Here is a 72,089-nt window from a genome sequence, read left to right as displayed (position 1 = left end):
ATATCTATTTGCGTAGTTGAAACAGAGGAGGGTTAGCCTTTACTCGAATTCAGCGAAGAGTTACGTTTTAGCCCCCTCACAGCAGCTGAAAACGGGAATGAGGGCAGAACACAATGCGTTAAATACGGAGATGTCCCTAAACTCCTTGACGCAAATTATGATATGTAAATTAATCTCCTTGGTTTCACATCTCTTTATGGAATCTTAGTTATCGCAAAATTCTCATCAGTTCAAATTAAGAACAGATCAGGTTGATATTTGGACTCTTGGAATTGTGAACCACACAATCGGGTTTTTAATGATTCAGTATAGACCTCATAACCACCCAGAAAGTGCTCATTTGGTGAGACTACCGGGTAATAAAATTATTGATTCCCTTTTTACTGCTTTGTTGATTAGTTCTGCTTCCGAAACTCCCCCTCTCTTTGGGTGATTTTGCATCGACACAATTAGGGATATCATGGGGCGCTAGCAAGTATCATGAATGCAGAGAGGTATAAGTCATCGGATAGCGATTACGGAAATTGACTGGGCTAATTTGTTAGTGGCAACTGACAGACGCTCTTAAATACAGCTTCTAGTGTCAGCGATAACAGTCATTCTCTTCAGCGTCTTCTTGAATGTCTGTGAGAAACCCCTCGAGCACTTCAAGAGCTGACGGAACAAATAGAATACCCCTTTAAGAACAATTGCTCTCATGTGCGCTGTAGTGGATCTCACCTCAAGGTGTAAGTTTTCGCTCTCGATCAATGTTTGAATTATTGCAAATGAGATGCGAAATTCCCAATCGACCGTGTTGGCTTTTTAGCTCGAACATTCCTTCGCTCGCTTGAGCGATTAAATTTAAACTATCTGAATTCAGAAACACGATAAACTGGCGATGCCCTTGGCCATTAAGTTTCAGATTAGCTCTCATAGAGTTTTAATAAGCTCTAAGTGTACGTTTTCGCTATGCTGCTAAAGAACGCTTGAGGAGGCCTATATACATCGTATAAAGTGCAATCTAGAACCGCCCACGCCCAAATTTACCCTCCCCATCCCGCTTTTATCCTTCTCGCTCTGAGGCTGTGTTTCGGCTAGCTAAGCACTTCTCTATGTTTAGGCTAGCTAAATCTGTAGCCAAATCCTCACTTGTCAATATGCCCAATGGCAGTCGGTTATTGATAGCCACCGTCAGCCTGTCAGCGGCTTTTATTTAAGCGCTTTCGTTTTTTAGTTGGCTTTACCTGTCCTTCAGGTTTTTCGTTTATTATTGGTAACACCCCACTCACAGATTTAACTAAGTGTTTAAATTTTTCGCACATTGAATTACGAATTAATGAATAGGTTCAAAGTCAAAAGACCAAAATAAAAAAAACAGGATGAACCGATATAACCCGTCCATTAAGTCATAGCGCATTAGGTTAACAAAGTTCATTAGAGTGGTTGCTAGCTGACATTAATATTAAGCTTACGAGCCTTGTTTTAAATCTGACGTAAGTTTAATTTTAATATCTAACTGAAACCACGCCAAATTAGAACTCTTTTTGACACTTTTGATCACCTAAAAAGTTTTGCCTATTTTGATCTCTTATTTTTTTGTTTCAATTCCGGTGCTATTTTCCGTTAACATACCGGCTGTTTTTCTCTTTTTTCAATTTTCTGATCTGCAAGCTTAAGTAAGTTCCTCAGCTTTATCTGCGATGCCGATCCAAAATTTTTGAATTTTAGAGATTATTACAAACACTATTTCAGATATCATGCTTGACTTTTTTATTGCTACCATATATTAAAAGCAAGAGTTGTTTAAGATAAATATTTAATTTGGGTAGAAAACTGAGATTGATCTACCAAAAACTGCCATAAACTTAAATAGTAGTCCCTTTTGAGAAGTCCCTTTTGAGTGCCAATAAATCTGTTAAAATAATATAAGAAAAATAATGTTTAAATGATTATTTAGTCGCCTATTTTTATGTTAGCGTTCTATGTTAGCGTTTCGAAATATTTTAAGGCTTATGTACTCGATGAAAGAGGAAGCAAAATTGATAATTTCTTAACTTTATGCCTTGTGGAGTGGAGTGGAGTGGAATATTATGGGTCTAAGTAGGCGCAACGATTGTGAAAACCGGACAGTTGTCCATTTGAATCAGCATATTTTACTTGCTAGACTAGTATGCTAACCATTACACTTCTTGGTCTCTCGAACTTGGGCATCTGTTAAAATCCATTCTCCTGTTCTTTCTTGTTTCTCAAGCCTTCAGATCACCAGCCAACTATACATTGAACACATAGAGCTCCTTTTAAAGCTATGCCAAGCTTATATTATGCGCAAGATACATTAGGTTGCTTTCTCTCAACCTTCTTACACGGAGTCATCAGCTCATTAATTGCTCTCAAACGAAGTTTGTAGCAATTATATTAAACCTGTTGGCTTTTTATGCGATTTTTTGCGTTACCGATTTTTCGTCTGACCCATTTTCGTCCTCGAAAACGGGATAACAGATAGAGCGCGGCGGGCATTAAGTTCTCTCAGAGCCTTTCAGCTCACTAGGATCCAAGTAAGCGATTCATAAAAACTGTTTTTGAGACTTATACTTATGGGGTGAAGGGTGGTTTTTAGAGGTTGAACCCGCAAAAACCCTCACCCCCCCCCCCGCTGCGCTCAGTTCACACCCCCTTCAATTAAGCTCAAGCTAGCCTTACAAAACCCTAGCTAGCTACTGACGAGGCCAAATGCTGGCCGTCGTTTGGGAGCAATTCGCTCCGACGTTAGTCGGTTATGTTTCATATTCCCTTCGTGATAATTTCATCAATGTTATAGCTATATTTTCGGATTTGTGTATTGGACCTCGTATCCTGCTATTTAATTTTTTTTTCGAGGAGCTAATTATGAAAAATTAATCATTCTTATTACATTGTTGCGCTAGACATGATAAATGAATTTTGGCGAATGTTTAGACGAGGAGGAGGAAGTAGTGGTAGCACAGACGGGTATGGTCTGAGTATCCGGGTGAGCTATAGGGCAGAAGATAGTGGACAGTTGCAACAGCTGAAGAGAGACTATCAAAGTGGAGGGGAGAAGAGTGTAGCCACTATGCTCTATCTTCTGGCGTTACAGGTTCATTTAATTGATTATGAACAACAAGGCGACTCGGTAATGTGCGATCGCACATACGGTTCCGACCCCGCTCATCCACAATTTTGGCATGATTGTCTACCAAATGAGGAACATAGAAAAAACCAAAAATTCAAAGTTTTAAAAATTGGTGTATGAACGAAAAGATAGCCTCCAAAGCAAATAACTCAGTGGTGGAGTAAAAAATGGTGCATTAGATTGATGAGATGAGCAAATAGCCTCAGATAAAACTGATATTAAGCAAAATAACTTTTAATTCACCAGAAAAGATATGAGACTACTCAATAAAACCCTTGGTAACAATTAGACAATAAAAAACAAAAAAAGTAAAGTTGAAAAACTCGCTTATTTTTCTAATAAAACAATTAATTTAAAAGTAATAAAAACGATTAGAAATCAACTAAAAGATTCCATAGGTGTACGATTACCAATGCTCCTTTTGAAGGAATTAAAAACTGCCGGTATTCAATTTTTTATGCGGTTACAAAAAGAACAACAAAAAGACAACAAACAAAAAATCAATTAAAACTTGACAGAAAACGCTTTCGAAACCGTAGAGCCATACTGTGGCCATCAAAATATGTTTGATTGCATATTCTGCGAGCTCTGATAATGTATTATGTGACCTCTCATTAACGAAGCTAGGTAACAAGTAGACAAAAATGAAAAAAAAAGCAAATTTAAGTAACACTTAAATTTTTTTTCTAAAAAAATATTTCCAAAGACATGAAAGCAATTAAATACAAATTGAAATAATTAAATAGGTTTGTTGATTCTTCCAAACGAAGCTCTTGTTAATTGAAATTATCCAGAATATGTCTTACGTCTACAAAAAGAACGAACATGACAAAAGTCAAAAATTAATTTACTGTTTTTTCCGTGTCGAAGCCAGTACAGTCAACGAATATAAGAGTGTGTGACACCAATCCCCTTTGAAACCTTCCTCTGACAACAATAGTGTCATATTTGGCCAGTCATTATTGAAAATAGATAGCAAACAGACAACAAAAGGAACAAAAAATTGCGAAGTTACAAAGTTTTTTGTCTTCAATTTGTAAAACAATTGTTTTCAGAGTCATGAAAGCCATAAGCTATCTACTAGTATCAGAATATTGGCTCATCTATCCTTCCATGAAAGGCCAATGAAACCGGGTCATTGTACAGGAAATTTCATACGACTAAAAAAAACAAAGTGAAAACGACAGTTAAAGACAAAATTTAACTTTCTCGAAAATAGTGTCGAAGCCGTTAAAATCATAATCTATATCTTCAAGGATTTTAATATTATCAATTTTGCCTTTTTTGAAAGCCAATAATGTGATATATGAACTGTCAATAACATGGAAATGTGACAAAACCAGAAAACGTGAAAAATGGACAAATACGTAAAAATTAAAACAATGTGAAATCTAGTAATATCAAAGCCAGAAAACCATAACTTAATGCGTAAAACCGCAATAAAGATTGAATTTGGTTTTAATAGAAAGAAGACGCATTCTTTCATTGCTGACAATTAAGCTACAAGTTGACCGAATTGAGAGAAAAATAGAGGCAAACTCAAAAAGTCATTATTTGTTTAAAAATCAAATACTTTTAAAAGTCAAAACGACCATATTACTTTTGGATTATACCACTCCAAAACTGGATTGGTCCAAAACTAGCCCTGCTGATATTTTTTCTCCATTAGGAATACTTAATTATTCGAATGTTCTAGATATTGATATTTTGTTAGTTAAAAAATCAAAAATAGATGCTGCGTTTTCGATACTCAACGAATATTTTTTACCAAAAAAAACGGCAAAGTTTTAATTACAGAGCACTCGCAACGGAATTTGAAGTAAAAAAGCCCCTTTTGAGTCTACAAAGATTGTGTTACTGGTGTTTGGGTCTGTACTTTCTGTAAATTCAATCAAACTGGACTAAAGAAACTTATTTCGTGCTGTTTTTGATGAAGTATTTAGCCCGAATTTTTGACAAAAAAATTAATAAAAATAGCCTACAATGTTGTTTTGTCTTTAAAAATAAAAACCAACAACACTTTCTGGAAAAATTAACAATTTTTAGCTAAATTGGCGAAGTTTTAGTCAAAAATTCCGGAAAATGTGTATAAAATCTCACCGGAATTCCTCTATTTTCTCAAAAACTAAACCTCGATAAATCCTTGTAAAAAAACGAAAATTAAGAAAATCTTTTTAATTCCATATTCTACGCTGGACAAGCTTTCTAATGATACCAGTCTCAACTCTCTACGATGAATATATCGATCGGACAAAATTGTCTGAACAAAAAAAAACCCATTTGAGTATATAGTTCCTTCCCCTCAAGAGGGGTCGGAACAATAAATTGGAAAGCTGGGAAAATCATGTGATAAAGGGTCTGGTTTTCGCATTTCTGTTTGATGAACAACTGAATTCGCAAAAGCTAGATTTTTTAGTTGACTAAATGGTATTAATCTCTGAACGATTACAGAACTGGTGATAAATGATTGATAAAAATGTATTCTATCAAAGTTAAATATATCCCAGTTTGAAAGTCCTCGATCAAACAAACCGAAAATTTATTTGATTGTTTATATCCGAAAGTAACAAAAACTTGAAACTTCATTGTGCAGAGGTATCTCAGGTAATTTTTAAGACCGGCTTGCGTTAGTCAATATGAAGGCATTGAAACGCGTTGAGTGCTTGGTAAAGAAAAGGGAGCAGTGAATATTTACCGAGATTTAGAAAACAAGGAAGCTCGTGTTCTCGAGCACAAGTAAAAAGAATGTAAAAAGAATGACATGAATATTAAATGGCTCAGTATGTACAACTTATGCAAATATAGTCATTATCAGTGTGAGATCCCTCTATATTTTGTTAAACTGATAGATTTTGATTTACTCTTTCCGCACAAATTTATTATTTGTGTTCAATGATAACCTTGTAGTTTGAACAAATGTGAACCAAATGATTTAGTTCAAATTCGACCGCCGTTTTTACCTTAAAAATACGACCAGATTCATAAGCAGCATAAACTCATTTATATAGATGAAAAGATTAAGCATGAAAATTAAACGTGTTATCCTTATAATTATGACGTATTTATTGTGATGTTCAGGAGTTGAGCAGTGACGTTCCTTTTCGAATAGTGGATGAGATCAACCAGGGCATGGATGCAGACAACGAGAGAAGAGTGTTCAACATGATAGTGGACAGTGTGTGCAATTCAACCCCAGAGAAGGGACCCACTTCCCAGTACCTCTTTGTAACCCCAAAGCTACTCCTAGACCTCAATTACCACAGGTATTCCCTTCGAAAACACCATTGAAGAGTTCCATATTGTCAAACCTTTATAATGGAGTATTGTAACAACTGTAATAACTAAAACCATATCTTATAAATCATTATCAATGTAAAGCGCGCAAATTTGATAATGTAGAAAAGAAAAATTTTAGTTTTGTTGAGTGGGTGAAGGTGGCATAACCACATATCCTCACTGATTAATAGCCGCCCTCATCTTCTCAGCCGGCTATTATAGCGCTCCTATTTTTTTTTACAATTCAAAGAATTTGAATTGTATTGGGGCGCTGTCTTTTTACAATTCAAAGAATTTGAATTGTATTGGGGCGCTGTCTTTTTACAATTCAAAGAATTTGAATTGTATTGGGGCGCTGTCTTTTTTACGACTCGAAGAGGAGTATTGGAGAAGTCCTTTTTTTTAATCAATTTTTGGAGTGAATTTTGAAGCGGGAAATGAAACGCGTGAAAAAATTTGGAGTGATTTTGGTGCTGAACAAAAGTGAAGAGCGGAGCGAAAAGAGAGTGGTTTTTGTTCACACCGCTGTTTTTGAGAGAGCGAGAAATTGATGTGTGAAAAAATTTTTTCTAAGCGAGCGAATTTTTTTTGTTCACGTGCGGCTTTTAAAAGCAGTTTTTTGCAACTTTTGATGGTTATGAGGTTTGATTATGATATTGTATTAGTTTTAGATTTGTTTTGATAGGAATTGGAGGTTTCGGGTAGTTATTTTGATTTTTAACGCTAATTTGGAGGTTTTTGATCAGTTTTGCAGATTTTGAGACGAAATTTAATGAATTTTTACCTGTTTTTTGTTTTACTGCTTTAAGTGGGATTTGAATAGAAGCTTGTTACTTAAGGAATTGTAGGATACCAATTGACTAAAGTTTTATTGGTATAAATCATTTTTTTCTAAGGAAAAATAACCAAAAAACTGAGAAATTTTAAACCATTTTTCTCATTTTTTACAGTTTTTCTTTTTTTTAATCTTACTCAAGTGTCTTACCCACCCTATTATAACTTGCCCATTGTTTTGTGCGAGTTTTTCATTGCTCTAATTGCAAAGGACCCTTATTCGGCTTTGTTTCCTTGTACTAATAAAAAGAACTCATTTAGTCTTTATAGTTTTTTTGTTGAATTTGTTGTTGAATGCCGTTTCTATTCCTTAACTTTTTCTGGCATTTGTGGAGGTTTAGGGTTCATAATAGTTGTTCTAGTTGTTTAGTAATAAGTATGGGCAATTTTGGATTTGAATCATTTTGTTGAGAAATATGACAAAAAATGGCGAAAATTGGAACTATTTTTCTTAATTTTTTTCTTTGCAATTTTTCGAGTTTTTTCTGTTTTTTTAGACAAGTTTCTTAGGCTATTATGGCTTGTCTATTGTTTTGCGAGCATCTGGTTCCCCTAATGGCTGAAAAGAATTTTTCTTTGGATTTATATGCTTTTGTTATATTAAGAAATTTACTAACTTCTTCCAGTTTTTTAGTGCAAGTTGTTTTTGAGAGCTTTTTTCATAATTTGGCCTCAAGTATTTTTAAAACATTCACTTAAGTGGTTTTAGTAAGTACTAGTTGTTTTGATGAAGTAATTTTGGCAGAGATAGTTAATTCGGGATCTCAAGTTATGACAAAAATTGATCAGATTTTTTTATATGTTAACAGACTTGATTTTTTTGTTTTTACTTTGTTTTATGTTTTGGTTTCGAGAAAATCATAAATTAGTGGAGGCAAGTTTTTTCTGATGAGTAGCTGGATGGCGGTTAAGTAGATTTTCACTTCGAGTCGTTTCCGGAATTCTTCCGGCTATGTTTTTTTTTTTTTTAAGATCTGTTCACACATTTTCATGATTTTTGAAGTCAAATTGGAGTGGTGATTTTGGTCACGCCGAAACAGGAAATGGAGCGAAAAAGCGAGTGGTTTTGCGGCGTGAAATTTTTTCGCTCTAAATTTAAAGTAGAGTGAGAAAACAGTGTTTGAACAAAAGTTCGTTTTCTCGGTAGTGGTTTTTTGTTCACATGCGGCAATTTCACTCTGATTTTTACTGTTTTTTCGATTTTTTGGATCGGATTTTTTTCTGAATGGTTTTCCCAATCCATTCACAGCTCATTCTGGACCTAGTTTTTTGTTAGAATCAAAATTTTATATCTCACTAGTGGTTTTTTGTTCTCCCTAGCAGCATTTTGACATTGATTTTCTGTTTTTTTTTTGTTTTTTTCATCTGATTTTTTTTAGAAATGGTTTTTCCAATTCACCCATTGTCCGTTCTAGGTCTAGTTGTTTGTTAAGTCAATGAAAATTCTTTGAATTGTGTGTCAGGACTTGTCCTGCTATGTTTTTTTAAGATCTGTTCACACATTTTCATGATTTTTTAAGTCAAATTGGAGTGGTGATTTTGGTCACGCCGAAACAGGAAATGGAGCGAAAAAGCGAGTGGTTTTGCGGCGTGAATTTTTTTCGATCTAATTTTAAAGTAGAGTGAGAAAACAGTGTTTGAACAAAAGTTCGGTTTCTCGGTAGTGGTTTTTTGTTCACATGCGGCAATTTCACTCTGATTTTTACTGTTTTTTCGATTTTTTTTTTCGGATCGGATTTTTTTTCTGAATGGTTTTCCCAATCACTTCACAGCTCATTCTGGACCTAGTTTTTTGTTAGAATCAAAATTACATATCTCACTAGTGGTTTTTTGTTCTCCCTAGCAGCATTTTGACATTGATTTTCTGTTTTTTTTTTGTTTTTTTTTCATCTGATTTTTTTTAGAAATGTTTTTCCCAATTCACCCATTGTCCGTTCTAGGTCTAGTTGTTTGTTAAGTCAATGAAAATTCTTTGAATTGTACGTCAGGACTTGTCCTGCTATGTTTTTTTTACTTCGTCGAATAAAAAAATGTTTCGCTTTACCTCATTTTGCCGCCTTTTCAACATTTTGCGTGAAATCTTTTTGACTTCTCTAGGCTAGTTTCTCTCTTCTCTCATTCTGCTAAAAGTGATTTTGAACATCAGTTGCTCAGCAAAGCAATTCAAAATGAACAGTCAGTATAAAAAATTGAAGTCAGAAATAGAAACGGGATAAACCCATAAAGCCCAATTTTAGATGCCCGCTATTTGAACGTCGGTCCTATAAGTATTAGTTACCTCTCTCTAATGCTTATTGTTATTGATAGTAGCCCCTGTAGCCTCTCTCTAAGAAACAGAAGTATGTTCAACTACGAAATGCCATCAAAATAAATCGGACTTAAAAAAATGTTTTTGTACGAAAATCTTTTTTTTTTCAATATCTTCTGTTATTTCAATCCCAGTCATGCTTATTGGAATCAACGGCGGCTATTTTCCGGCAATCTGCCGGGTATGTTTTTTTTTGTTCGTTATTGTCTTTATTAGCAGATAGAATGGTTTCGTTGTCAACTTTCGTAGACGGACAAAACGCTTAAAAATTTCTTTATATTATAGGAAAGAGGACTCATCAATCTTAAAACGGCGCTTCCCGATAACCGGCCAAATGCAAAAACATGACGCTAAAACATCGCCGAATCTATTCTCTCCATCCCCAGTGTAGGCGGAACAGATTAGATCCAAAACGCTTTTTTATAGGTGCAACTTTTAGGCATTGTGGGCTTGCTACACTGTAATGATAAGCTATAAAGATCGTCAGTAGAAAAAAGGATAATTCCAAACCGCCAATTTCTTTTGCATGCCGCTAGCTATTTTAGGACAACTCTATTAGCAGATAGAATGGTTGAATGAGTTGTCCTAAAATAGCTAGCGGCATGCAAAAGAAATTGGCGGTTTGGAATTATCCTTTTTTCTACTGACGATCTTTATAGCTTATCATTACAGTGTAGCAAGCCCACAATGCCTAAAAGTTGCACCTATAAAAAAGCGTTTTGGATCTAATCTGTTCCGCCTACACTGGGGATGGAGAGAATAGATTCGGCGATGTTTTAGCGTCATGTAATTTGCATTTGGCCGGTTATCGGGAAGCGCCGTTTTAAGATTGATGAGTCCTCTTTCCTATAATATAAAGAAATTTTTAAGCGTTTTGTCCGTCTACGAAAGTTGACAACGAAACTTGACTTCAAAACTAACGCTGTGTTGGAATTTTGCTCTAAACGAGTGGGTGGTTAACTGAAAACTTGAATACTATCTTGGCAATTTTTGTGTATTAGGAACATGTCAGTGTTGGTTGTGTTCAATGGACCACAGACTGAGATGTCCTCTAGTGATTGGAATGTGAGCAAATTCATCCGCAGACACCGCAAGTTGACAGCTGCTATGGACTGAACAGGCACATGCGGAGTAGGTACCCACCCTCAGTTGACAGAGATGTTGTGCTGAAGAGGAATTCTCAGGAAACGTGCAATTGAACCTAATTAACTGTAACCACAAGCTGTAGCTTATATTGAATGTATTCTGGCCCCAGACCTACTGTTAGAAAGTATGCGAACTTGTATAGTTCGTTATGTCATAAAATAGCCCGGGAAAGTTTAGAAGATGCAAGCCCATTATGGGGAGAAGTAGGCGAAGGCAGAATAGATCCCGTTTGTGAAATTAAGCTGCTACAAGATTTGCTGCGATTTTGTATGATGATTTGTGAATTCTGATCTTTGTGTTGAATTATTCATAGCCATGATTTGACTGTGTTGAACTGATTTCTGATACACGATTTCTTCCAATATAGGTATTATTAGCTTTTTTTCAAAAGCAAGGATGTAACTGAGAACCCAAATATTGAAATCCAAATGTGACATTAATATGCATATCGAGGTAGCTATATTGTGTCAGTCTTTTTTCGGCGACTGAAGTATTGAGTTAGTTTTTTGTGGGATTACTATTTTTTCGTGTGGTTTTTTCCGCTAAAAACGAAAGAGTAAAGTGCTTCAGTGAAAATTCTTTGCCCAGCAAGAGAAATTTTTGAGATTTGAAAAAAAAGATTTACTGCTCTCGTGATTTGTCTTGGCTATTATAGACAAAATTAATAGTAATATAGCTATAACTTCCTTCTTTTAAATTAATGATAGTTTTGAGCTTATAATTGCTTGCGCAATGTTTTTTGACATGTTGTTGTCTTGATGGCTTAAAAGAAAGTTTTTGGCTTGTAAGTGTATTTTTTTGCCTTATAAATTATTTTAGATCAACTTACTTTTTGGCTATTTTTTCTTTTATAGTATTCGTGCGACAAGATTTGCCCTGAAAGGTTTGTTAATAGCTGCGAAGCGATAGCGGCTATTATCGGGGACAGTGTTTTTTTACAATTCAAAGAATTTGAATTGTATTGGGGCGCTGTGTTTTTTTAAGAATGGTTTCACACATTCTTCATTGATTTTGATTTTTCAAAACGGGATAAACAGGTAAAACCCAGCGGGCATTAAGTTTCATTAGAGGCCCAAATTGGGCTTTAGTAGTCTTTCAAGTGCTTAGAGTGGTGCAGCTGCTGGGATGGCCTTAATTTAAGGTTAAAAGGTCACTTTTATGGGCTCAAAACGGTGCAATTTTCTTTGATTTTTTTAATTTTTTCCGTTATTTTGTTTGATTAGTCTGAAGTTGAAGTTTTTAATAGCCGCCCTCATCTTCTCAGCCGGCTATTATTGCGCTCGTATTTTTTTTTTACTTCGTCAAACTTTTTTTCGCTTTACCATTTTGCCGCTTTTTCGACATTTTGCGTGAAATCTTTTTGACTTCTCTAGGCTAGTTTCTCTCTTCTCTCATTCTGCTAAAAGTGAATTTGAACATCAGTTGCTAAGCAAAGCAATTCAAAATGAACAGAGTCGGTATAAAAAATTGAAGTCAGAAATAGAAACAGGATAAACCCATAAAGCCCAATATTAGATGCCCGCTATTTGAACGTCGTTCCTATAAGTCTTAGTTACCACCTCTAATGCTTATTGGTGTTGATAGTAGCCCCTGTAGCCTCTCTCTAAGAAACAGAAGTATGTTCAACTACGAAATGCCATCAAAATAAATCGGACTTAAAAAATATTTTTGTACAAAAATCTTTTTTTTTCAATATATTCTATTCGTTCAATCCCAATCATGCTTATTGGAATCAACGGCGGCTATTTTCCGGCAATCTGCCGGGTATTTTTAAAAAATGAAGGTCTTTTGCGAGACAAAATTACTTGTTATAGCTATTTTATGAGCTATATGTTCTGGTACTACAAACACACGTTTTTGTCATTTTTGAGTTTTTCCAGCCTCAGGTGTCAAGGAATCTCCTTCAAGGTTTGATAATATGCCACTACATTGTCTCTAGTAACAATTGAAAGAATTGCAAAAAATTGTCTCGAATTTTACTATTTTTGTGATAAAATCTGCAATTTTATTCAGGCTTCCTAAAATTTTTGTCACTTGTTGATCTTTGTCCATTCTCAAGTTCGAGAAAACCTATTCCACGGTCTTAAAGAAAGTTACTGCATGATTTTAGGTGTCAATGCAATTGTTTTCAATAATTTAACATTTCGAATTTTAGAAACTATTTGATGAAATTTTCACACTTTTTAAAGTTTTTTTGTCTTTTATTTGTCTTTTGTCTTTTATTCGATGTTTTTTATTCAATTTTCTTGCCTGAGTAGCCAGGTAGCGTCTTTCAGGGTTTGATAGTATGTTAATACATAGCTGCTAGGGGGAAATGGAATTGTTTTCAACATTTTAATGGAACGAAATTCTGTTACTTGAAAATTGAGTTTTCTAAAAATTATTGCCAACGGAATTTTGAGCCAATAAGTTTTTAAGGCTTGCAATCGGGTTACTCGAAAGTCTCTGGAGACATTACATTACTTTTAATTAAAATATGCAATTGACTTCTTTTTAAAAAAATTTTCTGTCATTTTCTTAGTTAAGGGCCAATGATTTTTTCAGGTCTTGCAGATATAATCCTGGACCAATTTTAAAGATAAAAATTGGCGTTGAACAAATTTTTGAAATAGGTTTAATTAAAGGGATCAATTTTTGGGGTAAAAGATTTAAGAGTTTTAGCAATGAGTATATTTTAGTTCAGTTTGTTTGATTGTTTTCTCAACTTTTTGAGTGAATCTGTTTGTGTTTTGGTTGGCATTGTTCAATTGATCTGCTGGTCAGGTACAGTACTTCTAAGTTTCTCATTCAATTCTTTGGAGTGTATTCAGGACTTGTCCCGCTATGTTTTTTTAATTCGTGGTCGAATATTCTTCCGACCTGACTTCTTGGAATTTATTTTTTCAGTTTCAGTTATTTCTACTGCTTTGCAGTTAAAATTTGTATGTGTGACGTCATTTGTTCTGCTTTTAGGTCAATTGCATGACTTACCTCACTCAAAAAATGACTTCTGAATTCGTTTAATGAACTTTAGATATTATGAACATTTACTATTTAAAGGTCAAGTGTGCATCTAAGTAATGCCAAACGTATATGCCCTAGTTCTTGAGTATTAGAGTCTTGATCTTAAATGTTAATTTTGAAAAAAAAACTCCATTAGGAATTTTTCCTTATAAGGCGTATGTGTCTCATTAAAATGACAGTCCAAATCCGACCAAAAAGTTTAGTGGTCTATTAAAGGACTTCTGATCAATCTGCCTGTCTCATTTCTTTAGTTGTTTCAATTCATCGAACGCCACAAACGTCTATCGCGGCTGTTTTCTGTTGATCTGCTGGCTATGTTTTTGGTGTAGGCTCTGATATGCTCTAGTTTTAGCTAATTGTTGTCGGCTATGTTTTTGTCCGAAAGTAATTTCGAGTAGTTTCTAGTTCTGTTGGCTGTGTTTTTCCATCGGTAATTATTTGCAAAATACTTAAAACAAGATGTAAAATTAAATGCCTTTGGTCAAAATTGTAAGCAAAACGGCTGAACGCAATTTTTAGAGCGAGTGATAAAAATAGGTGTGAAAAAATTCAACCTAATGCGAATTTCGTTATCACCTGCGGCTTTTTCAAAGCATTTTGTATTTATAACTCCATTTCTGTCAAGGACTATACTTCAATTATCTAAACTTTCTATTATAGTAAAAGGGTGTTTGGAAGAATTTTTGAATATCTGTTGCAATAATTACAGTTTTAGATTTATTTTTTCACAGCATTTTGCGTTTCCGGTAACTTAATTTAGTTGTTCGGGGCGTCGTTTTGGCTGATGACTTAACTAATAATTTTTTTGTTGTTGATGACCTAACTAATAAGAGTTGTTTTGTTAAACAAATTGAATTCTTTCACACCAGTTAATTCTGTTAAATGCTTATATTTTTTTGTTATTCTCATGTGAAACTTTGAATAGAGAGGAGACAGGGCACTTTTCAGTGAAAAAAAGATAGAGTTTTCAAAATTTGGTTGTTTCTCTTCACTGGGTTTTTAAATTGTTCTTCAGTATTTCTCTGTCGGGAATGTAGCGTGTGACTGATTGAGCGGAGAGAGCAATAGAAACCTTCTCAGAATAACGGCTGTGAAGTAGCCTCTAGGCATTTTGTAGAGAATGAATTTTGTACAGAAAAGAGAATATTTGGTTTTATCCTTCTTCATTTTCTTTAAGAGGCCTGCGTTCTCTCTGTGCTAAGTTTTTATTAGACGTTTTTTTTTAAAAAAAATTGAAGTTGATTTTCGAATTGAAACTAATTGTATTACAAGGTTGTTGTACAAGCAAATAGTTGTTCTAGAGTTGCAATAGGTAATGACATTTAATATGATGTTTCTATCAGGTTTTGATGTCAGATGCTTTTGGCTTATTAGTTTTCTTTCGTTATTTTTCAAAATGATTCTTTAAGTTGAAAAGGATCATTATATCTGTGAGCATGTGTTAATTTTCTACTTTGAGTCGCTTCTTGAAATCTTTTTGTCATTTTTTCTTACAGATCCGTTGACACATTTTCATGATTTTTGGAGTCGAGTTGAGAAATGATTTTGGTCACGCCGAAAAACTAGCAGAGCAAACAAGCAATTAATGATTATGTGGTTCAACATGTTGTTACTCTGTTTATAAAATTGAATGAAAGTTCGCATTCCCGATTGGGATTTTGTTCACGTCTGGAAATTTGTTTATGTGTTTTCTGTTTTCTTTTAGTTTCTGATCTGTTTTTTTTCTAAACAATTCTCTTAATCAGTTCCTAGCTCCCATGTAAACTCTCATTAGAATGCAACAGTATGTCCAACTACGGAATGAAATCAAAATGCATATAGCTTTTGAAAAATTGAAAGACTGCCGTACACAATCAAAATGGTATGTGTACGGCAATCTTTCAATTTTTCATTGTTCTCTTAGTCTCAATCGCGGTTATGCGAATGAATGGCGGATAAATTCCGGCAATCTGCCGATCAATCATGCTTAACATTGGATCCATTTTTAAAATTGAATTTTGATAGTCACCGGCAATAACTTAACTTGCTTGTTATTTGAGCGTCCCCTAAGCTCTCCGCTAAATGACCATTTTTATTTAGAATCTAAACTTTAGGTTTTCTGCGGGAATTTCTTTTAGCAAATATCTTTCTTAATCAGTCAATTTGCGAATGAAGTTTGAGAACATTTGGTAAAGCATTTCGGATTCAGTAAAATTAATAACTAAGTAATACAATACTTCAATACTTGACTATTACTTTTGGACAAAGGTCTTCATTTTTAAGTTCATTTTTTTATCGGAAGTGTACCATGAAACTTCATATCCAATTTTTTTTTGTTAATTGATTTTGCTCCAAGATTTATTTTTATGAAAAAACTTACAGGAATAACGTCAGACCGGCATTTCATCTTTGTTTGACCTTTGTGCGAAATGTAGTAATGCATTGCGTGTTTTAATAATTTTTTCAACGATTTCCTCGAAAGCGTTTATTGGAAAACAATCATACAAACCCGATGATAAATGGACAGCTTTATTTGTCATGTTTGTCTCAAGTAACAGACAGCTGCATATTGATTTGTTAATGTTCCACATTTAGCGGTTTTAAGCATTTTCCAAAAAATGCTTCCACAGTTCCGGGCTTTTCGTCGCTATCTTTTGCCAAAATTCTCTATTTGCGGTTGGATTAATATTGCGTTAATTAATTTGGAAACAAAACTGTTTTGCGGAGTCTTTTTTGCTATGAGCAATTATTTGAAGTTGCAATTTATGGTTTCAATGAATTCAATTGATTTCCAATTTATCAACTTCGCTTTTTCCGCTTTCTTTTTCTCGTAATTTTCAACTTTATTAGAGGTTTTATTGAATTTTTTTTGAAGCAAAATAGTTTCATAGTGTGAGCTATATGCAGTGGAAACGCATTAATTATCAGTCTCTGATTTTTTGTCCAATTGTTATTGGGACTAATGAAATCAGGGATCTTTTCCGCTTGTGTCCTCCTCCCCCAGCTTTGTGGGCTCATATTAATCTCACTCCCCCCCCCCAGACGCACGTGCCATAACGTAGTGGGGGCACAAACGGAAAAGATCCGAGATCAGTTCTCACATATCTCTAATTGATTTTGTTGAGTGAAATTTTAACGCTGCGAATTGTTTCCGGAGATTTTTCTTTTCACGGAACAACTGAAGAAATTTTTTGAATAACTTCTCGTACTTCATTAACGGTATTTGCCTGCGTGAGGTCATTTCCATGATTAATTTTTGACCACGCCATACGTCAATTATCGCTTTAAAAATTAAGTTTAACTGAAAGTAAATCAAAGAAACTTTTTGTGTAAAGAATCTCCTCTATAAAAGTCTTCTGCGGAAAAAAACTGATCAAGAAACGAATTTTTATCTCCGTCTTCTTTATAGTTTCGTAAGAAGTGTCGGCTGCAATTTTTTAGTGGTTAGGGCCAATTACTCGAATCCAAATTGCTAAATGTCCCAAAATATCCAATATGGGCCGGGTTTTAAGCCAAATACTTAATCGACACAAAAATCAATCGAATTATTCTCATTCCTTTTTATGAGTATTGTGTATGGTGTACTTGTGCACATTGGGTTTTATGGTATACGATTAAAATGAACTATAGACCATTTTACGAATGCCGAAAAACCCGGCGATAGGATTTTTAAAATAGGTAGCACATTACACCTTTCACATAACATATATGGTAACGCGCTGGATCCATAACCTTATTTACAGAAATCAAGTTTGCTTCATTTTTTGAATATCTATTGGGCACCTAATATAGCCTAAAATGTGCTAAATTAGTTGTAGGGAAACAGTAGTGTTTAGCTATTGCTGCATTCGCATTCAATTTTATGTTTCATAAATACATATCAAAATGGTTTGTGAGTCAGAATATTTAAAAAAAACCAGCCATCATCGCAATTAATGTTAAATAGTCTATAAAGAATAGCAGTTTATAGTGGCAATTTTAAATTTTGGCGGACCGACGGTTGATGTATGTCAATGCTGGTCCTGTTTGATCACTCTGAATTTGATCATGTGGCTTGAAATATAGTTCTTATTCCCATCAATCAGTCCCACATGGTAGTTCCCTTCGTCCATAGTGTTCACACCTGAATACCGAAATGAAGTTCAACCAATGCTTAAATGTACAAATGCACAGAAAACATATACTTGCAATTCGTTCTAAGAATGAAAAGAATGAATACGTTCTTAAATGTAGAATTGGTCCTACATTCTACGTCCCATAAACCTATGTCATCTATGACTGCACATAATCAACCATTATCTAGCTCAATTTATCCCAGCGGTGAAGGCTAAAGATGATCTTCCTCAACGTTTTTTCGAGGTCTGGTTAAATTTTAGTTCCTGTTATTTCTTTGATAAGCCACTTTGGCCTGTTCTCATAGCAAAAGTATACCAAACAAAAAAATGGGATATTGTGCGGAACTATATTTGACGTCACCAATAGCCGTTGTTAATATCGGAACTTTTTAAATCATTTTAATGCAATTTAATTGACAATTAAATTGGTTAACATGACGGTGATTATCATTACAACAGATCAAAGTTTTATGAATTTTATTTCATCAGCGTTTTTTATTTTTCCACATGTAAAATGTTTGTTTTTATTCTCCCCACTTTGGTCAGGTAAGAACAAAAAAAGTAAAACTGCACATTAAAAAGGCTCCCGTTTGCTGCAAGCGTTTAGACGGCTCATCATAAAAGGACCAATCTGGACTCTTCTTATTCTCAACTCTATAGTTAAATCTGGCTAAAACGAGCGAGCCAAAATTAATGAGGCAGACTTCTCGATCTCACAACTGTCGACAATGATTGCAACCGACAAAAATGGATCAAGCAATCTCCCCACCGATCGGGTGAGCACCCAAAATGGAAAATAGTCAACTAGGGAGCCTTTGTCAACAACATTGCCGTTGATCTCCGAATAGCGGTGATTGACAAGGATGGCAAGACTTTAGAGAAAGCTACAGACAACCCCTCAACACAGCCAAACTTTTGAGTGCTCTTTTAAAAGTTGCCGATATTCCGCCAAGGACTTCGATTGCAAGGGTAATAAACGTGATTCCCATTTTTGCGCAGTTATCGTCGTGGAGGCAATATTTTCTTGCATCTGCCGCATCCAGCGCGTATCCTGCCTTTGTAGCAGCATTAATAAGAGAGTTGGACTGCAGCGACTAAGTAACAGTTACATCAAATGCAGCAGGTTTCCCCAATTTCAAAGTCGGGTCAAAGATGTCTCCAGGGCGTGGTTGATTTTCTGGAATGAGGTTCTTTTTTCCACTACTCGTGAAAGATTGGCAGATGAGCAAGAAGACACTATTTTATCTCGAAACCGGTCATGTGTTGCAATTGCGTCTCCTCGACCGTGACACGCAATGGCATGATCCCCATTGATGCCAAAAACTCTGATTTACAGAACGGGCATATCCTTTTGGTGTCGTAGACAGGGATTCCCAGCCTGTTTTTTGCACTAATTCTAAACTCATTTGGTGCTATATGAAGCCCAAGAGCTGGAAGGGGGGAGCAGACAACCATGCTCCAGATTGTTGAGCAGACAATGAGAGAGGTCGGGCGGAATCTCTTTCAGAAGCTAGATGATAATATACGTACTAGAGAGGGACTACTGATGATCTCATGGAGAATCGTGGACAATGTTCCAATTAATTGTTTTGTTTTTGGGTAGATTTGCAGTTTCAAGTTGATCAGATAACTAAAATATTTTGAACAATTGCGAACATTTAATCATCAACTTTTACCAGTTTGAAAACGTAAATAAAATCTAGCAAAAATTTTTATGAAAAAAAAACAATTATTAATTGACGGAAACGGTAAGAGTTTCTTTGATTATAATTTAAAATAAATCGTAGATTCTCGTATAAATAGTTGCAAAGCAAGAACACAGATTCAACGTGCAATTTTCAGAAGCTACCATTCATTTGATGCCTGTAAAATTTAAATTGATCGACTATCAGTAAAGGGGTGCAATCATGTTAGGCTTTGTTTATTTCTGTCATAGCTCAAAAAGCAAACAAAATTGTTTTTTGGCAACAAATCGACTATATTTGGACAGATTATCACATCAACAGATCAAGCACTGTGACCAGATCTCATGATTTCGAAACCACCTATAATTGACAGTGAAATTCAGATGTTTTCTTTTAGCTTGATTTATGCTATATTTTTGTTAGGTTCAAATTTTGATAACCAAAAATATGTGTAAAGTTTTTTGGTTACTCAAAGAAAGAAGCCGCCTATAATATCAACCAGCAGTGCTAACAAAAACAACATGAAGAAGAAAATGAAAGCAAAAAGGAGTTTGAAACGACCCTATGCGAGAACAACATGAATGAATGGCTAAAACAGGCTAATGATAAAGAGAGACCAATAACTGTTCCAATAAAAGACTTTAAACAGATTCTCTGTAGGAATACGTCACAGGAAGCAATGTACTGATCAGTGGCCATACAATTCTCAACCGGGCATTACCGTAGATATTGGGCAATTGCCATGTCCAGGGCTGCAATAAGCTATATGCATTGTAAAAGCCTAGCTAAAAAAGGATTACTGTTGGTCAGAAACTTGCTTGTAATGATAACGAGCATGCGAAAATCAGGTTTTACCACTTTACTTTATGACATCTTACATTTGAAACAGTTCTTGTTTTTTAACTAAATCGTGACTTCATTTGGGGAAATTTTTGCTCAGCTTGACAACGAGGCTATTGCGTTCACCACAAAATGTTTTCTTTTCGACTGACCGGACCATCCCCTGCGTTTCACAGAAAATTATTGCTCTCTAACAAGAGGCCAGAAGCTACAGTAGCGAGGATTAAATCCTCAACGATCCATACCAAATCGATATCCAGTAAATTTTTGACGTTTTATTCCACTTACAGCAAACCTGTTGAGTTGGCAAACAAAAAACAGTTCATTTGTCAATCAGGTCCGTGATAACGAGCAGGGATTAATTAACGATAACTAGAGTAAACAATTATTTTCCCAATTTGAGGCCCCACACTACGTTGAAAAACTTGTATTTTGCGCAATACGTATACATTGAGGCTTTTATGGACAACAGTGACAAAAAATCAATTGGCTTTAAAATATTTTTGATTAATCACTTAAAAAACTTTTAAGAAACAAAGTTTTCTGATGATCCATCCTATCAATAGAGGTTAAATTGCATTTTTTTTTAAAAAAAAATCTGCTATTAATAAAGCCAAGGCCTTTCATTCAATTGATTCAATTGTTTACAAACAAGTCTTTCGTTGATTTATTTCTAATTAGCACGATACTAAAAGCAGTGACATCTTCGAACAAATTTACCTAAGCGATTGTCATTTTTGCATGGTAATGCAGATTGAAATGACATCTGGTGGGAGACTAGTACGCTCAAATGTTCATCTGCGCTAATTGTGCGTTCCAATCTGCCTGTGAGCAGACTATGATTCGTTCACAGTCTGTACTTTTCTGATAAAGCCCATCATCTAATTTTGTTTCTTCGATCTCCGAAGTAATAGATATGCGCTCGAGTGGGTAGGAAAGTCAGTCTTTTTGGTGATAAACTTAAAAGTGTGGTCGTCTCCGAAGGGATGTGGAATGATGCGCTACCAATTTACGGATTATGACTAAAAAAAAGTTACATAACCAAAAAAACATTGTAAAATTTTAAATCAAGCTTAAAAAAATTGAAGTTGCGTACATTAAGTTGGGTTAGTAAATTCAATTAACTTTTCAAATGAGATGTTAAGTGTCAATGACGCAATAAATCTATCTAAAAGCGTCCTGTTATTTTTTCCTGCTAATTGTTGAACTTGAGAGTCGGGTGTTGTTAGAATTTCGATCAAACTATAGTCTTAAACTTAGTGAGAATTAGAAAGAAAGTTTGACTTACCAGATTAGAAAGACAAGCAATTTGATTTTGATCAAAGAAATTATATAAATGAATCGTCAAGAAATGGTGCTGAGAATCAATATTCGGTTCAAATTGGTGAATCTAGATAACTATTATTAGAGTTAGATTAATTGATGTAAAATCTTCCCAGCACGTATTAAATGACGATGATATCTCCGGACGTGTGAATGAATTCTTAGAAAAGTGCAAATGCATTCCATTTATGGTTCCCTTTGCGACTGATTTGCAGAATCAAACCATATTGGGTATCCCTTGAGACCCCCACTATAAATCACGGTGCTAAGATTAGTTTTGTATCTTGACTTTTTCACACTGATAATGGGTATATATACAGCTGATTTTTTAGTCCTTTTTCATCCCCAAATTCAAAATCACCAACTTGATCTAATAATCAGATCTCTCCTGTAAATCTCTAAATTCTACTGTAAAATATCATTTTGTTATTCTCTCATTTTTGAGAAATTAATTCTTTTACTTAGTTAAAAAACGCTTTTTATTCCGCTTGCGAAAGTCCATAACCCAACAGGTTATGGGCCCAGCAATTTTCTAAGTCATAAAATTAATTTCCAAAACAAAACTAATTTGTTGTTGACAGTCATAATCCTTTTCTGCTTAGTACCTTTTCTTTTCACAACTGTTTTGCCTGCTCAAACTTCAATGGATCAACAGACAGTGAAGCTGCTGACCTACACAGGAAAGGCACAGGACTTTCCAATCTGGAGCACAAGATTTGTGGCGATGATGCAGACGAAGGGACTCTACAAATCACTACTGGGGACAGAGGAGCAACCCAATGAGCCTGCGCCACTGGCCAATGGGGCAACCAATGATGAAAAGAAGAACCACAAGGTGCTGAAGGATGCATATGAGAAGGAAGTTGCATACATCAAGGAGAAACGGAACAATGTGTGGTGCCATCTGGCACTGACTCCAGATGCAACAACCCTCATGCTGATGAGACATGACTGTGTGGGAGATGACGGCATTGGAGATGGAGCAAAGGCTTGGAAGCTTTTGCAAGAGAGATTTCAGAGTGTGGAGACGCCGACAGTGGTGACTTTAGTGGCACAGCTTGCTCGACTGCAGCTCGAGGATTCTGAGGATTTGGACAGCTTCTTCATCAGAGGACAAGAGTTGCTCACAAGGCTACAAGAAGCAGGGGAAGCAGTCTCAGAGACCCTCTTCAACGCCTTGGTCCTCAATGGTCTGCCAATGAGGTATGAAAGTTTTGTAATACAGGAAAGCTTCAACCCGGCAACGAACTTCACAGAGTTGAGGAAAAGGCTGCAGAACTTTCATGAGAGCACGGTGCAGAGACACAAGGGACAAAGTGGTTCAGTGGCACTGGCAGTGAAGCGTGACTTCAAGAAGGGACCCAAGAAAGGAAACTGCTTTGTGTGTGGGATCCCTGGACACTTTGCCAAGGACTGCAGGAAGAAGGAGACAGCACAATGCAGCAAGTGTGGCGAGAAGGGTCACCTAGACAGGGCATGCAAGAGACAAAGAGATGGAGGCAAACATGAGTCAGTGGCAATGGGTCCAACACTGGCTACACCAGACGAGGAATGCTGGGCAGCTCTTACCCAGTGGAAGACAGCAGGCATGCTAGTGGACAGTGGTTGTACAGATCACATAGTGACGAACATCGATGCGTTCCTGGACTTTTTGCCCATTCAATCAGTGGTCAGAAATCCCAACGGAGAGGCTTCCAGAGTGGTGGGCAGAGGCTGTGTGAGGATCAGCATACCCTCAAACAAAGGGGAATTCCAATGCGAACTCAAAAATGTTCTGTGTGTGCCGGATTATTCTTCAAACCTCCTTTCAGTCTCAAGATGCACGGAGTGGGGACATAGCTTCACTTTCGAGAGAGGAAACAGCTGCATGAAACTCCAGAAGGGAACTCGGGTAAAACTAACACAAGAAAATAATTTGTTTTACTTACCCTGCAGCGTTCTAGAATTCAAGATGAGTTCCAACAGCGTGAAACTTGACAGTGCAAGGAAGTGGCACAGACGATTGGGTCATTTGAATCAAGCGGATGTGGTCAGGAATGCACCAGAGACAGTGGGGGAACTCGATGATGTATGCAATGTGTGTGCATTGGCCAAGATCACAAAGACTCCAGTACCAAGAGTGGCAGAGACCCAAGCAGAAGAGAAGCTGGAGAGGGTGTTCACAGACGTGATGCGACCTTTCAGAGTAGAGTCACTGTCAGGGTTCCGGTTCTGCATTGTGTTTGCAGACCAGTACACGAAGTTTGTGTTTGTGGACTTGCTTAAGGCAAAGAGTGAAGCACTGGCCAGCCTGAAGAAATTTGTTCTCAGTGTGGGGACGCCCAAGAAGCTGAGGCAAGACAATGCGAAGGAGTTTCTCTCAGAGCAGTTCGAGACGTACTGCTTAGATGCAGGCATTCTACAGGAGAAGACCATACCAGAGACGCCACAACAGAATGGGTTAGCTGAGAGGTGCAACAGGACACTGCTGGAGATGGCAAGATGTTTGCTCATTGAATCAGGACTTCCAAAGATGATGTGGGGAGCAGCAATTCTTCACGCAGCAAGGATCAGAAACTTGGTTGTGAGACGAGGAGAAGAAAAATGCCCAGCAGAGCTGATGAGAGGTATAAAACCTAAGCTTCCATTTAGTAAATTATCTATTTTTGGTTGCACAGTCTTCATGAGGAAGAGGGACAGAGAAGTCAGCAAACTTGAACCCAAGGCACTGGAAGGAAAGTTTGTGGGTTACACTGAAGGAGAAAACGGATACCTGGTGTACATACCCAACACACGCAAGGTGATGGCAGTTCGAGATGTGATCATCAAGGAGTCTGAAGTGGGCTCAACCCCTGACAACAAAGAAACGGCGGACCTACTAGATGATGGGTCGGAACTGGGAATCTGGCACCCAGATGATGGTCATCAAGACGATGACAACAGAGAACGACAGGACACATCTACTGCAATAAAGGAGGAGTGGCATGACGCAGGGAGCGTGAATACACAAGAAACAACACTGAGACAAGAGGCCTCGGATGTTGGAGAAACAGCACTAGATGAAGGATCTAATGCAACAAGAGAGAGTCACAGAGACTCAGAGTCACTGGAAGACAGTGACACAGAAGACTTCTCACAGTTAGAGACAGTTGGCGTCAATGAAGATGCACTGGAACACGCGGACAGAGCAGAGCCCAGACGAGGGACAGGAGCAAGGAATGTTCCGCAATTTTTTGGAGAAGTCAGGACCCATCTTGCTGTGACTGAGGGCGACTATGTGGAACCCAAAACAGTCCACGAAGCCAAGCAAGGTGACGATTGGGACCAGTGGCACCTGGCAATGAAGGACGAGGTCAAGGCACTCCAAGACAACGAGACTTGGAACCTAGTGAGACCAGCCACAGACAGGGACGTCATACCGGGCAAATGGGTTTTCAAAGTGAAATTGGGACCCAGTGGTCAAGTGGACAAATACAAAGCGCGCTATGTGGCGAAAGGCTTCAAACAAGTGGAAGGACTGGACTACTTTGAGACTTTTGCGCCTACCTGCAAACCAGAGACATTCAGGATTCTACTTCAACTATCAGCGAAGCAGGGCCATGTGATGCACCAATTTGATGTCAAGACTGCTTTCCTGCACTCACCAATCGAGGAAGAAGTGTATCTGGAACAGCCACAGGAGTTTGTAAAACGCGGATCAGATGGGGAGAAGTTAGTATGTCGACTAAATAAATCAATTTATGGTTTGAAACAGGCTGCTAACAACTGGTACAAAGAGCTGGCAAACTTCCTACTGAGATAGGGGTTCACCAGAAGCAGGAACGATCACTGCTTGTTCGCAAGATCAGAAGCAGAGGATCACACCTTCATCTTGGTCTGGGTTGACGACATCATAGTAGCATCAAGAAGTATGACAGTGGTCTCTGATGTCAAGAAGGCACTAGAAGCAACCTTTCACATGGAAGACAGAGGGAGACTACACTGGTTTCTGGGTCTAAAAATCAGACGAGAAGAGGGCAAAGTCACAGTCGACCAAGAACGCTACATAGAAACAATGCTTGAGCGGTTTCAAATGGATCAATGCAAACCCTCAAGAACTCCAGCTGATTTGAATTTGAAACTTCAGACAACACAGAACGGAGACGAAGAAGTGGACCAGAGGATCTGCAGAAGCTTGGTTGGATCACTTCTGTATCTGGCCAAACAGACGAGGCCAGACATCATGTTCAAAGTCAACATTCTGTCCAGACACATGAATGCACCTACCAATCAACACTGGATGTGCGGAAAACGACTTCTGCGATATCTTCAAGGTTCAAAAGGTTTAAAACTTACTTACACAAAAGAGGCTAGTTATGATTTAGTGGGGGAAAGTGATGCAGACTGGTCTGGAGACGTGAACGACAGAAAATCAACAACGGGCTATTACTTCAAGCTCAACGGACGTGGCGCAGCACTCAGCTGGGGTGTCAAGAAGCAGGCCACAGTTGCTCTTTCTTCATCAGAAGCAGAATATCAGGGCATGGCAGCAGCAGTTCAGGAAGCACTCTACCTGAAACATCTTCTAGAGGATTTTGGCATCCAACAGAAACGTCCAATAGCTATTGGAGAAGACAACCAAAGTTGTATCAGACTCTGCCAAAACCCAGTCATGCACAAAAGGAGCAAGCACATCGAAACAAAGTTTCACTTCATCCGGGACAAAACGGAGGATGGGACTATTTCAATTCATTACGTTCCTACAGACAAAATGGCAGCGGACATCTTCACAAAGTCCTTACCCGTTTCGAAAGTGGAAACATTCAGAGCAGTTTTGATGGGAACAGACTCTACGCAATCAGCTCAAGTCTGAGTGGGGGTGTTAGAATTTCGATCAAACTATAGTCTTAAACTTAGTGAGAATTAGAAAGAAAGTTTGACTTACCAGATTAGAAAGACAAGCAATTTGATTTTGATCAAAGAAATTATATAAATGAATCGTCAAGAAATGGTGCTGAGAATCAATATTCGTTTCAAATTGGTGAATCTAGATAACTATTATTAGAGTTAGATTAATTGATGTAAAATCTTCCCAGCACGTATTAAATGATGATGATATCTCCGGAAGTGTGAATGAATTCTTAGAAAAGTGCAAATGCATTCCATTTATGGTTCCCTTTGCGACTGATTTGCAGAATCAAACCATATTGGGTATCCCTTGAGACCCCCACTATAAATCACGGTGCTAAGATTAGTTTTGTATCTTGACTTTTTCACACTGATAATGGGTATATATACAGCTGATTTTTGAGTCCTTTTTCATCCCCAAATTCAAATCACCATCTTGATCTAATAATCAGATCTCTCCTGTAAATCTCTAAATTCTACTGTAAAATATCATTTTGTTATTCTCTCATTTTTGAGAAATTAATTCTTTTACTTAGTTAAAAAACGCTTTTTCCGCTTGCGAAAGTCCATAACCCAACAGGTGTTGTGCAAGATTGCAATCTGTTGAGTGACGTAGCAAAGGTCAGAGGAACTGTTTTATAAGAGTTCACAAAGTTGTTGTCTAATCCAGCGATGTTCAAAATAAACTATTGTTGCGGGTTAAAAGACCATACGTAAAAAATTAATGGAAAGTTTTCGAATTAAAAGTATTGAAAAACCAAACTTAGAGAAATGACTTCTCCGAAGTATATTAACATATGTCGAATTAGTTGAGAGACTTTTGTGAGATAAAGCAATACGTACACGTGCAACCACAGAAAAGATTGACTTAATGTTCCCCCTCAAACCCTCTGCAAAAAGTAATCAAACAATAAAACGAAGAATGCAAAAACCTTGAACTGTCGAAAGAGGTAACGTGAGAGAACACTTATACGAGCTCCGAACACAAAAACAAAAATAGAGAAAATCAGACATAGCATCTACAAAATCGCTAATTGCTAAAATACGGAAAAACACAAGATGAAAATACTGTCAAAACATTATTCAAGTGGCATTAATCAAAGGACTTCAAAAACATGATACAAGCCGAAACATACCGAGAGTTCACAATTTCATAAGAGTTCACGAAATTCTTGTCTAATACAGCTATTTTCAAATTAAACTATTGTTGCGGGTTTGTGGATTACACGTACAAAATGAATGGAAAGGTTTCGAATTAAAAGTAACGAAAAATCAAACTTAGAGAAACTAGTTCTCCAAAGTGTATTAACTTGAGTCAAATATGAGTTGGGAGACTATTGTATGCTAAAGCAATACGTACACGTGTCGTTTGCATCCCTAGATGAGCATCATGAAGTCAGTACAGTTGATGTTAACTGGTACACAATACAAAAATTAATAATAAGATTTCGGTTAGTTACCCTTAGCGTAGCTGGGCGTAATGTTTGGTTTCGTCTCGTCTGTAGAAACTTGCGGTATACTTCCCTACTATTTGTTCCGATCCTCTTGAGGGGCAGGAACTATATACTCAAACGGGTTTTTTTTTGTTCAGACAATTTTGACCGATCGATATATTCATCGTACAGAGTTGTGAGTGGTATCATTAAAGAGCACCTCCAGCGTAGAATATGGAATAAAAAAGATTTTTTTTAATTTCGTATTTCACAGGGAGTTATCGATTGTTGAAGTTTCGTGAATAATTGACGCATTTCCGATGTTTTTATTCACATTTTCCGGAATTTCGCCTAAAATTTTGTCAGTTTTGCTAAAAATTGTAAAAATTGTTAGAAATAGTACTGTTAATTTTATTTTTAGAGACATAAAAAGTAGTGCTGAAAACTTTCATTTAATTTTTTAGGCTAAAATTTCAGCTAAATATTTCGAAATTCAGCCTTTTTCATCACAAATTACCCGAAATAAGCTTTTTTAGTCCATTTTGATTTAAATTTGCTCAAAGTACACACCCCAAAAACAACAAACACAATCCATGTAAACTACAAAAAAAGCAGCTAGTTTTATTTCCACTCCCATTGAGAATAATCTAGAATCAAAATTTTGCCATTTTTTGCTAACTTTACTCTATGATAATCAAAAACGCAGCAATTATTTTTGATCTTTTAACTAACAAATTATCTAGATCTAAAGCATTCGAAACAATTGAGTGCTCTAAATGTACAAACAGTAATAGCTGGATTGGTTTTGTTGCAAACTTGGTCTGTTAAAATCGATAAGTAATTCGGATTGTAATCAGTCGGTCATTTAAAAAAAATCAAGAGATTTTTATGTTAATTAAAAAACGGAACAATTCACATTAAAATTCTCACTGTTGATAGGTCAAAATGGCTTTCTGAGCAGTTCCAAATTATTGTATTTGTTATCTTTACTCGAAAGATTTTGGTCGTTTTGATTTTTAGAAATGTTTGCTTTTTAAATGAACAATTGCTTAATTAACTTTGCCACGATTTTTCTCTTAGTTTGGTCAACTTATAGCTTAGTGTCAGCACAGAAAGAATGGTTATTAATCCTCTTCTTTCTATTGAATGAAATTTTAAAATTGTTTGCAGTTTTACGCGTTAAGTTATGGTTTTCTGGCTTTGATACTACTAGATATCACAATTTTTTTATTTTTAGGTATTGGCCAAATTTTCACGGTTTTTTCTCGATTTTTCACATTATCACACTATTGACAATTCACATATTGCATTATTGGCGTTCAATATAAGTCACTTTTGAACATATAAAAGTAAAGGCATTGAAAGGCATTGAAAGGCTCTTGAAAGGCATATCATATGGTTTTAACGGCTTCGACACCCCTTTCTCGAACAATTACAATAAATTTTGTACAATTCTCTTTAATTGTCGTTTATTCTTTGTCTTTTTAGTCGTATGAAACTACCTGAAAAATGACAGGTCCCATTGGCGCTTCATGAAGGAATAAATGGGCCGTTGTTTTGATTTGAGTAGATAGCTGATGGTCTTCATGACTTCGAAAACATTTGTTTTCAAAATAAAAAAACTCATTCTGACGTTCTTTAACCTCTAATTTTTGTTGTTTTCTGTCTATTTTATACCTAGTCTCGTTAATTACAGGTAAAATTTGACAATTTTTTGGTGAGAGAACATGCAAATGTACAGAATTTAATGTTTTTTTTTAAGATTTCGTTATGAAATTACTGTATTCGACACGGGTTTTTCAAACAAAAGTTAAAATAACTTTTGAATTTTGTCTATTTTTAACTCCCTTTTTGTAGACGAATTATGACAGGTCTCAAGCGCTCCCTTTGGGACAAATAGGCAAACCTACTCAATCGATTCATTTTGTAGCTAACGGATTTCATGACTTTGAAAAAAATTGTTTTCGAAAAAAGCAAGTGCTAATTCATTTTGCACTTTTTGTCTTTTACGTGTTACCTATTCTTCTTAATGAGAAGGCAGATACCAAATTTTTGAGTTTCCGAGGAAGGTTCAATTGAACACATTTTGAAGGGCCAAATAAAGCTTAACGGCTTCGACCGCGTTTTCTCGCAAGTTTCAATTGAATTTCTTTTTCTTCTCTTTTTGTAGTTCTTTTTGTAACCGCTTAAAAAATGATTAATGACACATTTCATACACATTTCTTTGAAAAATACTTGAATTTTGGGGTTTTCTATCTGTTCCTCATTTGGCAGACATTTATCCCAAAAATGTGAATGAGCGGGGTCGAAACTTTATGTGCGAACGCACATTACCGAGCCTCCTTGTTTTGTCTCTGAACGAAATTCTTATTGCTGCATTTTTGTCACGTTTGAGACAAAATTGCTTTATTAATTATTCCTTTTCTTTGGTTAGTATAAATTTTGAAAACTGTGTCATTTTATTGAAAAGCACCAGAAGAAAACGGTCTAAAGCAGTATTCAAGTGACATTAATCAAAGGACTTCAAAACATGATACAAATCGGAACATATCGCGCGTTAAACAAGAATTACAACAACTGCCAAAGATAAATAACAACGCCATTAAACACAGAAAATCCGAAGAAATATAGGAGATAAGACAGAAAAATGGAACCGAGAGAACCAAGCAATACAAAACTATGCCAAATGCGGAGAAATGAACATATTCGGACAAGTGAGAATATGTTAAGCATGAAGAAGACAAAATATGCACAAAAAATGGGCTGAACCACAAGGAATGCCGAAACTTGGAAGAGATGCTAAACCAACCAATAGAAAATGATGATTAGCGACAAAACGCTAACCGAGAAGAAGAGTCTGACGAGTTCACGATCATTGACGTTTCTGATGACAGATCAAAAAAAAGAACAAATATTGACGTAAAAAAATAGCAATCTTCAGAATAATAGAAACGCCGAGCATTGTCAAAAAATTCCGTGTCAAAAAAAGAACAATAAAAAGACGAGAAAACCAGAAAACCCAATAAATAAAAAGACAAGATTAGTATAAGATCATAGATATTGAACTTAAGACACACCGATTTCAAGTAGCAGCTGTACTAGATACAAGCAGGCCAATTTCTAAACTAAAATTGAAATTAGTTATTCTGTAAGCAAACCGGGAAAGCAATTTCTCAGAAAAAAAAGAGAGCGAGAGTTTTTTAACTTTAATTTAAAATCAGTTAATATTTTAAAGACGACGCTAAAAGTACCAGGTATAAATGGGCAAACAAACAACTAAATTGTTGGGTAAAGCATCATAAAGCATCATCCACAATTTTGTAAGATAACTTGTAGTTTTAAACCTAATAGTCGTATTTAACCGAGAAGAAAATACATTTAGCTAAAATCAGTAGAATGGGCGAGCCAAGACTTTTATCCAGGGGAAATTATTCAGGAAATTATTCAGAACAATTATTCATGGGAAAGATTTCGGCAAATTCCACCTCACAAATCAGCTAAAATTGCCTACAAAAACAAGAGCCATTTTGAAATCGGGGTGGAGTCAACCGATCCAATTAAAAGCATAGTGAGAAAAACAGACACCAATCATAGAGGATGTTATCGCACTTATATCAATTGAAATGTCCGAAAAAAAATTGCAAGTATATTTGTTTTCAAAGGATTTGAAATATCCGTTCATACATATAAAAACACATCCAGAAGCCCTAAAATTCCGCGGAACCACCAGGATATGGTGGTATAGTTCGGGGCACATTAAAAATATACAACAACAACGGGCTGACAGACGCATCTGTAATGTTTTAAGAAAAAACTGAATAAACAAGAGGACGTTTCAAGCTGCACTAGACACAAGCAAACTAATTTCTACATTACAATTGAAATTAGATATCCTTTAAGCAAACCGGGAAAACGTTTCCTCAGAAAAAACAAAGACCATGACTTTTTTAACTTTAATTTGAAATAAGTGAAAAAATTTTAAAGACGACGTTCAAAGGTACCAGGTATAAATGGGCAAACAAACCACTAAATTGTTGGATAATACAGCATAAATCATCGTCCGCAATATTGTTAGATAACTTGTAATTTTAAACCTAATAATCATAAACAACCGAGAAGAAAATACCTGTAGATAAAATCAGCGGAATGGACAAGCCAAGACTTCTATCAGATACTAGTGCAAGACCACTTTACCTGATTTAATACAAACAATACCATCAAAATGTTTTAATATAAATTTAATTTAAAAACTAATTTCAGACTCATAAAGAGTATGGGTAGAATATTTCTAATCGATCATAAGTACAAAGTGCAAAAGAAACAAACAAACTGCTGTAAGAAAGACAATTAGTCAGGTGCAAGAATTCGACAATGTCCACTTTATAAATCAGCTATGATTACCTGCAAAATTAACAGCAATTTCAAATTCGGTGTAGAGTCAACAGATCAAACTAAAAACATAGTGAGAAAAGGCAGACACCAATTATAGAGGATGTTATCGCACTTATATCAGTTGAATTGTTCGAAAAAAATTGCAAATGTATTTGTTTTCAAAGGATTTGAAATATCCTTACATACAAATAAAAATACATCCAGAAGCCCTAAAACACTGTGAGTCAACCATGATAGGGAGCTATAGTTCGGGGCACACTAAAGATATACAAAACCGACAGAGTGACAGATACATCTATAATGCTGTAAGAAAAAACTGAAAGAACAAAAGGACGTTTCAGGCTGTACTAGATACAGGCAAGCCAATTTCTACATTACATTTGAAATTAGATATCCTTTAAGCAAACCAGGAAAACGTTTTCTCAGAAAAACAAAGATCAAGAGTTTTTTACGTTAATTTAAAAACACTAAAATGTTTAAAGACAACGTTTAAAGGTACCAGGTATAAATGGGCAAACCACTAAATTGTTGGATAATACAGCATAAATCATTGTCCGCAATATTGTTAGATAACTTGTAATTTTAAACCTAATAATCATAATTAACCGAGAAAATCAGCAGAATGGACCAGCCAAGACTTCTATCAGATACTACTGCGAGACCACTTCATATGTTTAATACAAAAACGACCATAAAAGTGTTTTAATTTAAATTTAATTTAAAAAATAATTTCAGGCTTGTTAAGGGGTATGGGCAGAATATTTCTAATCCACCAGCAGTACAAAGTGAAAAAGAAACAAACAAACAAACTCCTGTAAGAAAGACAATTAGTCAGGTGCAAGAATTCGACAAAGTCCACTTTATAAATCATCGATGATAACTTGCAAAAACAACAGCAATTTTAAAATCGGTGTAGAGTAAACAGATCAAATTGAAAACACAGTGAGAGAAGGCAAACTCCAAAAATAGAGGATCTTATCGCACTTATAACAGCAGTTGAAACGTCCAAAAACAAAATTGCAAGTATATTTATTCTCAAAGGATTTGAAATATCCTTTTATACAAATAGAAGTAAGTCCAGAAGAGAAAAAACGCTGCGGGTTCACCAGGAGAGGGTGCTTTAGTTCGGGGCACATTAAAGATATACAAAAACTCATGGACTGACAGATACACCTGTAATGTTTAAATAAAAAACTGACAGAAAAAATGGTTTTTAAAGAAGAAACACAAAAATTTGCAGACCACAGGCTGATAAGGCGACGTATTCATCAAAACAAGGGAACGGAAATGCAACATAACCGAGATGCGAACTATATAATGAATGAATTTAAAAAAATGCCTTATACGTAGCATCCGCCGAAAAATTGGAATTCTTCAAAGAAACTAAAATGCTAGGATGTAATATGGAACTCTATTTAAGGTGCAAAACTGGAACCACAGTGAAAAATATAGAGAACCGATGTTATTCTCGGACTGGACCCACGAAACTAACTGACGGATGTACGTTCATTTTCTGGATTGGAACGAATCCCCTGAAAATTATCACAAACCCAAATAAATACACAAAACCACTCAAGCATTTATTTGGAAAATTTGTATGAAATGATGTTTTTTGACAATGATCCATAAAAATCAATTTGTTTTTATTGTTTATTCTGCCGATAGAGTTTAGTTTACCGACTTCTGTTAAAAAAACACATTAAAAGTTTTTTTTAATAGTTTCAGTAGACCGACACTCTGGGTGGACAAATGTAAAGATAACAAATAACAGAGGCGCAATAACAGTCACACATTTCATAAAAGATATATCACCAACAACGGAACTTTAAAAAAGCGTGGTCTGTTTTTTTAAAAGTAGGAAAAATCACAAAAAAAAAACAGAATATGTATCTCCTCACGTGCACCAAGAAAACAGCAATGAAAATCTCCTGTGAGAAACATTATACAGTATAAATCCAGCAAAAAAACCTATTAAAAGTCCTTAAGTTTAGATACCACTCTTCATTAAAGCAAACATCAAAGCGCATATACTACGGAAAAACCCAATAATAACTTCAACAAAAAACTATATGAACTATCTAAAATGAAGTGGGGTTTTTTTCCGTGGGGGTTTCTTTCCGCAACCGAACTATATAAACTGTTACCAATTTTTCAGCTAACCCGCATTCAAACAGAACCGAAATGATGATGAGAAACAGATCTGGTGACACATTTGGCGAAAGTAAAACAGTAATATTACTAGCCGTCAGGTTCAACTTTATATCGGATTGGAAGTGACGACGTAAGCAGGCAAAATTTAACCCCGAATTACCCTCAAAGAAACAAATTACCAATTGAAATTTAGGAAACAGACCCATCAGTGGTACTTGCGTCACACTTTCCCACAATCACTCCAAACACTAGAAAATTGATGTACCAGTTTGAATTTAACCAACAACAAAAGGTACAAAACCGTGAAAGAAATGAACAGCACATCGAATCCAGCAAATTGGCCCTGGAAATTCGACTCTAATAGATGCAAGTAGAAACAAACCCACACCAATTGGAGAACAAAATAATACAAAAAAAAGAGAAACAAGGTTTAAACAGGCTAGGCTAAAAATGAAACCAGAAAAACATGCAATAAAAGTGTAAATCAATACGGGCAAACCAACTAACTAAGCAACCGCTAATCGTCGGGAAACAAGACAAGTCGAGAAAGCATTACACATAAAAACGCAAACAGTGTAAAAAAATTGGAGGTTATAACTATGATCGATTTTAGTGAACTTATCAGAGTCAACTTCACCTCCTCCAAAGTTTCCCTCAAAGGGTCCAGAAGTATAGAAAACAGGGGAAAGAGCTGACTGACAAACGGGCAAAGAATTGTGGAAAACATACAGAGTTGATAATTTCTGCGGTCAGCTTATAGTTTCATAAAGCAAGTTAGGAAAGTCGATTGCTGGTGTTAGATGAAGTTTTTAAAGCAAGTTAGGAAAGCAAGTTAGGAAAGTCGATTGGTGGTGTTAGATGAAGATATGAAAAATGGCGTCTCGGATGATGAAACGGGATAAATTTTAAAATTTTTTTCTAGATGGTGTAGTGATTGGCTTCATTTTGTATTTTTTGTACCCTTGGCTTAGATCAGTTTGAATGCGCAGATTTCTATAGATTTCTATAGATTTCTACATTCCAAAACCAGATATTTTAATCTTTTGGTTAAGGTTGCTCTGATTCCGAGCCAAAATTATTACCGGAATAAATGGCGAAGAGAATTCAAAAAGTTAATATAAGCTGTTTCCACTTTTAAATTACTGTTTTTCAAAATCTATAGAACCAGTGGACAAGCGGTGCAAAATTACTCCAAAAAGGATGGAGTTAAAAAAAAAAATTTTATTCAAGAGTGGATATAACAATGTTCACTTATTAATGGTGAAAAAAACAGTGGAAAAAAGTATAACACGGAGGCGCGGTAATGTGCGACCATGCATAAGAATCCGACCCCGCTCAGCAAAATTTTTGCATAATTGTGTACCAAATGAGGAACAGCTAGAAAACCCAAAAAATTCAAGTATTTTTCAAAAAAAAGTATTAACTAAAAAGTAGCCTCTAAAGCAATAACTCAGTGGAGTAAAAAGTGCTGCATTAGATTGATGAGATCAGCCAGTATAAAAAAAACGAGGCAAGACGAACAACAAAATCAAACAACAACAACAACAAACATTAATTAGATCAAAAATTTTTTGACCATTTAAACAAAACTTACATCTAAGTCAAAATGGCGTCTGTAAAAACTGAAACTAAACAAAAAACATGTACTCGATTAGAAAAAGACATTGGACAAGTTCATAATAGAGAGCGGTAGCAATTAGACAAAACATAACAAAAAGAGTAAATCCAAAAATCATTTATAATTTTGAACAATTAATTTCAAAATAATAAAAAACCATTGAAATCAACTGAAAACATCCCCCAGGTTTATGAATACCTATGCTTCCATAGGAGGTCATTAAAGCCTGTCATTATTCAACATTTTATGCGGTTACCAAAAAAGAACAACAAATAGACGACAATTAAAAATTGAACTAAAAATTGCCAGAAAAAAGTTGGAACCGTAAAGCCATATTTTGCCCCTCAAAGTACGTTTGAATGCGCATCTTCAAACACCGATAATGTGGTATTTGATTTTTCAATAACGAGACCAGGCAACAAGTAGACAAAAAAGAAAAAGCGCAAAATTAGGTAATACTTTTGTATTTTTAGAAAAAATTTGATTCCAAAGCCATGAAAGCCATCAGCTACACAAATAAATAATTAAATAGGATGGCTTATTCAATCAATTCAATTCAATAACCCTGTAGGTATCCAAAATACGCTTTACGTCTACAAAAAGAAAATCCGTGTCGAAGCCAGTAAAATCATTACAAATTCTTCAAAAAAACATTAGATTTTGTGACACAAATACCTTGTGGTTTTCTTCCCTTGACACCATTAATGTCATATATGACCCATAATTAAGGAGACTAGGTAACAAATAGACAATAAAAAGAACAAAATTGCGTAGTTGAAAAGTATTTTTATTTTATTTTTTGAAAACAATTGTTTTCAAAGTCATGAAAGCCGTCAGCTATCTACTAAAACCAGAATATCGGCTCAATTGATTTTCCATAAAAAAGCAGTGAAGCCTGTCATTATACAGAAAATTCATGCCACAAAGAAAATATCGTCAATTAAAGACAAAATTAAAAAATTCAATTAAATTCCTTAAAAAAGTGGTGTCGAAGCCGTTGAAACAATAATCTACATATTTGAAGATTTTGAAAAAAATCGTATGTGTCTTATTTTGAGCGCCAATATCGTGATATTGTGACAAAACGAAAAAACGTGAAAAACGGGCAAATACCTGAAAATAAAAATCATTTAAAATCTAGTAGTATCAGAGCCAGAAAACCATAACGTAAGGCGTGAAACCGCAATAAGGATTAAATTTTATTTAACTAGAAAAAACAAGAATTCTTTCTTTGCTGATACTAACCTACAAATTGATCAAATTAGGAAAAAATAGGGGAAAAGTTTGCTAAGCCATTATTTATTTAAAAATTAATTATTTTTAAATGTCAAATTGACCATAAGCGTTCAAGTTAAAAAAATAGATACGTTGACTTAGAGCTGCATAGGAAGCCAATTGGTAATATCACCGGTGAGCGTTGAAATGTTCTCTTCTTTAATTAATATTAAAAAGATCGATTTTTTTAAAAAAAAGGATTGAATGATTACAAATGAAATCTTTTTTGGATTGTAACAGTCCAAGATTGGTCCAAAGATAGCGCTGCTAATGCCGTTAATCCATTAGGAACACTTAATTTTGTTTGATATAGATATGTTATAGATAATATGTTATAGATATAGATAATTTGTTAGTTGAAAATCAAAAATATATGCTGCGTTTTTGATAACCAACAAGTAAAGTCAGCAAAAAAGCGGCAAAATTTTAATTACAGAGCACTCTCAATAAAAGTGGAAGTAGGATTAGCCCCCTTTGGAGTTTACAAAGAATGTGTTAGTGGTTTTTGGGTTGTACTTCTGGTAAATTTTTTATCAAATTGGACTAAAGAAGCTTATTTCGCGCTATTTTTGCCAAAAAATGAAATCAAAATAGTGAACAATACTTTTTTTGTCTTTAGAAATAGAATCAACTACATTATTCTTAAAATTTTTAGCAAATTTTAGCAACATTGACGAAATTTTAGTCAAAAATTCCGGAAATTTTGAATAAAAATAATGCAAATCGGCTAATATTCACAAAATCGATAACTCGCTCTGGAAAGCGAAATTCATGAAAATATTTTTTATTCCGTACTCTACGTTGTACAAGCTTTTTAGTTATACCCATTTGAGTATATAGTTCTTCCCCCATCAAGAGGGGTCGGAACAATAAGTATGTGACTTACAATGTGATATGATCCACCAGCTGCCATTGTGTCTCCTGTGTAGAGTGAGAGATATCCGACTGTCTTCTCTCTCTACCTCCTCGTAATCCCTGTTCCCTATCTTCATCAGCCTCATCTCATCTATCACTTTATTCTCCACTGGGAGACCTCTCAGCTGCTGCTCAAAGTGAGCTCCTTCCACTCCTAACACATAAATGATAACTGGATACCAAATCAGATGTTTTTACAAAAATTTTGATTGGTCAAGGATGGCTGACAAGCCATATGGAAGACCCCGACCATTTTTTGTCAACTCTTGCTCAAAATTGACCCTTCTGATCGACTCATGATCAGCCCAGAGAACTAAAGTAAACCCAATCTTTATAGATCGACCATGGTTTTCCCTTTCCAGCGTATACCACACGGATTTTTTCTAATATGGATACCAATTTTTTCATAAGTTATTCTCCTCTCATCTAGAGCTCCATTCATCCATGCACTTCCGAACATCAAGAATGGACTTTTGCGATGTAAGAAAGTCAGACTAGAGAACTAGCGACAGTGCTGTTGGGACAAGTTAATCTATACAACTTAACTATAGGGACAGTCTCAATTAATTATTGCAGCTAAGCCAAAAGCTAATGCAACTGGACTTTTCAAATAAATTTTGGTGAAAGTTTTACAAAAACTGATAGCCTGATAGCTAAACAGTGAAGTGTTAGTCCATCCATCAATTCCTCGGAAAAACAAAGTTTGTTACCAAAGATTTTTATTGGGAGTAACTGAGACTATGTATCTTAATTTCTTTTTTAAAAAGAGATCTTCCCGGTAAGCTCAAAACTGTGCGAAATTATAACTACAATACATGGCGTATTTAGCTTCAAATAAGCACTATATTGAAGCAAAACTGTTAATGTTTATTTTGAAGCAAAAGATTTTTGGCATGTTCGTATGGCTCTATAACCTCGCAAAACCTTCCAAAAAAATTATCCGTAAAAAATTTCTAAGGAAATAAATTCTTCCAAAAATTGAAATGATTCACGATAATTTAAAAAACATTCCAGTTTTTTTTATCGACATTGTTCTTAAAAAAACTAAAGAATCAAGTTTTTTGTTGTCCTTAAAAGAAAACAGTGGAATAGATTTTAGTTTTAGCTGTCAGCCTATCGAATTTCCAATCATTGAATCACATATCGCCTTCACTAATTTAATTTAGGTCCTATCAAAAAGCTGATCTAAGAATATTTTTTCAAAACTTACTTTTTCCAGATACTTCATAAAAAGCTGTTCATGTGTACTTTTAACTCAGTAAAATATATAACTGAAGTTCGGAAAGTTTCAATTCAGCAACGTATAAGTATTGGTCATGTACAAAGCAACGTTCTAAGCATTAATGTGATCAAGACAACGTATTAGTATTCGTAACGTTCATAGCAACAAGTGAAAACTTAGACGGCAAGGTTTTTCCGATGCTCTTTTACTGGTTTTTTGTCTGATGTTATTGACGTCAGATCAGTTCGTATTCAATCGGCAATTGTCTAGAAAACCTAAAATTATTAAGCCGAAAACCAGCTGAATCGATACATATCGTGGTTATATTTACTTGAAATTAGTTTAAAGGAACTTTTTCGGAACTTTCTATGTATATTAGAACGTATTTAAATCTTATTTGGAACGATTTATATGCACATTTGAATACTCGATTCTGATTGGTTAATAATATCTCGCTTACTTATTTACTTCGTAACATCCTCCGGCCCGGAAGAAGATGTTGGGAAAACTGGTACAAGTTTTACAAGCGGGCGGACGAGTGAACCGGTCGACGTACGTAAAACGGCGGAGCGCGCGACGCTATCGGAGCCGTAACAGTTCCACAATCCGAGCGGTTGGGTAGTAACCCCTAGGGTTGGTTTCTTCAACTATCCAAACCAAGTCACCGGTCTTAAGGTGTTGCTCGGCAGGCGTCTGCCAATTAGAGCGTCGGTTCAGCGTCGGTACGTACTCTCTGATCCAACGGGACCAGATCGCATTAGCGTACGACTGCGCACGGGCGTAGCGTTTACGATGGTCAAGCTCATTATTGCCGACAACAGACGGAATACCGGTAGAGTATTCTCCTAAAAGAAAGTGGTTGGGCGTTAAAGCCTTCAAATCGCACGGATCGGCGCTTACGGGTGTTAAAGGACGCGAATTGAGAGCATTCTCCACGAGACAAAAGGTAGTATGCAGTACCTCATCCGTGAGGCGACGCGTGCCAAGAATAGTATACAACACGCGTTTGAAGCTGCGTACCAACCTCTCCCAGATACCACCTTGATGTGGTGCGCTGGGTGGATTGAACCTCCACTTAATACCTTTGTGAGCGAGCTCAACACGCGTTTGAAGCTGCGTACCAACCTCTCCCAGATACCACCTTGATGTGGTGCGCTGGGTGGATTGAACCTCCACTTAATACCTTTGTGAGCGAGCTCAGCTGCAATGTTGACAACGTTCCACTTTTCAATACTTTCTCGGAGTTCTTTTTCCGCTCCAATAAAGTTAGTGCCATTGTCCGATCAAATCATGGCAGGTGTACCCCTACGTGACACAAACCGCTCAACTCTCATAACACAAGAACTGGTGTCCATGGGTGTAACTATCTCGACATGGACAGCGCGAGTAGTGAGACAGGTGAAGAGGAAGCCCCACCTTTTCTCAGTAGTACGGCGGACAGTAACAAAGAATGGCCCAAAGTAGTCAACGCCAGTGTTCGTGAAGGGAGGAGACTGGTAAGCAAGTCTCTCCTTAGGTAAGTCAGACATGATTGGTTGCATAGTTACAGCTTTGAATTCTCGGCATCTCAGGCAGTGTGCTTTGATGGAACGCAAGGATGATCTTAGTTTCAGTACTGTGTAGTGTTCCTGCACAATTGATCTTAGGTATTCAACGCCCTGATGGTAATGCTTTACGTGCGTGTGTTCAAGGAACAGTTTTACAAACGGATGACGTGCATCTAAGATGATTGGGTACTTTACGTTAAACCCAACTTCAATTAACCGCTTGATGCGGCCCGAGGAACGGAATAGCCCATTTGGACTAATAAACGGTGAATGTGAAGCAATTAGGCTACTCCGTTTTACGAATTTATTGTCAAGAAGATCTTTTCTTTCGGCTTCAAAAGACTCTCCTTGCACCAAATACTGTAGGTGACGCTCGGCTTCGTCAAGCTCAGTAGGGTCGGTAATGCTACCATCGGGGTTACGGTAGCCGGCATGTTTTGGCAGGAGCCTGAGAACGTATGCGGCAATGCGCAAGTACTTTTTATAAGAACTAAACTTATCAAATGGGAATAACGACGGAACGGGAGTTGTCTGTTTTTTAACAGATGTAGCGAGAAAGACAGTGTCTTCTATGATGACTGCTTGGTTGACGCCAAGTTTGATGTTATTAATGACGTCTTTGTTCGGTGCGAAAGGGAAACTTGAGTTAGATAAGAAATGTGGACCATTGACCCAACTGCTTAGTTGCAAAACCTCAGCGGACATTCCACGCGTGCCAGCGTCAGCTGGATTATCCTTAGTTGCGACGTGGTTCCATTGGTCAACGCTGGTATACTCCAAAATTTCACAAACGCGGTTTGCAAGAAAGATTGGTTGCTTTTCATTAGAGTTTATCAACTGAAGAACGGTCGTGCTGTCTGTACACATGAATACTTGGTTAACAGTTACAGTAAGTGCCTGAATAATTTCGTTCTTCAGCCGAGCGGCAAGTAGAGCTGCTTGCAATTCCAGTTTTGGGACAGTCATTACCTTCATTGGCGCCACGCGCGCTTTCCCCAAAAAAAACGTAAGCTCTGTTTTATCTTGCCCGTCGGAGTTGTTACTCGGGCTCGAAGGAATGCAACGGCACTAAAAATGTCCTGCGAACTGTCACCGAACATATGCAACTCTATATTATCAAAGGGCTAAAGTAACTTCGAGGATTTTTGATGTTTTCAAGCTTTGGTAAGTCTGCACTCCAAACCCAAAATCTTTGAACCATGTCCTGTGGGAGCTCGTCATCCCATTGTTGTCCTGTGACACGCCAGATGTCTTTTAAGAGAAGTCGCGCATCGACGGTAAACGGTGCGACAAGACCAATGGGGTCAAAGACTTTCGAGACAAGACTTAGGACCAAGCGTTGCGTGAGGGACTTGGTGAAAGCGCAGCTTGTACCCCGACTCACAACTAAAGTGTCATTAGTGTGATCCCACTTTAACCCTAGCACATGCGATGAATCCTCCTGACATGAAACAATAACCTTGGGCTCAGTAGATTGAGGGGAACCATCAATTCGGTCAGCCAGATTTGGTACATTGCTTACGAACTTTGTAAGCTTGAACCCACCGAGATGGAGAAGATGTACCAATTCCTTCGATCTATTGATGGCTTTCTCGGGAGACTCCACTGAGTCAAGGTAATCGTCCATGTAGAAGTTTTCAAGGACGGCTTTTGCAGCTTCGGGGTAAAACTTGGCATTGTCTCTCGCAGTGCGTTTTAATGCACAGTTGGCGCATGTGGGCGAGTCTTTAGCCCCGAATATATGGCGCGTATATTGATACACTACAACGTTAGTTGTGGGGTCCTCCCGCCACAGAAAGCGAAGTGATGGTTGATCTGATGGTAATACACCAACCTGTAGAAACATTCCCTCGATGTCGGCAGAGACGGCATATGGATGTTGTCGGAAGCGAAGAAGTGCGTAAATAAGGTTTTGGAGCAGATCAGGTCCAGTGAGCAAAGATTTATTCAGTGAGGCGCCATGAAATTTTGCTGCTCCATTGAGCACCCTACGCACTTTACCTGGTTTGTTCGGGTTTAAAACCGGATGGTGGGGTAGGTACCACTCTTTATCAGACCGGCTCTCAACCTTGTGAGCGTCCGGAACCTCAATTACATACCCCTTATTTAGGTCTTCCTTGATGGTACTAGTATAATTCTCTCTGAGGCCTTCATCCTTGGCCAAACGTTTTTCGAGCAATTTTAGTTGCACAAGGGAGAAGAAGTAATTATTTGGGAGCTGGATATTGTCTGCTGCCCACAGCATTCCGACATCGTATCTCAGGCCATTGTGTATGGTGGTACTATCAAGAATTTCTTGAGCCCTTGCGTCTGCTGCAGATCTTGAGTCTACCTGCTTGTTTGCTCCGAATGATTCAATGTCGTACCATGATTTTACTTGACTTGCTAACTCATTGTCCTGTCCGATATTCACTTTAAAGCACGTTGAGGTTAAACACGAACTTGATGGTAACGGACCGCTTAAGACCCAACCTATGGGTAAGCGTACGGCAACGGGTGAACGCTTCTCATCGGCAGAGAAGTATTCTAACGGGCGGATGGCATGATAGACATATTGTCCGAGTATCATCTCAATGTCTTTATAGGAATATGTCACGGGATCAAGGACCGCTAAGTGTGGGTAAGTCTCTTGCAGGGCCTGGACATTAATTATATCAGAGCCGACGTTCAGACTCTCTTTAACGAAAGGGTTGATGGTAAATGGTTCGAAATCTTGATGTTCTCTTGGTTTCACAGTAACTTCGACAATCCTAGTGTCAACTACTTCTTCGGTATTAATACCCTTGACAGTTAGCTTTAGTGCTTTACCGTGCAAACCGAGTCTATCTGCTAGACTACCGGCCACCCAAGAGTTACTGCAGGCGGTATCACACAATACTAAAGCCTTGGTATCTAAACCGGACGAATTGACCAACTGCAATTCCGTTACCTGAAGGAGCCCCTTAACATCAGTAACAGATGACATTGTTGTGGTCTTATTAGACGGCTGTTGACTAGTAGTTGCTTTATTTGGACCTGTGTTGCCAGAAGACTGGATACTATTGGGATTTGTTGACTGTTTTGTTGGGAAAACCCTATCTGCTCCATGCAATAGTGAGTTATGCGAACTATTACACCCTTCTGCTCGGCACTTTCTTGGTTGAGGACACTGGCGGAATGTGTGCTTATCACGTAAGCACGAAAAGCAAAGTTTATTATCGGCCACCAACTTAGCTCTCTGGGTTGGGGTCTTTTCTTTGAAAACTCGACACTCCCATAGCCGGTGGTTACCTTTGCATACAAAGCACCGAGAGTAATTGTTTGTGAAAGAAGATGGCATTTGCTTCTTTGTTTCCCTTTGTTGCGAATTCGATGCAAACACTTTTGAGGCTGTTTTGGTCTTGGTTACTGAAAGTGCTGTTCTCTTCAGGTTTTGCCTTGGTTGCGCTTTGTTTCATAAGATCATGGGCCTCAGCCTTTTCTTTCAGCCAATCGTTAAAATCAAGGAGGGTAAGCTTGAACCCACCGAGATGGAGAAGATGTACCAATTCCTTCGATCTAAAGATGGCTGTGCACCAATCTCTTGAGAGGTAAACAATCTGTTAGGCCAGAAGTGTTCCTCTTTCCAGCCGTAAGTGTGAGTATGATTACACGATCTAGAGATCTCTCTCCGCATCTACTTCAATTGGACAATTATCTGAACGTTCGCCTCCAGTTGACATCAACGAGTCTGTTCCCTTTCCAGAAACTTGAGGTATAACGTTCTTATGGGCAATAGAGGCCCTTTATTGGAGCGGCACCAATATTAACTCAGTAAAATATATAACTGAAGTTCGGAAAGTTTCAATTCAGCAACGTATAAGTATTGGTCATGTACAAAGCAACGTATTAAGTTTTAATGTGATCAAGACAACGTATTAGTATTCGTAACGTTCATAGCAACAAGTGAAAACTTAGACGGCAAGGTTTTTCCGATGCTCTTTTACTGGTTTTTTGTCTGATGTTATTGACGTCAGATCAGTTCGTATTCAATTGGCAATTGTCTAGAAAACCTAAAATTATTAAGCTGAAAACCAGCTGAATCGATACATATCGTGGTTATATTTACTTGAAATTAGTTTAAAGGAACTTTTTCGGAACTTTCTATGTATATTAGAACGTATTTAAATCTTATTTGGAGCGATTTATATGCACATTTGAATACTCGATTCTGATTGGCTAATAATATCTCGCTTACTTATTTACTTCGTAACATGTACGGCAATTTTTTTTACCACTCTTGTTTCCCAGAAAGTTTTTTGTCAAGCTTTTAAAACGCACATGTTTCTGTTGCAAAAAGACCTCTACCAAAAAAACTAAAATCAGTGCGTCCGAGAGTATGTTTGAAAGAGACTTCAAAATTCGATAAAAAGATAACGATTTTTAATTGTGATGTGTTTGTCTCTAACAGTTTGAAGTCTTTCAAATGAACAATCCCATTTCGAAAAAATTTTGTATGTAGACAATTATTATGTTTCCGTCTTACCTGAGCTACATTTCTTCCAGTAAATTTTATTTGATGTCTTAATTAGTTCTTCTCAACCTGAGAATCTTCTAGACTTATTTCAGTTAACCTTATCAATCATTTCAGTAATTCATTTGTAAACAAACTCCAACTTGTTGAAATTATGTCTGTTCACTTTGTTTAGCAAGTTAGTTAGTCATTCTTTTTTGTTTAACACTTCGTGGCAAGTTGTACTATTCAGCCTTTTGAATTGCTTTTTCAAATGTATGCATTCAAGTGGAGTTAAGTTCGCCAGTCAAAATTTATTGTTCGACTTTGAGCTGCGCACCAGCTCCGCAACGATACCGTAGCCCCCAACGCAAATGGAAAAAGCAAAGAGAGGAGCTCAAACTTGTTCTGTCGGCGAATAAGGACATCAACTAGGCAATATTGCGAGGCCCCGAATCCGAAGTCAACTAATTGCCATTGGAAAGCAACTATGAGGAAACAAAACAAAGACTCCCAGCGCAATCTGAACGCTAAAGCAACACAGTGCATGCCCAGCAGAAAATGAACTGGCAAAACAAATGTCAACGAAAAATAGAGGTGAGAATCCTATGCGGAAATAAATAATGGCCATTGGCGCGCGGGAAAATAGTTTCGTTGCGATCCACAGCAGAGGAAATGAAGGCGGCCGAGTCATCAATTTCATGAATCCACACATCTACCTACCAATTTCACTGCGCTAGTTGAAGAAACTTTCTGGAAGAAGCGTTCTTTTGCCCCGCAAAATTGCTTTTGACAAGCATGTTTTTTTATCAGCAAAATTGTGAAAGAAGAAATAGTGGAATATTTTTGTGGTATACAAAAAGTTGACCGAGAATTCTGATTTTAAAAACAAAGACAAACTACCATTCGAGAATATTTTGTCTCAAATTTATTTTGCACCGATATGGAAGGGGAAATCCTAAAAGGGGAACCCCTTAAGGCACTTCAGTTTGCTGTAAACATGGAATTGGGGATGAAAAATTAGCACAAAATACCAGCACAGTACACTATACTATTTTTAATAGATTTAACGCTATCAGCTCTTAAACAAATTTTCACTCCTTGGATTGGCTTTCAAAAACAACTATTTCAAAATCAGCGTCTTGCACCTCGGAGCCCCATTATCAGACTTGTAGTTTCTTGTTGTCAACCCGACATAGAGAAAAAAGCCTTTCACGGGGAGAACAAACCAAAAATTGTAGAGTGTTGAGAATTTTTTTAAAAAAGGGTGCAAAACAAAATGCGAAAACAAAAACACATTCCTCAGAAAAATAGTAACAACAAAAAACGGTGAATGCGGTAGAGCAAAAAACTCCAACTAACATTCGATCACTTCTGTTCAAGAAGAGTCATATAACAAAATTTAAAAAAACATAATCAGATCAACTCTAATTGGCAATAGTGCAGAAATAATTGAATCCTAAAATATGCCGATCAAGATTAGAGACTGGTAATTTTGTAGCATTTCGAAAAGGTCACTTTCATTGTTGAAAGTTCTGCAAAAACGATCTGTACTGACGATTCAAATCTACCAGAATTATGTCCATCTCTACATATCCAATCAATTCCAATTGAAGCAATTGGACTTTAGTTTTCACTAACCGTTGGGAACATTCTTGAGGCAGGAGTCACGGTTGTGTCAGACAGACTCAAATTTTAGATTGGATGGCATCTGCTGATAGTTTTGGCTGTGCCATCACAAAATTCATACCTTCGCCTCAATCAGGTATTTTGATCAACAGTGTTACATTACAATGCCCAATTAAAAGCCGTGTCGCCAAGACATTCCCTAACCACATTGCTCGTGTTGGGCACTCAAAAACTCATGTTGCAGGTTGGTGATATCATAATATTTTCATCAAATAGGAGACGAATCTCAATCAATTTACAAGAAAATGTCAATTTACTCTGATCAGTATTTTTTCTATAGTATTTGTCACAAAAAGAGAGCAAACAATTAGGCTAGCTCTAGATATAATTGTCCTAAACAAAGTAATTCACCAAAATAAGTACTAAATGACGAATATTGATACGCTGGTCGATTCAATTTCTGAACAGAAAAAGATCCTGCGTCTCAAAATACCACTTATTTCTCTACTTTACATCTGAAATATGCTTACAACCAATTAGACATTTATTTTAAAACAGCGGAACATTTGACTTCAAGACAATAAATAAATGACAGGTACGTATCGCTTCAAAACTGGATTTCACAGCCTCACAGATAATTGGGCAGAAACTGAAAACGCTATGGAGTTTACTTTGACCGCGTGAAAATTTTATATTGTTTTCTTGAATACATTGTGAGCAAGGGCAAGGCAGAAGAACTCTTGGAACATGTATTGGATTGCCTTTCAAAATTAGATAACGAGAGTCTTCGGGTTAACCTTCCTAAGTGGAATTTTGAAAGAACGGTAACGACCGGCTAGGTCGCAGTTTTTCTCAAATTGTGATGTTGCCCCTCAAAAAATGTACCGCGGCTACACGCTCACTTGAAACGCGAAAACACCTAAAAAAACGGCCTCTCGATCCCACTTGTACAAAGTCTGTATATTACATAGGTAAGTTTATACAAAATTTAGCTCAAATCGATCGCGCTATTCTCCCCTTTTTATGGCAACCTGAAAAATTTATCTGGACATAAATACACGATAAAAAAACCTTCTGAAAATTAAAAAAAAAACGAATTATACTAACAACTCTGCTTATGACGCGGTAATGCAGTAATATGGCTGAATGCTATGCCTCCCATTCAAGACCCCGCGTGTTCAGGACCCTAATTGCTCATCGCTTTCCAAATTTGTGTGACAAGCGTTGTAACGTTATAAAACTGGAGTTGTTATTAGCGGTATGGTCAATTGAACAGTTTTCAAAAACTGTCTGCACGCTTTGTTGTCATTTGCTACATGAATTCAACTAACCAGATCTCTACCTGCAGCGACTTAATCGAGCAAAATCAAGTAAGGTTTGAATCAAACTACAATAAGTGTCTAAGACGAAATTAAATGCAATTTGGCGTCATGAAATCTGCTAAAAATCAACTTAATGGCGTTACAGAACTAATTTAAGCGGTAAGGTCAATTGAATAAATTTAAAAAACTGCCTGCACGGCCATCAAGTTACGTAAATCAAGGATCATCTAATAATCATTAACCATTTAAAATGAATGGACTCACAGAAAACTGTTATTTACAGAACAAAAAGTGTAATAAAACATTATATAGCACAAGCTGGAACACAGTGGATGCTTTTAGACGGCCTTTTTTAGTGCTTCCCAAATCATTCACACTTGGTGTGAAGATAATGATTTATTGAAGCAATCATTCAACGATTTTTGGGGAAACTAGTATTTCAAATACATTATCGACGGTAAAGTTTATATGTATATGAAACTTTCCGTTTAGGCCCGAGAAAAATCATTTCCATGCGAAAAAATTTTGGACCCCATTTTTCCTCTTTAACCTATATGTATACTTAAGTAGAAGCGCCGTTCTGCTATAGGATGAGTTTAACAAGGATTGGAAGGTGGAGAAATGTGACCATTTGCGATTTTCGGCAGGTACCTATTTTATCAGTAAAAACGCTATGTTATCGCTACACGAAACGTATGGTTGTCCTTTTTGGAGAAACTATGTGTTTTGTCAATATCAGCTGACTACTGACAGTCAGTTTGTGTGGTACTTGGTACCTAATAAACAATTAAAAATAATGTACTGACGGACTCACAGAAAATTGTTATTTACCGAACAAAAAATAAAACATTTTACATCATAAGCTGGAGGTCACTGGATGCGATCTTTTTCAGTGCCCTTTTGTGACCTTTTTCAGTAGTTAACATTTCATTCACACTTGATTTTAACAAAATGAACCCTTGAAATGACCATTGAACTATTTTGTAGAAACGCTATTTCAAATAGGTCATCAAGTAATTTTCCTTAACTTTTTTTAGTGTGTAGTTTTTGGTTTTCAAATGCACCTCAATTGCGACAAGACTTCAATTCAGCGACATTATAGACATTTATGGTTGATCTCATTATTTGTGTACTCATTATTTGAGAAAACTGGATTTTACAGCCTCACAGATAAATGGGCCGAAACTGAAAACGCCCTGGAGTATAGTTTGATCGGATTGAAAGTTTTATATTGTTTTCTTGAATACATTGTGAGCAAGGGCAAGGCAGAAGAACTCTTGGAACATGTATTTGATTGCCTTTCAAAATTAGATGACGAGAGTCTTCGGGTTAACCTTCCTAAGTGGAATTTTGAAAGAACGGTAACGACCGGCTAGGTCGCAGTTTTTCTCAAATTGTGATGTTGCCCCTCAAAAAATGTACCGCGGCTACACGCTCACTTGAAACGCGAAAACACCTAAAAAAACGGCCTCTCGACCCCACTTGTACAAAGTCTGTATATTACATAGGTAAGTTTATACAAAATTTAGCTCAAATCGATCGCGCTATTCTCCCCTTTTTATGGCAACCTGAAAAATTTATCTGGACATAGATACACGATAAAAAACCTTCTGAAAATTAAAAAAAACGAATTATACTAACAACTCTGCTTATGACGCGTAATGCAGTAATCGGGCTGAATGCTATGCCTCCCATTCAAGACCCCGCGTGTTCAGGACCCTAATTGCTCATCGCTTTCCAAATTTGTGTGACAAGCGTTGTAACGTTATAAAACTGGAGTTGTTATTAGCGGTATGGTCAATTGAACAGTTTTCAAAAACTGTCTGCACGCTTTGTTGTCATTTGCTACATGAATTCAACTAACCAGATCTCTACCTGCAGCGACTTAATCGAGCAAAATCAAGTAAGGTTTGAATCAAACTACAATAAGTGTCTAAGACGAAATTAAATGCAATTTGGCGTCATGAAATCTGCTAAAAATCAACTTAATGGCGTTACAGAACTAATTTAAGCGGTAAGGTCAATTGAATAAATTTAAAAAACTGCCTGCACGGCCATCAAGTTACGTAAATCAAGGATCATCTAATAATCATTAACCATTTAAAATGAATGGACTCACATAAAACTGTTATTTACAGAACAAAAAGTGTAATAAAACATTATATAGCACAAGCTGGAACACAGTGGATGCTTTTATACGGCCTTTTTTAGTGCTTCCCAAATCATTCACACTTGGTGTGAAGATAATGATTTATTGAAGCAATCATTCAAAGTTTTTTGGGGAAACTAGTATTTCAAATACACTATCGACGGTAAAGTTTATATGTATATGAAACTTTCCGTTTAGGCCCGAGAAAAATCATTTCCATGCGAAAAAATTTTGGACCCCATTTTTCCTCTTTAACCTATATGTATACTTAAGTAGAAGCGCCGTTCTGCTATAGGATGAGTTTAACAAGGATTGGAAGGTGGAGAAATGTGACCATTTGCGATTTTCGGCAGGTACCTATTTTATCAGTAAAAACGCTATGTTATCGCTACACGAAACGTATGGTTGTCCTTTTTGGAGAAACTATGTGTTTTGTCAATATCAGCTGACTACTGACAGTCAGTTTTTGTGGTACTTGGTACCTAATAAACAATTAAAAATAATGTACTGACGGACCCACAGAAAATTGTTATTTACAGAACAAAAAATAAAACATTTTACATCATAAGCTGGAGGTCACTGGATGCGATCTTTTTCAGTGCCCTTTTGTGACCTTTTTCAGTAGTTAACATTTCATTCACACTTGGTTTTAACAGAATGAACCCTTGAAATGACCATTGAACTATTTTGTAGAAACGCTATTTCAAATAGGTCATCAAGTAATTTTCCTTAACTTTTTTTAGTGTGTAGTTTTTGGTTTTCAAATGCACCTCAATTGCGACAAGAATTCAATTCAGCGACATTATAGACATTTATGGTTGATCTCATTAATTTGTGTACTCATTATTTGAGGTCTTTGGTTTTTTGGCAAGAATCTTGAAAAATAACTGTTCATCTTGCAAGATCGTGCAAGATAACTATTCATCTTGCAAGATCTTGCAATATAACCATTTGGTCTCGCCTGGGGTGAACACTACTACCGATTTTTAAGGACCCTTTCAGATGAGTTTTACAAAAACCTTTTTACTCATACCATCCCTATATCTCATACCATCGCCATGGGCAAGCCAAAAAAATTTTTTTTTCTGATAAATTACTTCTGGCCAAATAAGAGGAACATCTAAAGTTAACCCGAAAAACATTAGCATTGCAATTTTGTATGGCTTGTATTAAACACACTCATTCGCACAAAACAAAATCGATACAGTAACATTGTTAACGCTATATCAATTAAATTTATTGGCACCTTCGAGATAAGAGTACGCTTACAAAACTCTAACACGCCACTTGCTGAGCAAATATCCACATGCGTGTGCACTTCAATACAAACAAATAACAATAAAATTGTCTTTTGTCTGTTAAAAGAGCTCGTCGCAAAAGCAGCACGTTGAAATAACAGCGTTTTAACTAAAGTCTGATTATAATATATGGCTATTTCTGTCCCTTTCTACTTTATGCAATGTCATCTGCTAGTTAGAAATCATCCCCAAAAGTGTATGTGAATTTTGCGGAATGACATCACAACTTAAGCTGCTACTCTGATTTCAAAACGCATGCACTGCGAGAGTAGCGTATAAATTCTGCAACTGAACGCAAGAAGTAAAATCAAGAGAAATTGCGAAAACATATCTGAACAACAGAAACTTATTCCGCTAGCCAGGAAACCAAACAAAAGCTACGAGTGATATGAAAAGCAAATGAATGAACTGGTTGTAAATAATATGATTTGATAAACAAATTGACATATACAAAAACGCCGCATTTATACGAAATTCAAGATCCCCTGGTAAGTTTTTTTTCCTTAGTCTTAATTTTTGCTCTTCATTTAAAGATGTTTTGAACTTAATTTTGATCGTTGATCTCATCTTCATTTTTTGTTGCTCTATATTTGGTAATCTTTAACCCGATTGCCAAATTCCTTGAAACTTGTTTGCATAGCGCATCAGCACATGTCTGTGTCATTGTCTGTTGTTGAACTACACACTAAAAAAAGTTCAGGTAAAGTTACCTTAACGCAGTTAAGGTAAACCTCTGTTAAGGTAAAATTAAGGTAAAAGTTACCTTAACTTTACCTTAACTTGAGATAAGGTAAAAAAAATACCTGAACTGTGTTAAGGTAAAATTACCTTAACTTACCTTAACTTTTTTAATAATTTTCTGCAGTACAAAATCGTTTATTTTTAGTAAAATTAGCAAACCAAATGTTGAAGTTTATTACAAGAGCTTTACAATGATCCTTATATGAAGCAATTTGAGCTAATATTTGTCGACCTACACTACAGCAAACCCCAAAATTACTTTCAGTGAGTGCTCAAAAAAATTCAAAAAGGCAGTAAGGCACCAATTTTGCACAAATTGGTATTTTTATTTTTCACGCGCCTCTGTTTATGAATTGGCTGCTCACAAATCGATTCTGAGTGGTACCGGAAGAACTGGTTTCAGAAAAACGGTTTAGAGAAAGTTTAAAAGTGGTTTTAAAGTCCAATCACTTTAAAGTCCAACTTGAATCCAATCACTCTTTCTTATATATTAAGTAAAAAACTATTATTCCTGCATAAAAAATCTCTGTAAATCTCAATATATTTATCTTTATTTTGATCACTTCTTTGTGAATTGTTTACATACTTGTTCGATTTGACTGTGAAATGATCCTGATCTCATATCTGTGCAAACTTTCATTTTATCTTAATTTCAATCTTTCCAATCTCTAATTTAAGTTCAAACCTCAGTTTAATCAGTCGCTAATGTATAAAACCAATTTTTTTAGTGATTTCAAGTAAAATCATACGACTAAAATTTTGTTGTCATTCGCTACTCGAATTCAACTTACCAAATTGGTACTTAATTTCGTCGTGTAAAATCAAGTAAAGTTTGAATCAAACTAAAATAACTTTCTCTGATGAAATTAAATACAAATTTGCGTCGCGAATTTGCCCAAAAAGAACAAGCCATGTTCTGTTCGTATCAAATCATTGTCCGGCTGCGTCTGTCTGTAAACAAGGTGAAAACAAGCATATTTGAAAAATGAGCCGGTGTTTGATCATAACTGATTATTGACTGGACGGATCCGATCATTAATGAGTACCTTAACCTTGCAACTGACTTACATCTGAGCCGTCTCCAGCCCCCGCCTTCAACTAAGATGTCTTATTTTTGAAGAATCTTTGCTCTCAATTGGAGCTCTGCCGTTTGCGGCGATTGTCAAGTCCTGAAAACGAACTTTCTGCTTCATAACCAATTTTTTTAAATCTCTTACTATTAATAACTACCTTTGATATCAATATTAAACAATAGCATCTGAAGCAGTAATCAGGCAACAATTAGAAAAAAGGTATTTTCTATGTAAAATGTTTAAAATAACGTCTTTTCAAATGCGTTTTCATCAAAATTACTGTGACAGCAAACAGAAACCTCTGATTTTTCGATTTCTTAATGCTTTTAATTTTAATGTTTTTTCTAAATTATCCAAACCAAAAAATTATTTCTGATCTCCAAAAACAAATTATATCTACTCGACTGATCTCTAATTTTGTTTTTTTTTATTTGTTTCTTTTTAAACCAATTTTGCTTGGCGGATTCAAGCAATATTTTTCGAATATAGATTGTCGTCATGCGCTACTTGAATTCAACTAAACAAATCTACACCGGATTTTGTCCAGCAAACTCGATTAAATTTCAAATCAAACTACATTAATATTCTAAGACTAATAATATGCATTTTGATTTCACAAAATCTGCTAAAAGGAATTGAAAAAACAAAAAAGTTGCCGTTGCTAATTCAGTCTTTGAGTTGTCACGTTTACAAAAACCATGTGGCGCAGACAGCAAACGATGATTCTCTTAAAACCTCACCTGTAATCGAACGTTCTTCGGAACGACCATCAACGGATTGACAAAAAAATGTGAAGAAAGCAAGATCCAACTAAGCTTAGCGACCTTGACGAGAGATAACAGTGTTCGGGACACTTTTTTGGCTGATAATCTTCACAGTATAACCTCAACCTGAACTGATTTACAAAGGCCCAAGGGAACAACCGACCGAAAACACATAAATTAGAAGACAAAGAAAGAATAGTCAACTTAAGCTACAGTGGCAATTGAAGTGCCAAAAAAGTTGGGACAATTTGCGGAGGTTGACCTTGGGGTCTGTGTGACCAAACATGCGCCTCTACATTTGTCTAACAAAGGTACAAACTCTCTTCAAGTGTCGGTGCGGAGGGACGGCAAATATTATCAAAAATTTTACAGTTGGTGAAATCTATTATCTGAAAACAAGAAAAAATATATACGTTTTTCTCATTAACCAAAAAAAAATAAAAACAACGAGAAATTTTTACAGCGTCTTGAAAAGTTTACACCAAAACTGAACTTTTGAAAGATAAAAGCATGAGGTATTTAAAGCCATTTTTATCACAAAATTATTGGACAAAAATATCCAACGAGAATTGCTACGCAATACGGTAGAATCAAACCATGCACTAAGGATAATTTCAGACACGGTGATAGGTGAATTCAATCAGCAACAAATTTCATCAAACAGTTCAACTAGCGTCAACGCAATAAAAATTAGCAGCAGGTTTCGAGAAGCAAAAATATCTCAAAGACAGCAAATTGTGACAACAAATGTGGGACAAAAAAGTAGTGCCAACCTTGTGGCTTGAATTTGACTCCAAGCCACAAACAAACTAGTTCAGCAGTGGGTAATAAGTGTAATCATTGTGGTCTTCAAAATGACTTCCCAAAGATATGTCGAAAGCGATTAAATGAAATAAAATTAAACTTAAAGAGAAGAAGAATGAAACACAACAAAATTAAGAATCAAAATGGTTCAAAAATTAGTGCTTGGAAGAACAATGGAATTTAGGAGTCAAGAAACAGCTCGTCAGAACACGAAACTTTGAAATGATATCAAATGATACAGGACGAATTAGCAGGCAAAAAACGAACTGGATAGTTTGAAAAATAGAAAACTTATTAATATCAGACTTTGAAAATTCATGCTCAAATGTAACATTGCTATTAGCTTTTCAAATCCTGTATAGGAGTTACGTTGCAAAATGGCCAGAGAAAATATTACGAAATAGCAATCTTTTCAAATGAAAATATTGAGGCACTCGGCTGTCTCAAACTTCGTTGAGGAAAACGGCCGTTAATTTATCTGTGATACTTGATCATTTTTAATTAACTTGTTGCAGTCAATTTGATAGGATGCAATAATTTAGTTTATATTTACTTGCCCTTCATTCCAGTATTTTAATCAGATCTTATTTCAAGTTGCTTGCTTGTTAGTTGTCGTTTGTTCATCCCTATTTCATTTCCCGCTGAATGATCAGACATGTTTGTTTATGTTAGCTATTTGTTGCCAACCACTTCAGTATTCATTGTCGTATATTTTCAATTCAATTTCAGTATTGAGAACATTTTTTGATTTCGCTCCGCAAAGTTGAGCTCATGATTTAAGTAAGCACTTCTCCTGGCAAAATCCAATCCTGATTTTTAAAGTGTGTGTTTGCGCCGCGAAGCCGAAAATAAAAGAACAAGGTGCAATATGGCGCAGTCAGCTAATAAGCGAACTCCCATGGGAGTTGACGTTTTTTGGGACAAACGTAGGCAAGACCCACCTCTCCGTTGGGGAAAGATGCCAAAAAGGCTCAGCAGAAAAAGAATTGGGAAAACAAATGCCAAAGACAGAGAAATTGGCATAATGTGGAGAAATAAATCGTGGCCATTTGCCGACCGACAAACTTTTTAATTGCTCTATTTCAGCATCGGTGTGGACGGGCGCCATATTATTAATAGCACGAACCCACACATCATGGTAGATACTCTTTCCGACGCAAAATTTCGGAAGACTGCAGAGGAGGCATTCATAAGACCCCGAATTAAAACGTTTGATAGACTCGCTTTTTTGGTCATCAAAACAACACCGAGGAAAAACAGTAGAACATTTCTATAAAAAACTCAATTAATTAGCAAAAAATTGCGACTTTGAGACTACAAAAAAGACGCTAATCAGAGATGTCTTCATCACCAACTTAATCGAAACCGAAATACATTGAGTTGTTCAAACGAATGGTTGTACCGAGGAAAAGTCTCGATTGGGCCATAAACATCGAACTCGGGATGGGATGCAAAATCAGATTTGAATACAAGCTCCAAACAAAATCCTTGCTTCGACAAGCGTAAACGCAATACAATATCCGCCCAAGCACTCGCTCCTCAACATACTCTCCCAAACAGTTTTCTCAGACAAAGCTTTCGACAACCACCAAGCCACTGTCCTAATTGCGGGGTACCATGAGTTCTTGGTCACCGAGAAAAATGCATTGCCAGAGGAAAGACAAGTAACATTTGTGGTTTGCTAAGTCACTTTGCCAAGTTATGCAGAAAACAAAACAAAACAAGAAATGTCCAAAACCAAAACGAAAAAATCGGTCAGCACAGTAGAACCTCAGCCCGAGGATTCAGTGAACTTTTAACAATAATCATCCAGACTGTACGAGTCATACATGCCTTTTAATGTGCACATCAGAATCGGAAACGTTTCAATAGTAATCCACATGCGATTTGAATAAACGAAAACGAAAAATCCGCAACTGAAGACATTTTCCATCGGAGCAATTTATATCGAGGGAAAAATTCGAACATCGGTAAGAAGCAATCGCTTCTACAAACCAGCTGCCACTTTCATGGTTTTTGTTACTGGACTCGAACCACTCTCTGTTCGCTGTCTCTTCAACCAACTTGGATTTGCGGTCACACTAATTTTACCCCAAAAATGTAATCAAGTGAATCTTATTTCGACACATTCCGCGATTAAAGAAAAGGTAGATCTGCATTTCCGAAAGCTCATATTTCGAAGGGAAGATCAAAAACTCATGCAGCTAAATCAACATTAGACAATCATTTCCAACCACGCCACCAAAAAGGGAGATGCAAACTTTTTAACGCATAAAAAAGTAAATTCTTATCTTTATAAATGTTTCGACAAAAAACACGTTACAAAACTTATAATTTGCCTAACCAATTGCTTTAATTCTTAATGTAGCCACGGTTATGAAAGTACAACCACTAAAACTAGCACTTGATTCAAAAGTTTTCAATAAAGCGATACACAAAAACAAATATCAAACGTCGAACATTGATACACTTATCGACTCAATATATCCGCAAATTAATGATCGGCGTCCCAAAGCACTACAGACTTTTTATACCTCAATTATTCATATAGCCAACTAAGCCTAGATCCCGAAACCGCCAATCTCTGCCATTTTAACATAATAATTGGCAAAATGAGGGGCACATACCGATTTCAAGTAGGATTCCATGGTCTCAGAGATATGCCTGCGGAATTTCAAAAAACAATTAACTACTTTTCGATAAGATTAAAAAAACCTATTGTTGCTGAGATGATGTACTGATTTTTAGCAAAGGATCAGAAGAGGGAAAAAACGTGTTCGGCTGCCTTCAAAGACTTGCACTGAAATACCTTAGGATTAACCTTTCCGAATGTCCTCTCGCCAAATTGGAAATAGATTGGCGGGGTTACCACATTTCACAAACATGAATTCCGCCAACCAAAAGTAAACCATCTGCAAAACGGTCTTTTCAAGCACCAAAAAACTTTTAAAAAATTTGTTCCTTTCTTGGATTTGTGCACTACATAAGTAAGTTTATCCTCAATCTTGCACAAATCGTTACGCCCCTTGTTACTGAAATCAGTTAAAATTATTTGGACAGATGCTCATCAAAACTGTTTTTTCAAATTGAAAAAGCGCATCGCAAATGAAACTGAAAATTGCTATTACAACCCGCAACTCGAAACACGAGTCAAAAGTGACGCTTCAGGTGATGGTTTCGGTGCTGCTCTAGAACAATAAACTGTAGAAACTCATTGAAGTCACTTCTAGATTCCTAAATTAATGCGAAGAAATATAGAGTGTTAATGAATCAGAATTTTTAGGTGTGCTTTGGTCTTTTGAGTTTTTCAAAATTACTTGTATGAAAAACAAATTAAAATAATTACAGACCAGAGCTTTACTATAAATATTAAAAGAAAAGCGTTCAAAGAAATCCTACAACAGCCGATTAACCCCTGGGTCAGATAGACTATTACCCCACCAATTTAAAATTGAATACATGCCCGGCAAAGAGATGGGCCTCGTTGACTATAATTCTCGACACCCAAACCAAACGAAAGAATTCTTTGTCGCAAAATTAGAAATAATTTTCGCCTCTGCAAAATCGTTAAATTTAAACTCAATTCAATCCGCGCCTCGTTTGCACAGTTTGTTCAAAACAAGCGATCCGGCATCGCAAATCAGTGTACAAAATGAGTCTGGCAAAAACTCAAAAAATACAATCAGCAGACTCGTTACCCAATTACGCACGCCTGCTTTTCTTTTGTCACCCGCTAAGCATAATCCATTAGTAAAATCGAGCTACAATTCAAACTATTCTATAAATGCTTACCCTGCGTTGCAGAAACCAGTTAGCACACCACTCGCTCAGCAGAATCCACCTCATTTCCTTAAATTTATGCAAAATAAGAATGTAAACATTCCCGCAGGGCGAGAAACGAAATCATTTGAGACTAATTTTCAGCAAAATAGTAGACATTCCTATCACAATTGCAAAAGTCAAACAACAAACATAATAGCAGGAAATATTGCCCAAAATGGTTCTCGAAATCAGTTGCATCATGTCAACTCAGAATCAAACTTTGATTGTATCAAAAAAATTATTTCAAAAAGTCAATTAATTCCAGAAAACAAAATCACTGCCAAAAAGTCAACTAAAGAAACATAAAACCCAAGTCCACTTCGGTGAAACATCTCGCACAGGCTGCGAACCAACCATCTACCCATTACTCGCTTTTCCGGTGGCATCGCCCAACGATAGCACGCCTCTCACAGCCAGCACTCAAATACCCACCTTCGACAACATTTTACGAATAGTCTTCAACGTCTAACAGCCTGCCTTGCAAATAAGGATGCGGTGCTCAAAGAGGTACGCGATTGTATCTTCAATAATAACGAGGAACAATTGAAAACGTTTAATCCTCATTTACACTCCTACGGGCGGGATCTTCAGGTGCGATCTGGGTGTGTATGCATCGATGTAGAGATAAATATTCCCGGGTACCTGGGGTACGATATGTATGGCCATACAATGCTGGTGGCCAATAATGAATAGGGAAATGCTTGTTAGATTAACAGCTTGTAAACACTGCATTGCAATCGGTAATAGTCTTAAATTAGTAATTCCCACTAAGCACTTCAACCCTCATATACCGTGTGCTGAAACAAACCAGGAAATACAAATCGATTTTTGGTGATTCTATATATGACCAAAAAGGAAATGAAATATACCTTCTAGCCGCAAAAGATCTTTCTTCCAAATACGCCAATGCATGTATATTTCACAAGGCAAATGACTCAACTAGAACAAAAGCTTTGGACATGAATATCAAAATATATGATGATCCTCGTACAACTCGATTGCATCAAACAAAATATCTTGTGGGATATAAAATAAAGAATTTCTGTAACAGAAATAACATAGATATCATTGAAAATTCCGTTAATGACCATCCGACGACTGATCTGGAAAGAAAAGTTATAAAGAAAAACTAAAAAAGACTCTCAGGTATAAAAGCAGAAATAACGGTTACAAACTTGTTCCATAAAAAGCATTCATTCACCATAATAATCCACCAACTGCGAACATCTAAACAAAAAAACAAGAAAGATCTTGCCCTTCGAATGCTTGAATGTCGCACTATGGTGGAGAACCTAATACACCTTTGAGCGTAAAATGAACAACACCTAGGTGGTCTAACCTCTCAAACGAGAATAATAAAAAATTTCATTTAGATGAAGACACAGTTCTTCATGGGGTCATCGTGCCTGATGAAAAATGGGCAAATCACTATCGAAGCGACATCGAGGTCGAAAAGAACATAACGAGGTACAACTGAAAATAGCTAATAAAACTCACGAAAATAGGAAGTCAAAGATGAACCTTGAGGGTTCGTACGAAAAGCTTGCTACAGAATCTAACAACATAAAACTTAGCCCTATGACGTTGACCATCAAAGAACCTGGAAAATTGGGGGTCAGGGTACACAATAGTGATTTTGCAAATTTCGATACTGAACTGGAACACCATACACAACTCAAGGTGTATGCTGACCGCCGTGGGCCCAGAACTAGTGAGAAAGTGGTGGAGGAAAATATCCAAAGCCACTGAAAAGGTCACCCGCAAAAAAAACAGGTTAACCATGAGAAAAGTGAAACGGGTGGCAGGGTATTGTCCTCGAAGTCAAAAAATGCACGCGCGATGCAGGGTCGCATTTTTAAGGCACCCAACTTCTCGGCCATCAGAAATCAAAATTTGGAAATCAAAACGAAGACTCACGTGTCGAATTGACTATTCCAACAACAAAAACACCATCAAGAGCCCTACACACAAGTAAGTATGCTCATCTCAAGCCTACACCAATACAGACAAAATATCCACTGGAAGAACCAGACGAAGCCCGATTTATCGCGGTTTCGAAGAAATATCCTCCGATTCATTGATTAACGCCATAACAAAACAACAACGCAGAGCCGGTCATATCAAAAACTTCCAGCCCCCAACACTTCTGTTTTTGAAACTGTCCGAACAACAGCAAAACAGGTTGCGAAAGAGAAAAGCATCTCAACTGTAAGAGGAATGTTATCTCCTCCCGACACTTGAGTGAGGTATTTGGCTGATTACAGGAGCCCGGCACCCGAAGATGATACAATTTCAATGACCACATACGAAGCGGAATTGAACACTAATTCTCAATATACATCCTCGAACTCGCAAACCTAACATTGTATTTTAATACGTATCAGTGGCTATGATAACCAGTACATATGTTGTTATTACTTTTTTAGCAGGGGACTAAGGATTTTTTTTGTAAAAAATATTACTATTATCAAAAAATATTCTCATTGTATGATTTTTATTTAAGTTCCATGGGGTATGTGAAACTTGCTCTTCTTTGTTCAATTTAGTGCGGTAAGTCTTAATACGATGCAATGTTTGTTTCATATTTTTTTGCCCTTCATTCCATTATATTATTCAGATCCTTTTTCATATTTCACATTATTAGTTGTCGTTCGTTCATACCTTTTCCATTTCTCGCTGTATGATTAGAAATATTTTTTGATACTAGCTATTTGTTGGCAACCACTTCAATTTTCATTGTCATCTTTTCAATTCAAATTCAGTAATCACTATTTTTTTTTGACTTCTTTCCGCAAATCTGAGCTCATAATTTAAGTTAGCATTTCGGCTGGCGAAATCCAATCTGTTCACTCAATATGCAAAGTTCGGTTTGAAAGGCCCCACCCGAACAATTGGTAGATAAATCATTTAAAAAAAACAAATACGCAACAAGCAGGTTATACTCGCAAACATCAAAGAACCCGAAAAACCCATAGAGCCCAGATATCATTTGGATAATGTTCCCAGCACAGAGAAATCTAGTACAAAAGAAAAATTCACCGAACTATGAAGAAACTGAGATAAATTAGAGCAGCTGAAATTGCTTCTGACAGCAACTGTTTTAAAAACTAAAAAAACTAAAAAACCTAGAAGCTATAAAATTCAGTACATTTCGTAGTATTTTTCTGATGTAAATAACACATCAACGAATTTTAAATTTATTTATGTTTGGCCGGAGGGAAATGTGGTACCCTAGTCAGTACTTTTTTGTAATCTTTACTTTTGCTTTTATTTAAACCTGATTCAATCTTTATTTCAATTGTCGATGTAACAATCATTTGTTAACAATTTTTAGTTGTTCCATATTTGGCATTTGTTGAACCACTGGTCATTTTCTTTAAAAAACAATTCGTAAAGCTCATCACAAGTTGTCTGAATCGTTGTCTTTTGCAAAGTATTTTCAAGTTTGACCACCCGTTTCCTTCGTATTTTGTTTATATACTTGTTCATTTTGATTGTGAAATGATCAAGAACCCACATCTGTGCAAACTTTCTTATTAAATGAATTTCTCAAAAGTTCGATTATCAATTCATTCAGTTGACAATGTATTAAACCATTTTTTCTGAGCGAATACAAGAAATATCACTCAACTAGAAATTTGTTGTCATTCGCTACTCGAATTCAACTTACCAAATTGGTACTTAATTTCGACGTGCAAAATCAAGTAAAATTTGAATCAAACTAAAACAACTTTCTCAGATAAAATTAAATACAATTTTGCCAAAAAAATAAATACAATTTGCCCGTTCTGTTCGTATCAAATCACTGTCCGGCCGCGTCTGTCTATAATCTAGGTGAAAACAAGCACATTAGAAAAAATGAGCCGAAGTTTGGTCATAACTGATTATTGACTGGATGGGTCTGATCGTTAACGAGTATCTCAACCTTGCAACTGACCGGCATGTGAGCCGTCTTCAGCCCCGCCCACTAGGATGTCTTACCTTTGAACAGTCTTCGCTCTGAATTGGAGCTCTGCTGCTTGTGGCGATTGTCCGAGTCCTGAACACGAAGTTTCTGCTTCATAACTAATTTTTTTTATCTGTTATTGTTAATAATTACCTTTGATATCAATATTAGAAAATAGCATCTGAAGAAGTAAATGGGGCAACAGTTAGAAAAAAGTATTTTCTGAATCGATAATTATAAATAATATCTCAATTGTAGACGCAACAAAAATTCTGTGAGAACAAAGGAGAACCTCTGATTTTTCTGTTTCTAAATTGCTTTTCAAATGATCTGAACCAAAAGAGTTAATTCTGATATCCAGAAACAAATTATATCTGCTCGACTGATCTCTAATTTTGTTTTTATATTCGTTTCTTTTTCTGCACAATTGGCAAATAAAAGATAGAAAAGCAATTGACTCTCAAATTTTTATTTTGTTGGTAACTTTTGACTTACCCATTCTTTCATCACACGAGGCATATTTACTTGTAAGCTCAAAATGAAGTTGTATGTTCTGTTTCTTCAAACTGAATAAAGAAAGATTGATATATCCAAGCGTTTAAAGTTCTGTTGTTTATTGAACTGAATCAAAGTACAAAAGTTTATACGTGTTTTGCAAAAATATAAAAGCTAGAAAGCTTATGGTTATCTACGTTGTTTTCTCACTCACATTTTTTTATAATACAGAACTTAGCTAGCAGCAGTGTATCAGCACAAAAAGAAACCGAATAGTCTCATTTTAGTATTCTCTGCAAATAATATACCCGCTAACTTTAGTGGAAATGCAGTACCTCCAAAACCGATTTGCAAGATAGCAAAATCTTTTTGACTAAAGGCAAATTGCGAAAAAAAACCACAAAAAAAGACTCCATTCTTTTTGGTAACAGAAACATAGCTATTTTAAAATTCAAAAAATTACACATCAACAAAAACAAAATTATAAAAAGTGCACGTATCAGGAATGAAGAATATCATTTTTTTTGAGTTTATCAAAAAAAAAGAACAAAAAAGTTATCGTTGCGAGTTTGCAAGTATAAATTACAGGAAGTATTGGTAATGTGAGTTCACTGATCAGGTTCCAACCCTTCATATCCCAAAAAACTTAATAAAAACTCAAAACAAGAGCGTGTTGAACAGCCACTGCACGGATCGAGACCAGTGGTTAACTTGTATACACTTGCAAGTCGAATGTCTAACCTGTAGTCTTGCAAGTTCGCTCCGATGGATCTCAAATCTGATTGGTTAAATCAATTGGACATTTATCTTAGATTTACCTTTTTATCTTTTACCATAGATTTACTTTTTGGTTTACCGTAGAATGCGCATGGGAGTTAGTTGCTCAGTTTGAATGACACAATACAATGAGACTAAAGTTGAAAACACGGTTGTTTTTCGATTTTTCTCAACTCAAGATGTCCTTTTGGATTTCAGTTAATAATTTTTTTTTAAGAAAATCTTTGGATTCGAGTTAGTATCTCAAACCATCATTTCAGTAAATTAAATTAAACACTAGAACCAAAAATAATTAACTTGGTTAACAAAACGGTGATTGTCAATACAACAGATCAACAGTTTATGAATCTCATTTCGTCGGCATTTTTTTATTTTTCACATGTAAAATGTATGTTTTTATTCTCCCCACTTTGGTCAGGTAAGAATAAAAAATACTAGAACTGCACATTGATAAGTCTTCCGTTTGTTGCAATCGTTTTGGCGACTTATCGTTAAAGGACCAATCTCGACTCTTCTGATTCTGAATTTGTTAAATCTGGCCATAAAGAGCGTGTCAAAATCATTGAGGCAGACCCCTTGATCATATCTGTCGACAATGATTGCAACAGTACTGGATCAACCATCTCCCCTCCGAGCACCCAAAAAGCAAAACAGTCTACTATGGAGCCCGTGCCAGCAACATTTCCGCTGATCCCCGAATAGCGGTGATTGACAAGGATTGCATTAGTTTACAGAAAGCTACAGACAACCCTAGTAAATACTAGATTAATAAATACTAGATTTCACTGTTTTCTTTATTTACATTTCATGGCAATAATTTTTTGCATCGTGGAAATGTTTGGAGCCAGATGGCTTTTCGTCTGCTGGCATTACAGTTTAGGGAGAATGATTATCTTGTACAAACTTCTTCGTTCTAAGAACGTAGATAATGAAACATAATTTAGGTCCAATCTTCAATTTGTAAGAACCTTATCAGTTGAATGGTTAATTTTTCACAGCCTTTTAAGTCGATTTGCTAACCTGTAAGAACTTGCAAGTTCTTAGAAATTAAACATTCGAATTAGACCCGGATGTACATCCATTTTAGGTTCCGCTTGATGTCAAGGTCAAACTCGATACTAAAAAATAGCAAAACAAAAGAGCTAAAAAAAAGGTGGTTACCTGTCAAAAGCAAAAAATCAAGAGACATATACAAAGAATTACATTTTTTTCTGAAAGTTCAAAAAAAACTGATTGTTAACAATTATCTTTCACCCCAAAATTAAGTCTAAAATCTATTCGATTGCCCACTAAAACTAAATACAACCCAAAAATGTTAAAAATTTCAAAATTCTAAAATTAGAACATTTAAAAAAAAGTTGGAAAAATAATGATATATATAGACAGTCAAAATCAATTCCGGGTTGTTAAAAATATTGCAATAATCCATTTTCAAGACAAAATTGCAAACAAGTGAAAATTAACAAAAAAGCCTTGCAAACAATTAGCAAAAAATGTTCTGGCTCTGTTGTTAACGTTAGCAAAAACAACAAAAAACAAATTAATTGGCATAAAAACATTTCGCATTACGTAATAGCCATAAAAGTTATACTCGAAGTTCAAAATAATCGAATATTAGAAACAATTTGAAAATTGACAGATAACAAGAAAAAATTGCTGCATTAAGGGCTCCAAAACAGCAAAAAATGACCTCTTTATCTTGAATTTAGGCCTTAGAGCTCTTTCAACCGAGTGATCACCTAAAAGACTATCGAGACCAGCTGAAGTGTTCTGTTGCAACATAAAGCCTGACGAGCTTCACATGCTTATAGTTTGAAAGGCTCATAGTCATGCAAAAACGTGTAAACACGCCTCGAAAAAACGGCAGGACAAATCCTGAAATACAAACTAAAGAACTGAATGAAAAAGATGGAAAAAACTATTCTATCTTACCAGCAGATCAATTGATTAATGCCAGCCAAAAAAACAAAAAGCTAAATTTGCCATTATTCATAAGCTAGAAACTATTTGTTGTTTCCAAATCTCTCCCGTAACCCATCTACAATACCTAAGTTTCAATGGCACTTAAACACTTGCCAACTTTGAAAATGACAAACAATTTTCTTGCGAATTCTATTGATACAATGCCAAAATTCGTGATCTTAATATCTTAAAAAACCATTTCATTGTCGCCAGAAACTATCAAGTAAGCCAATTTGAAGCTTAAAAAAGGTTTCACTGTCCCATAAAGATCGAAAAGTGGAACGTGAGAATAATTTTCAAATTAACCGAAAATGGCAGCTATGCAGTAACCTATTATCAAACCGTTGAGGAGGTTCTCTGGCCCTTAAGGTTGTCATAAATATTAATGTCTTGCAAAAAAATCTTTGACAATTGTCAATTTAAGACTGATCAAACAAAAAATGACAAAAAACCAACCATTTTGCGCTCAAAAATTCTAAAAATTAACTTTTAACCTTGAATTAAGGCTTTCCAAGCAGCTGCTTTACTGACGGATAACTTAAAGCGAGTATAACTTATGCCGTCAAGTAGACGAGAAACGGTCTACATTGACGGTAGTGTTGCTACTGAAAACAAGGTAATACTTTCCCTACCCAAAAGAGCTATCTGGAAGGCATTTAATTACTAATAATTGATATTTTATTGGTTAATTTAACTTCATAACCCAGCTTTGTTCTTTTCGATAGTTCCTAAATAATAGCCGCCCTCGTCTTTTCAGCTGACTATTGTAGCTGACTCTATTCTATAGCGGGCTTTTTTGCTGTATTTTTTACGACTCGGAGAGAAATTTTGGTACATCGTCTGTTTTTGATCTGTAATTTTGCCGGAGTCTATTTAAAACAGGAAGTGAAATGCGTTAAAACAAAGTTTTTAGGTTACCTTTCTGAAGAAAACCGAAGAAGAGAGGAGGCGGAGTCTTTTTATAGCTGCGAAGCTGTAAGCTGAAAGGAACTATATTCCGGTGCTATCGTTTTTTGTTATGTCGACTATTTTTGAGTAGCGACTCTCCTGTACCGGTAATGCAGAGACTTACTCGTCTACAGGACGGCATAATTTTTACTCGCATCAATAAGAGCTCTGCAGGGGCTTAGAAAACTCTTGTTAGTGCTTGATTTCCACCTGCAATGATTTCTAACTATTACATAATTTTTTCAGTGCAATTACTCTTGCTCCACACATGAAGTGTTTTTATTTTCCTCAATTTGGTCAGGTAATAAAAACACATTATTCAAGATTTTAATTAAATCCCCAAATTAGACGGATTTGAAAAATTTCACTTTAACCTGGTGAGGATAAAGCTATCTATAGGCATCCGACTCTCATTGCTCGCGGGCAAGCAACATAACTGCATTCCCTCCGATCGATAACTCCTTCAGTTGTGCAAGATCTACGGTCTCTTGCATTTACTTTTGTGTAAATAATAACGACCTCAAAGAATCAAAGCTCTCGTATAAAGCTTAAACTGTAGGTTTTTTGGAGAATCGCCTGCGATGCTTATAACCAAACCATATGACGCTTGGAAAGATCCCACGTAATCAGCTTTATATTGACCTTGATAGTCTGACCACTAAACCTGATAAACTAATTGGAGGGCATACCTGCTGCCGGACTTGGTCGGAAATGACCTTTCCGAGTATTTCTGCCCCCGAACAATGTTAAGGAATACTCATTGCACACTGTGGATCGTCTGGGTAGCTTATTCTTTCAAACATTCCTGTTGTTTGAGTCCTTTTATGTCAAACATGAGGCAACCTATTTATCGGTTCCCATTGCAGTTGCCAGCAACTCATAACCATCGCCCAAATTGCTTCTCTCGTCTTTATCAATAGATGTCCTATCTTTATCCGACCGAATTTCGCATTTGTCACTCCTTAAAGAGAGGCCTGTTTCGGGCATATCAATAAGATTTTGTAGAGTTCGTTTAAGCTGTCGTTCTCACCCGGCAACAAAACTGTCATCTAAGTACCAGGTACATAGTAAAAGATTGTGAATTATATCCCTAATTATTTCAAATCAATGGCCACAAAGTCAATGAGAATAACAATGGACCGCCTTGTTGGACACCAGATTCACTCCTATCTGTTTTGTTCTTGTCGAAAAGGGGGATAGGTTGGCAGCAACAAAAAACTAGGGAAAGCTGCTACCTTCGGAATAAGTTCGTTAACAGCTGACAAAAGATGTGAACGGTTGACTTAAATAAATGCATTCTGAAAGTCCATCTGGAGAATTCCATGAGGAGAAGTAAAGCAGGTTGTCTTTTTTAGGTAATTGTAGCGGAAATATTTTCTGCACCTCCGCTTATCGCAACTCCCAGATGGAACATTTCAAGTGTCTTTAGATCTGCCTTCCTTCGCTAAACATGTTGCTGAACCGCCGTAGTACTTCGCTAATTGAAATTCGCGTACTCTACCCTTTTTCTTCGGGAGCGCAGTAAATGAAGCACCGCATAATGCCTGAGACACGAAATTGGGAGTCTCCTCTAGAGGCTGCATTGACAAATTTAATGGATTTCATTGATAACTCCGATTGATTTGGGGCTGTGCATTGCACTGAATGAAGAAAATATTCAGGATACATTTTAGAGGACAGTACTTGAGGAAAGTTATAAGCGGTTCATAAACATCTTTTCACTAAACTGAAAATCTGTTGATGCGACATCGTATGGGGAAGTAACTAAATACGATTTCCTTGGGATTCCGATTTTTCAGCGTCTCAATCGTAGCTTTAATATCAGATTCCAGTCCATTAGAAGCTATAATATTAGCAGCTCCTCCGTATTTGCGTTGAAAGCAAAATTTTGCTTTTTTTGCCAATTCTATTTTACGGCCCTGGTTTCTTCTCGATTGCTTCATGGAAGTTGCCTCCTTCCAAAAACTACCAAACTACCAGAGCTCCAGCGCTCTTGACTTTGCAACAATCTTTGATTTAGATTACGGTTCATTTTTGCCTCCACGGTAGCTCGATCTAAGGATGCATTTCGATACAGAAAATACTGTATGCCAGTTCAAGTGGATATCTGGGTTCTGATGGCAGTTGTTAACTATTTGGGCAAACAATTGAGACCGTCTGTATCGAACTTTACAGAGACACAGCGACAAGTAGGCAAATTTGCGCTCATTATTGTCAGTGGAGCAGGCAAAGTTTCGAGCGTTCACGGTTTGTTTAAATATAGAGAATTCCCAATTAGTTTTTGAATATATCCAGGAGTCCTGTTCTGATCCCCACCCAATGCATCGAATTTTGGTGCTTTGGTCACAATTTTCAAACACCTGCACTTTGTCAAGTGTCAGGGAAAAATAGTATTGTACCCGGGTTTGTTTGATAGTGCTCATCGATACTCAAATTCTGCATCTTTTGTATCGAACCAGCGTGAGCGTCTTCATGGGACTGCATGCATTAATATCTTTTTGAACATTTTTGATCGCAATGATCAACTGTTGTACTTTGGTTTTCCATCTGCTTAGTAGTTCTCCGAACAAAAAGTATGTGCTAAGCTACAATGAGGGGGTGGGGAAGAAAGTTCCAACTGGTTTCAAATTGTGTTCGTTATGTTCCAATCGTCGTGATTTCCCCACGCCCAAGAACAACACAATACGGCTCCACTCCAGATAGCAAGGTTTAAAAACGGGGTGGGATTTTGTAAGGGGTCCTACGAGTTGAAATTATAAATTTTCTGTCCATTCTTTCTGCTTGAGCATAACTCTAGGCTTATCCGACCAAAGCACGTGCATCCGAAGCACGTAAACACGCTGTGATCTTTATTTACAAGCGAGTGTAAGTTTGCTCGAATTCCAGTGCTTGAATGTCGTCAGGTAGACAGTAATGGGATAACTTTTACTCATTCTAACATGATCACCACAAAGCAAGAAAGAAGCTGCGAGTTATTACAAAATGCAAACCATTAGTTTAATTTTTCATATAGAGATTTTTTGCAACTTGAGAAGATACGCAAGCTTGATTGTCACTTTTGACTTATTAATTGAGATGAAAGACTTTCAGACCTAAAGTTCGCCATATTTTAAGAATTCTAATTTAAAACTTGGTTCTCAAGAGGTCAGCATTTGTCGAATTGAATTTAGCATCTACAGTATTTACAATTCACATCTAGTAATTACAAACTAAACAGATGTTTTGATATCAACAATTTATCTGACATTTTAACATTCTCTACAATAAGGAAGCTCAGTTGTTAAGTTAAATCGTCGACATTTAATTACATACGGAGAATAGGTTTGATCCATTTAAAATCAATAGCACTATCTCCCAACCGATTTAATGACGCATAATTATCATTTTCGTTTAACACTGTTTCATTATTGTCCAGATGACATGTTGAATCTGTCTTCAATTGGTAGCGCAAATTGACTCCAAATTACAAGTGGAACTCACATCTCAAATTTGGGACCTTTTCGGTTTGTACCCCCCCCCCCCATTACCTTACTCACCCCCTAGTTTCCGAGCACGTGCCATTACATAGCAAATTAATATGTGAAAATTTTCACGTGTGTCTGGGGGTGCAAATATATGCACCGATTAAGCTGGGGGGGGGGGTGATAACTATTTGGTTTTTACAAATTTGCTAGTTGGTTATCATCTGGAGTGGACTCTAATTAAAAGCATACCGTATCCCGTAGCAAACAACAATGAGTGTTTGCACATATGTTTATGATCGGGGAAGGAAATAGCTGTTTGAGTATTTATTTTCTGGGCGTAACTTGTTTTATGGGTGACCTCTGCGACTGCGGTGGTCCTGCTGTTCCTCCTCCAGTAGCAGCAGAGGCAATTGGTGCCCGCGAAACTGAGCTCCCTGCCCCTCCCCCTGGACCTGTGTTTCCACCAATGGCACTCGCGCCTCCTCTTGCAGCTCCTTTTTTGGGAGATGACGAATTCTTGGCTGCAAAACAGGCTTTCAATTAACTCAATAACTTCAAGTCGGTCTTCTTCAAACTGAGTTTTCTTCTTGCATTTTTCAAACTGTTGTAAATTTCAGAAATCGGATGATTACGAAAAAAAATAACCCTAAAGCCATATTCAATTTCATAATTTTTTTCTATTAGCTGTCAACAAAAGAGCAACGCACCTCTGTTGAGTGCAGGCAATCTCCTGGGGTTCTCTTTGCAACCCTCTTTCCCCATCAGGTGCATCTTCCACCCCTCTTCCCCCGGGGCAAAGTTTATGTGACAGAGGGGACAATGGTTGGCTTGTTTGTCTGGTTTAGCAGCTGCAACACATCTCAAATTACTAAACATAGCCGGATACCGCTGACATCTTTGACCTACGATTGAGATTGAAGCAGTGAGAAAAATGTGGCCCAAATTTCTTAAGTGTTCTAATTCGGTCTGCAGTTTCATTAGATTCGACGACAACGGTGAATTCAGCTTCTAAATTGGAGGACAATATGCTTAGTACTGATACCAACTAACAGTACTAATATCAACTTCGCTAACTTAATATACTAAGTATTTAAACATTTGCTCGTAGCGCCAGGGCTTTATGATTTAGCCCATTTCTTTTGATTTCGCCTGATGGCCTTAAACGTATTCGCATAATATTGCAGAAGCAATTCTGAATTTCATTCAGTTGAAAAAGCGAGAAAGAGTCAAAAATCAAACGTGAAATTTTACAAAGAAACCGCGACATAAATTGACCGACAAGAGTAAGTTAGCTCCCATTTTCATGACGTAAAACTTATTTTTGAGGCAATATTACTCTATCTTAAAATCACATTTTGAATAC

General features: G+C 36.4%; 3 protein-coding genes across 5 annotated transcripts in view; 1 reads left to right on the top strand and 2 right to left on the bottom strand.

The window, feature by feature from the left end:
* LOC142349579 (structural maintenance of chromosomes protein 5-like) overlaps positions 1–11,079 on the top strand; it is a 91,713-nt gene extending 80,634 nt beyond the window's left edge. The window contains exons 16-18 of the mRNA XM_075401237.1: positions 2,938–3,097; positions 6,212–6,396; positions 10,553–11,079. Coding sequence (XP_075257352.1) covers positions 2,938–3,097; positions 6,212–6,396; positions 10,553–10,667 — 460 coding nt within the window. The 3' untranslated portion in view covers positions 10,668–11,079. The remainder of the gene's footprint in view (positions 1–2,937; positions 3,098–6,211; positions 6,397–10,552) is intronic.
* Positions 11,080–17,510: 6,431 nt separating this feature from the next.
* LOC142349374 (uncharacterized) lies at positions 17,511–63,702 on the bottom strand. The gene is made up of 4 exons (XM_075400866.1): positions 63,576–63,702; positions 63,116–63,173; positions 38,264–38,446; positions 17,511–17,802 (listed from the first exon to the last, which is right to left on the bottom strand). Exons 1-4 carry the CDS (start codon positions 63,597–63,599, stop codon positions 17,690–17,692), a joined length of 378 nt encoding a protein of 125 aa, XP_075256981.1. The 5' UTR covers positions 63,600–63,702; the 3' UTR covers positions 17,511–17,689.
* Positions 63,703–70,407: 6,705 nt separating this feature from the next.
* The window catches only part of LOC142349347 (centrosomal protein of 104 kDa-like), a 92,399-nt gene continuing 90,717 nt past the window's right edge, over positions 70,408–72,089 (bottom strand). For all 3 annotated transcript variants that reach the window (XM_075400827.1, XM_075400828.1, XM_075400829.1), the window contains exons 19-21: positions 71,434–71,574; positions 70,799–71,247; positions 70,408–70,758 (exon numbers count right to left, since the gene is read on the bottom strand). In XM_075400827.1, the coding sequence (XP_075256942.1) occupies positions 71,051–71,247; positions 71,434–71,574 (338 nt within the window). In that variant the 3' untranslated portion in view covers positions 70,408–70,758; positions 70,799–71,050. The remainder of the gene's footprint in view (positions 70,759–70,798; positions 71,248–71,433; positions 71,575–72,089) is intronic.

Source organism: Convolutriloba macropyga, chromosome 11, assembly GCF_964194025.1.
Source record: "Convolutriloba macropyga chromosome 11, txConMacr16.3, whole genome shotgun sequence".
In the NCBI taxonomy this organism is placed as follows: domain Eukaryota; kingdom Metazoa; phylum Xenacoelomorpha; order Acoela; family Convolutidae; genus Convolutriloba; species Convolutriloba macropyga.
Note: the sequence above shows the minus strand (reverse complement) of the source record. Positions and strands in the feature narration are given on the sequence as shown.

What these genes read in the sequence shown, in the direction of transcription:
- LOC142349374 (XM_075400866.1), bottom strand. Translation starts at nt 63,599, where the DNA reads ATGCCTCGTGTGATGAAAGAATGG. An exon ending in CTCGTGTGATGAAAGAATGG is followed by an intron (nt 63,174 to 63,575) that starts GTAAGTCAAAAG and finishes CTTCGTGTTCAG; the next exon opens with GACTCGGACAATCGCCACAA. An exon ending in AGAGCGAAGACTGTTCAAAG is followed by an intron (nt 38,447 to 63,115) that starts GTAAGACATCCT and finishes TTTATGTGTTAG; the next exon opens with GAGTGGAAGGAGCTCACTTT.